Raw genomic sequence first — 72,089 nt, 5'->3', positions numbered from 1 at the left:
AGGATGAGCAGGTAAGAATTCTGGCAGAGGATCTAGGCAAGGTCAAGCATGAACTAGACAGAACTTGTAAATGGAACAGGTCCTCTGATGCACTGTCATGGCTACAGGAACATCACAGTATCAATAAAAGAGGAATTGGCTTTGGGAATCTTCCACCTAAATGGGATCCCAAAAGCAAGTATCTCACACTTCTTGAGAACAAGATTTGTACTCGCTGTGGTAAGACTGGTCACTATAAAAGTGAATGTAACGCAAAAGAAAGGGCCAGTCAAAAGAACAAAAATTTTGTTCAAGGGAAGAATTGGTTACCAAGTTGGGCTAAAAGGATTTAATTCATCTGTTTGCTTATAGAAAGGGACCCAAACTAGTTTGGGTTCCTAAGACTAACCCCTGATTTCCTTTTGCAGGTCCAAGTGAAGGGGAGCTGCCAAATATGGTACATGGATAGTGGCTACTCAAAGCACATGATAGGAAGCAAGAACCAATTCCTTTCACTTGAGGACCTCAAAGAAGGTAATGTCTCCTTTGGAAATGGGAAGAAAGGTGAGATCATTGGGGTTGGTAAGGTAGGTAAGACTGACTCTCACTCGATTGAGAATGTCTATTTGATAGACGGTCTAAAATACAGTCTAATTAGTGTATCACAACTGTGTGATAGAGGTAACTTGGTAGCATTCACCTCTACAAAATACTTTGTGATTAATCTTACCACTGACAAGATTGTTTTGCAGGGAAAAAGAGTGAACAATATATATATTATACATCTGTCCACATAGTCATAAAATGAACTTACTTTCTTATGTGTGTTGGACAATGATCCCTTCATTTGGCACAAGAGACTTGGACATGCAAGTTTGAGTCAACTCAACAAATTAGTCTCCAAGGACCTGGTGATAGGGCTGCCTAACATCAAGTTCAAGGAAGACAAAGTTTGTGAGGCTTGTGCAAGGGGAAGCATGTAAGATCCTCTTTTAAATGCAAGAAAGTGGTAAGTACCACCAGGACGATGGAACATGTCCATATGGATCTCTGTGGTCCAATGAGAACATTAAGCAGAGGTGGAAAACGATATGTGATGGTGCTTGTTGATGATTACTCTAGGTTTACTTGGACATTGTTTTTAACATCTAAAGATGAAGCATTTGACATGTTCACTTCTTTTGTTAGAAAATCTCATAAACAACTAGGTAATCAACTTACATCAATTAGGTCTGATCATGGCACTGAATTTGAAAATGCTAAATTTGCTGAATTTTGTGATGAGCATGACATAGATCATAATTTTTCTGCTCCTAGGACTCCACAACAAAATAGAGTAGTTGAAATAAAGAATGGGACACTTAAATATATGGCTCGGACTATGCTTCTTTCTAGTAAACTACCCCATAGCTTCTGGGCAGAAGCTGTAAATACTTCATGCTACATCATAAATAGGTGCATGACTAGACCTCTTGTAGAGAAGACTCCCTATGAGTTACTTAAAAGGAGAAAACCAAATATATCCCATCTTAGGGCATTTGGATGTAAGTGTTTTGTGCACAACAATGGTAAAGACTCCCTAGGCAAGTTTAATCCCAGAAGTGATGAGGGAGTATTCTTGGGATATTCTTCACATAGTAAAGCATATAAGGTATATAACAAAAGAACTATGTGTGTTGAAGAAAGTGTTCATGTGATTTTTGATGAAACTAACATTCTTTTTGAGAGACAGGAACATGATGATGAAGCAATTGGGCTGGTAAGAAACTTAAATGAAACCACAGCCCAGACTAAAGCAGCACTGGAAGAAGGAACAGGTTATGGAACAGGTCCTTCTACCCAGGGCAACCTGACATGGGGAATAGAACAAAGAGGAAATGATCCCCAAACCTCAATGGAACTTGTCCATGAACTTGTTCCACAGCAACAAAACACTGAAAGAACATCAAGGGGAAACTAGTTGGTTGTGAAACCTTACAAGTATCAAAGTTCTCATCCCATTGAGAACATAATTACTGATCCAACCTCTGGAATTAAAACCAGATCTTCATTAAAGAATCTTTGTGCTTTTGATGCTTTCTTATCTCTTATTGAACCTAAAAATGTTGCTGAGGCTTTCCAGGATACAGACTGGGTAAATGCAATGCAGGATGAACTCAACCAATTTGAAAGAAGTCAAGTTTGGCATCTAGTACCAAGACCCTTGGACAGATCAGTAATTGGCACAAAATGGGTCTTCAGAAACAAACTTGATGAAGATGGAACTGTTACAAGGAACAAGGCAAGATTGGTGGTTCAAGGATATAGCCAAGAGGAGGCATAGACTATGATGAAACCTTTTCTCCAGTGGCAAGGTTGGAGGCAATAAGACTCCTTATAGACTTTATTGTTTATATGGAATTCACCCTCCACCAGATGGATGTCAAGAGTGCCTTCCTAAATGGCTATCTAAAGGAAGAAGTGTTTGTCAAGCAACCTCTAGGGTTTGAAAGTAAGGAGAGTCCTGATCATATGTACAAACTTGACAAAGCACTTTATGGGCTCAAGCAGGCGCCAAGAGCATGGTATGAAAGATTATCAAAGTTTTTGCTTGAGCATGACTACAAGAGAGGTAAAATTGACAATAATTTGTTCTTGAAAGAAAAAGGTAAAGATCTCTTGGTAGTTCAGATATATGTTGATGATATAATCTTTGGAGCAACTACTGATAAGTTAAGTAAAGATTTTGCTAAACTAATGGGGAGTGAATTTGAAATGAGCATGATGGGTGAGCTTAATTTATTTTTAGGCTTACAAATTAAATAAAATTCAAATGGAACTATGATCCATCAGTAGAAGTATGTAAAGGAGTTGCTTAAAAGGTTTTAAATGGAAGATTCCAAAGAAATTAACACTCTTATTGCAACAGCTACAAAGTTGGATATGGATGAACCTGGTTCATCTGTCGATCAGAAGTTGTATAGGGGAATGATTGGCTCATTGTTGTATCTCACTGCTAGTAGACCTGACATTGTTTTTAGTGTAGGCCTTTGTGTAAGATTTCAGGCAAATCCGAAGGAGTCTCACTTGAGTGCTGTCAAAAGAATTTTGAGATATCTAAAAGGCACCACTGATCTTTGTCTTTGGCATCTAAAAGGTAGTAATTTCAATCTTGTGGGATATGCTGATGCTGATTATACAGGTTTTCTTGTGGATAGAAAGAGCCCCTCAGGTATGGCACACTTTATTGGCTCATGTCTTGTGTCTTGGGCCACCAAAAAGCAAAATTCAGTGGCCTTATCTACTGCTGAAGCTGAGTATGTTGTTGATGCTTCATGTTGTGCTCAATTGTTGTGGATCAAACAACAATTAAAGGACTTTGGAATTAATGTTGATTGTATTCCCATTTTTTGTGATAACACTAGTGCTATTAATATGACCAAGAACCCGGTTCACCACAAGAGAACTAAGCACATAGATGTTAGACATCACTTTTTGAGGGATAACTATGAAAAGGGGTTGATCACTGTGGAATTTTGTGCTACTGACAAGCAAATAGATGACATCTTCACAAAAGCCCTAAGTAGAGATAACTTTGAAAGGAATAGGTTAGAATTAGGGATGGTTAAGATCACCTAAAAGGACCAGTTCAGAGTACAAAAAAAACAAATGGTTAGAAAATCTGAAAATTGTGTACATAATTAGATTAATTTTTGCTCAGTCTCATACTTTCAATAGTATACTCTTGTGCCATGTGTTAAAATGACTCATTAATCTCTAATGATATTTTCTCTATTTTGAAAAATTTAGACTTACACAAGAGTATTCTCAATGAAGAACCTGGTTCATCAAGATAACACAGTATGTTTTCTACACTCTGCATAATTTGAAATAATAATATTTGGATCATGAGCAGAGTCCTACTTAATTCCAAACTCCTTTTGGACTTATCCGTTACAAGTGAACCAGTTCTGTTCAAAAGATTCCCAACCGAATTGAACTACCTAGATTCTAGGGATACACTCCAAAGTCTTTTCAAAACTGAAATTCAGTTTGATTAGACTTCCACACCCATTATCATCCCTTCCACCACCCCAACCTCTAAGAAAAGAGTAAAGATGCTTGCTCGTAAGGTTGTTGCGGGGAGAGAACAAATTTAGAGACTAAGTTTGTTCTAGTAGGGTCTAAAGCGGGTGTTGAAACTGCAGAGTCTGGAGGAATTGGTGGTAAAAATAAAAAAGAAAAAGAAAAAGAGAGCAAGGGTGTTCGAAGTGCTGTGAGGGGAAAGGGTAAAAGAGTGATTGATTCTTCACCCACTCTTGTGAGTTTAACTAAAGACACATGTGCAATGGTTGTTTGGGGAGAAATATCTGCTGGAGTAAAGGAGAGTGTAAAGAAAACAGGGGGAAGTGGGTCTGGCGAAGCCGCTGAAGGGATGGTTCAACTTGGAAAAAATATAGATGAACTTGTTTCATCTGAACAAAAAGCCCTCGCACACCTACTGAGGAGAGTGACTAAAAGTTATAATCCAAAGAAGAAAGGGAGGTTGGTACAAGCAAGGATCATTTTGGGGCAAATACGCTGCCTGTTTGTGACTACGAAGTCCATGTCACTCCTAAAGAACCTGGTTCATCCAAGAAGGTACCAGTGAATAGCAAGGTGCGAGCCTTGGTACAAGAAAGTGGGGCTAAGGATGTTGAGACTGAGAGGCTGAAGAAAAGGTTGGCTGAGGTGGAGATAGAGAGAGCTGCTCTCAGAACTAAGCTGGCAAGAGAAAATGAGAAGAATGATGACATTCTTCAGGATATGCTGAAACTCCTCCAAGTAAAAAAAAACCAAGCACCTTGTTCTTCCCAGCCTTAAGCTCCTAGCCTAGTGTAGATCAACCAGTAACCCTGTTCGGGATTTTTTTTGCTCATGTTTCCAGTGTTTTTATAACTTCTTATGCTTTGTGGTAGAATCTTATCAATCATCAATGAAATTCATTATTTTTGCTCTAATTATTTGTTTATATTTCTTTGATGGTCAAAATTCTTAGCTTGATCTATGATGATTAATCCATGATTGCATTTAAAGTAGCCTCGGTAGCCATGAGTAAGTTTTAAAATCTGGTTATCTCATATTTTTATGCAACTTTTTGATGATACCAAAAGGAAAAAAAAAGTTGTGCTTTACACTTTGAACAGTAATATTTATAACCTAATGTACCTGGTCCTTGATGATAAGTGATTAAAAGGAAATATATTTCTAACATTGTATTGATGTTGAGCTAAATTGAAACAGGGCCTAAGCTTATGGAAGCACAGAGTTTGTCATCATCAAAAAGAGGAAATTTGTTGGCTCAAGTAAAGAATAGTTTTGAAAATTGACAAAGAAAGCTCAGGCATGAACCAAGTCCATCCCTTGTGTACATAGACACGGGCAGATTTGAGCATGTGGGATGCACGTGAAGGAGATAAGCTTAAATTGGTCTAATTAATATCTCCTGATCGAAAAGGATTGCATAATTGATAAGGAGAAGATCTCCTGATCGAAAAGGGTTGCATAAATTAATAAGGAGAAGGACTCCTTACTCAACGAGAACATTATCCAAGATAAGGAAAGAGTTAGGAGTTGAGATTAACTAGAACTCTTCCACCAAGAAAGAGTAGCATTAGAACTCTAGTTATTTTCTACTCTACTAACTCTATAAATCGCAGGATGTTCTCATTCTACATGTGACGCACAAAAGCAGAAGTTAAACGTGAATTGAGAGCAAAATAGTAAGGCATTTTGCAAGCAGTTCGTGTGTGATTCAAGTGTGCGAACCTGAAGCTACATGAACCAGATAGAAGAACCAGTTCCAAGTGTCTGTCTTTTATTCTAGTTCAATTGCAGTAGGTGTTTTCATATTGTACCTTTCAGCTTTATCTAGAGGCAATTGTAATAGGTACTCAGAGTATTCCAGTTAGAGTTAACTTGAAGTTGTCGCAGCAGTTAGAGGCTGGTTGGCACAACGGGATTAGAGTTAATCCTAGGTTTATAAAAGTGTTTTGTAAATATAGTTTTTAGCTCAGTGATTTAGTGGAGAGTTTGGAAAAATCCTACTGGGAAGTAGGTCGTGGTTTTTCACCTTTTGAGTCAGGTATTTTCCACGTAAAATACTTGTGTTCTTTAATTTCTACATTTATTATTCCGCAACAGTAGGATAAGGAACACATAGAAGAACCAGATCCTTCTATAATTTGTGCACGCGAAAAATTGAACACTACACAAATCACCTCATCTTGTGTAGTATTGAAGTTAAATCATCATTAACTAATATAACCATTAGTAAACAGACGCATAGATTTCGAGAAAGATAAAGATCTCATAATTTCACAATTCTACTCCTCTACATTGTCTACTTGCATTACAACACATCAGGAGGTCAAGATAAGTGGTTATAATTAGTGTTCTTTTCATCATATGTAAAGTGATTACTAACTAATTATTAAATGACAAATTTGAAGTCCTGGCTTGGAATGTATGGCACTAGAAGGACAGTTAAAGTAGTAAGCATAAAAAAGGATTGTCGTGGAATAACAAATAGTTTTCGTCTTTAATTAGATATTTCGGGTTTGAGTCTTAATATAAAACTTTCTTTTGTTGGAAAGTACTTTAATCTTTCAATATAGAATTTTTTACTTTGAATCAAGAGTTAGTCGGACTTGGATGCAGATAGCGGGCACTTAATAGAAAACAAAAAGAGAGTTACTCGTAGTAAGCAGGGTCCAAAGTGTACAAAGCATGCCCAAACAAAGACATGGTTCACAGGGCGTGCTAGACAATTCATTGGCCCACTGTGGCATTGTTTTTGTTTTAACCTTGCTATTTGCTACTATCACATGCCATAAATTGTGCTTTTTTCTAGTTATGATTAATCCTTTCAGCCAAAACCCAAAAGCTTTCTCTCTCTCAATTTGGTCAATTTTCAATCCGAACTTTTAATAAAAAACGCCGCAACATAATTTGTCAAGTTTATACAGTATCTCTTTTCAAGATGGAATTTTTAGAATTACAACTATTGGCGGCAAAATGATTAAAATAAAATAGTTAACCACCCATATTATTCACTAAAAATGGGTTGGATAATAAACTTTTTAAAAACGGGTCAAATATGGATAAAAATTATATAACCCATTTAGATAACTAATGGGTTTAACTTTTACATTTGTAAAGTCTCAAATTGAAGGTTCCTCAAGTTTGAAAAATTAGTAATTCTCCCAAAAGTTATCATATTCAAGAAGTTACCCATATTATTCGCCGATTAACTCTTTTTTTATCCGTATTAAATATGAGTCGGTTGGATAATTTATTCGTTTTTCATTACCCATTTTCAACCCGTCCCATATCGATCCAACCTGCATGTTTGCCACCCCGGTAACAACGAATTTTTTGGCAAGAACAATTCAAGACAGAAATTAGGAAGCTTGCAAAATTAGGAAGTGAAAATCATATTTATGACATCTAAAGTTAGCAGTCCTGTGTCTCCTCAAAAATTTTGATATCAACAGAAGCTCTGACTTTAATGGAAATTTGCACCATATTGTAAATATCTAATGGTCATGTGAACTTTAGCTTTTGTGGTAAAAAATATAAGCATTAGCTACTTTTTTTGGCGAGATAGAACTGATTAAAATAACATTCCAAGATTAGAATAAATCAATCAGGATAAAATTTATGATGTTTGCTAATAAAGGACAAAGCTTTAGAAAGTCTACTGGACATAAGACAGAAGAGTAAGAAGAACTAACCTTGAACTTAGAAATATTATGCTTTTTTTTTTGTTAAATTTTCCCATCATCTTGGGGTGTTGTATTAATCAAAAGCTGGTTCTCATTAGTACAACACAAGGGTAAAGATTACCCTTCAAAAAATTTGGCGAGGTGATAATATAATACAAGTTCACCTGCCACCACAAATAATAATCCTAGCTTACAAAAAAATTAGCCTTGTCATATTTGATTCTAATACTCGGTATTTGGCTTTTGTCCGGGTGAAAGGGACCCTTAGCACCCTTAGGAAGTTGCTGACCGGAGAAATAGTAATTTCCGGTCTGAGTTTTGGCAACCAATTTTGCTAAACAGTCAGCTAGTTGGTTGGCTTCTCTGTAGCAATGGTTGATATGTATATTTGCCGTGTACCTCATTTGTATCATCTTATCAGTGATATAATCTATCCTATAATTAGTCTCCTTCTCCTCCCTTAAAATATATCCATCTCTAAAGTGAAAGTTCTATAACCATCTTGTATACACCAGGTCATTCCAAAAAGTGCTGCATAAGCTTCTGCAAGATTGTGATTGTTGTAACTAAAAGGGAATGAGAATGCCATGATAATGTCACCGTTGTCTTTCCTCAATGCACCTCCCAGTCCAGCTCTCCCATCATTCTTGTTAAAACTTCCATCTGTGTTTAGCTTGAAGGTTCCAATCTCTGGTTTTTTTCATTGCACTACAATGCAATTTTGTTTGGGGTGCATCCTTACTAGAGTGTCGCAAAAACTGTTCCAAGGCAACTTGAGATTATAATTAAGATAAGCCTTGTTGATTGTAGTTTCCACATTCTAACTGATCTGTTGCTTCAACTTATAGCAGTTGAATTTATTTTGATTTCCATACCTGCATGCACAAGTTTCTTTTCACAGTACCCAACATATGATAATAGGAGTAATACTTAACACTAATTTATGTACATCATTAACGGACTTAGTTTGCCACCAGGTATTTAGCATATATCTAATAGGGTAGGGATGATAGTTAATTCCAAGTTGAGAGCCAAAAAGTTTTCAAACATAACTGGTTGTCTGTCCTTCTATGAAAACATGGTGCACATTTTCATAGGCAGGATTCTCACAATAGTTACACCTAGAAACAATCTGTCTCCCAAACCTAGAAATAACTTCATCAAAGGGGAGCTTACATTTTCACAGTCTCCAAACCAGGAATGACATATTAAAAGGAATACAAGAATACCAAATCTCACCAATGTGTTGTTGCTTAGGTTTAGAATTTCTTACCAGATGTCAAGTTGTCTTGTTGGAGTATTTACCATTCTCCGTAAGGTCCCAATAAACCTTATCCTCTTTGTCATGATTTTCAATGTCAATATTTAGGATATGATATATCAGATGATCTGGAAGGACATTCTTCAGCTTTCTAACATCCCACCTGCTCTCAGTGATGAATTCACACACTAAAGTTTTATGGCTCCTCCTAGTGTTAGTAACTAAACCTGCAAGATGACCTTTTAAGGTCCAATTATCCCACCAAAAGCTTCTTGAGCTTGAAATGATTTGCCAGACCATGTGCTTTTCTGCAATGTTTCTTATATTAAGAACATGCTTCCAGGCATGAGAATTCCCAGTAGCCCATTGTTGAAACCAAATGAGATCTAATACAATATTTATGTCTAACGTATGTTGCCCATATATATGATGTGAACCTGATCCGCCACCATATTTTCATAGCCAACATGTCACTGATTTCTTCCATCCTTCTAATACCAATGCTTCACTCATCTGTAGGCACAGTGAGATTATTCCAGGAACTCCAATGGTACCTTTTACGCTTGTTAGGATCGGGAACCCGGGTATTGCGGAATATAGCCAAACAACGGTATAATAGCAATAACAAAGACAATAAAATTTGATAACAACGACAATTAAAGTAGATAAAGAAGACACAAATTTAACGTGATTCGGTCAAAGTGACCTACGTCCACAAGCGGAGAGGGACAATTTACTATAACAATAAGAGTACAAAAGAAAGTACAAAATTAGAGTAAATACTCTAATTAATCCCAAATACCCTAAGGGAATAACCTCACAATATCACTCCAAAGAAAGGGTTCACACAAGTGCTTCCCAACACTTAACTCTCATACAAAACACTCTTAATAAAGGAAGAAAGGAAGAAACAAGAATTGAAGACTCAAGTCTTGTTGGTGTGTCTAAAATGAACTAATGGCCTTCCCTTTTATAGGCAAAAAAATCTTGACATCTTAGGTGTAAAAGAAGAGATATAACTTGTGTAAATAATGTCCAACACACAATGCAATATTTTTGGGTCCCAAAGAATATTGCCAACAAAGTCTACACTTTGCAAAGATGCTTATGCTTATGTGAGATGGACTCCATTTGACAAAATAATGGCCATATTACAAATCTCCACCTTGGCCTAATTTTGGATGATATAATAAATTTGCTCCACCTTCTCCGCAAAAGCCCCAATGGGCATATGTCAAAATTTAATACCATCAAAATCAGACAAATTATCTGATACCGAAACTGTAGTAGGGCCTATAACAGTGGAGCCCAATAAAGTATACAACGAACCAGATCTGTGTACTTTCATGATCACACGAGCACCTTAAAAAATTTCAGAACTCCACCTTCACCAGTGAATTTGCATCCAAGAGATTCTAAAGTGCCCAAAGATATGAGATTTTTCTTCAACTCAGGAACATATCTAACATCGGTGAGAGTTCTTACCACATCATCGTGCATTCTGACCCGAATTGTACCTTTGCCAATAACGTTACAAGTAACATTATTACCCAATTGGACAACTCCACCTGCAACTGAATCATATGTAGAAAACAAGTCCCTTCTAGGACACATATGATATGAACAACCGGAATCTAAAATCCACTCATTGTCTAATCTGAAACTAGTTTCAGTTGCTAAAAATATAGTTCCCTCAATCTCATCAGTTGCTACACTAGCTTCGGCGGTGTCAGTATTTTTGTGCTCATTTTTTCTTTCTTTGTGCTTTTCTTTATTTTTTAGTTTATAGCATTCAGAGATATTGTGACCTTTCTTATGACAATAGCGACACTCTAAATTATTGTATCTGGAATTGGAGTCGGATTTGCCCCTAACAAACAAGCCAACTTTCGCTTGAGTTCCATTAGCTTCCCCAATAATATCACTATCTATCTGTTCTTTTAATTTTAAGATAGATTTAATATCCTTATAAGAGATATTATCCTTTGCATAAAGTATAGTATCTCTTATATGCTTAAAAGATGGGGGTAGAGAACAAAGCAGTAACACGGCTTGATCCTCATCTTTAATTTCAGCATCTATATTACTCAAATCCATAAGAATGGAATCAAAGGTGTCAAGATGAGAGAGAATAGAGGTACCTTCACCCATACGAATTGTATAAAGCTTCTGCTTCAGGTAAAGTCTATTTTCTACCGTCCTCTTCACATATAAGGTTTTCAATTTTTCCCACATGCCTTTCGCTGTGGTTTCTATAGAAACTTCACGTAAAACCTCATTTGAGAGATTTAAAATAATACCTGCTTTTGCCTTTTTGTCTATGATGGCAAACTCCTCGTCCGTCATTTTATCCGGCTTCTTCTCCTTTCCTTACAACGCCAAGTCTAAGCTATCCTGAATTAGGATAGCTTCCATCTTTAATTGCCACATTCCGAAGTTTGCACTTCGGTCAAATTTCTCAATATAGGTCTTTGTTAGAGTCATTTTGGCTATTGAAACTAACCCGATTAGATCCGGCTCTGATACCAATTTGTTAGGATCGGGAACCCGGGTATTGTGGAATATAGCCAAACAACGGTATAATGGCAATAACAAAGATAATGAAAGTTGATAACAACGACAATTAAAGTAGATAAAGAAGACACAAATTTAACATGGTTCGGTCAAAGTGACCTACGTCCACAAGCGGAGAGGGGCAATTTACTATAACAATAAGAGTACAAAAGAGAGTACAAAATTAGAGTAAATACTCTAATTAATCCCAAATACCCTAAGGGAATAACCTCACAAGATCAATCCAAAGAAAGGGTTCACACAAGTGCTTCCCAACACTTAACTCTCATACAAAACACTCTTAATAAAGGAAGAAAGGAAGAAACAAGAATTGAAGACTCAAGTCTTGTTGGTGTGTCTAAAATGAACTAATGGCCTTCCCTTTTATAGGCAAAAAAGTCTTGACCTCTTAGGTGTAAAAGAAGAGATACAACTTGTGAAAATGATGTCCAACACACAATACAATATTTTTGGGTCCCAAAGAATATTGCCAACAAAGTCTACACTTTGCAAAGATACTTATACTTATGTGAGATGGACTCCATTTGACAAAATAATGGCCATATTACAACGCTCAATAGAGTTACCCCATAAAAAATTAGCAAAATATTTTTCAATTAATTTGAAAGTAGTTTTAGGGGGACATAGCAGATAATGTATAAGTGGGCAGAGATTGAAGGACACTTTTAATCAACATAGTTTTACCACCATAAGACAAAAGTTTACCTTGCCAACCATTGAGCCTTTTCACTATCTTACTAATCAAGATGTCAAAATATTCAATCCTTTTTGTACCCACATATAGAGGACAACAAAGGTAATTAAAAGAAAAATTCTTATCCATAAAACCAGAGCACTCCCTTATTCTATTAATCCTGCCAGCTGCAGTCTTAGGAGCTGTGAGAAAAAAACTCTTGTCTTTGTTAACCAATTGACCAGAGCTTTTCTCATAGTTACCAATTTGCTTCATAACAAGATTAATAGATGCGAAATTACTACTATAGAAAATAACAATATCATCTGCATAGGCTAAATGGTTAATTTTGGGAACCTTATCATGCATAAAAAAAGGGTTGAAATCAGGATGATTATACAAATTATTAAGAGACCTGGAAAGAACCTCAGCAGCTAAAATGAACAAAGAAGGGGAAAGGAGATCACCTTGTTTAAGACCTTGAGAGGAAGAGAAAAACTCTTGTCTAGATCCATTAATAATGATTGAATACCACACACTCGAAATCAAATTATGAACCATGTCTATTCAGTATTTAGAGAATCCAAATTTACTTAACACAGAATAAACAAAAGGCCATGCCATTCTATCATAAGCCTTAGCCATATTAAACTTAATAACAACATTACATCCCTTGTTCTTATCAGCAATCTTGTGAATAATTTCTTGAGCAAGTAAAACATTTTCGGAAATATTATGCTTATTTGCGCAAAATTGCCGGTCAAGCCATCTAACTAGTAGTAGTACTAAATAAACTTGAAGTAAAATTCACAGCTAAGATTCAAATTAAAATCCTTAGAGAAGGGGAGCCAATCAAAACGGATGTTAAGTTGTTATAATCCTTTAGTAAGTTCAATTTGAGGATAATTTGACATTCAGATATTATAACACAAAATTGAATGTATACGACTTTAGGTTTATCGAACTTCATCTTTTCTACAAAATAAACTAAAAATGAAAATAATCTCTACTCCTAGTAACAAGGTTGTCAATTTTCCGTTTCGTGATCCTTTTATCTTTCAGAATAATGCATGGAGACTCTGGAAGTAAAAGTAACAAGTTAATACGTCAAGGCTTTTACAGAAATCCCATTGTAAGAAAGCGAATAAGAAAAATAAAAGTGTAAGATATTAACTTTCGTGCACTCTGACTGTGCATCTATGATGACCAGCTACAACAATAGATATTTACTTTGGTAACTTAAAAATGAAATAAACAACTTTATTGAATCACTTGTTGGGTGTGTGAATATAGTTCCACCATATTGAAACGATTGGGAGCCTACATATCAAGTGTATGCATTTCTTAATGGTGTGGGGTCTTTAGGGAAAAACCGTTCAGGCTTGCTCCAAAGCGGACAATATCACACCATGTTAAGAGTATCTTTTGACCGTTTTAGCCCAACAACCGGTATTAGAGCCCAGGTTCGACGGGACGAGTATGAAAATGGCAAAGAGATGGTGCGGCCGACGCGCACACAAGAAGAAGCTAGTTGCGGGCTTCGATTGCCATAATACTCTACCAATGTGGGTGAGGTAGTGAGCCACGGAAAAGACCCGTGAATTGTGGTAGTGAGCCACGTGGAACTCAGTTCGATGAGGAGATTGTTGGGTGTGCGAATAAAGTCCACATTGATAACTAAAAAGATTGGGAGCCGACATATAAGTTGTATGCATCTCTTAATGGCCGGTGTGATGCCTTTTGGGAGAAAACGTACGGGTTTAGCACAAAACGGACAATATCACACTATATTAAGAGTATATTTTGACCGATTTAGCCCAACATCACTTACAGTACATTGATAGTATGCACGTAAATAATTAAGACATTATATCCATTAGACTTTCAAGTCAAAACATGTATGGTAAAAGATGAAATGCACCACGAAGTATTATTAATATTCTTATCCTAGCCGCTAATTTCTTGATGAAATCAATTTCTTCCTGCCTACTCGGACATCAACGTCAAGATCATGTCAACATGCTTCATCTCCATCAGAAACTGTATTGATCACTTATTTTTCTCTTCTGATTATGTGCAACAGAGAAAACGAGAAACATAGAAGCGAATGGAGGGTTGTTGAGAATATAATTAATAAATAAATAACAATATGTTTTCTCTTAAATTCTTAGATGAAATGGTTACCCATTTTAATAAGATATCTGAGCGGGCACAGATCGTGAATTCAAGTCTCACCACCATCCATAAGAAGAATTTTCTATGATCATAATGCACACTTCAATAATGATTAAGTGATTCTTTTCACTCATTCCACAAACAATATCATGTTTATACAATAATACATACGTATAATATTCTCAAGGCCTAGCATTTGTTCCTCCTCTCTTTCTTCTTAATTCCTCCTCATTTATCAAATATGCAAATGCCAATATCACGGTTAGAAGTTGAACTGAGGAAGTCATCCAACTTAGGTCCTTCTTCTCTTCCACTCTGTAATAACAGCATCCCCAAATCCGAACCATTGTGAGGTTCATAGCTCGAAACTCCATCATCATGGCTCAACTGATAAGCAACAAACTTGTCGAGCGCCCTCCAGTCCGTTACTCTATCATTGATATTCTTATCTATCTTACTCCTTTTCGTTATTTGCTGATCATCCTCAGAGATCAGTGACATGGAACTCGGCCTTTTCATGAGTGGCAGAGAAGGGCTTTCTAGCTGTGGAAGCTGAACAAACTGGTCTGAATGTAAAAAGATGAGACTACTATTATTATTGCCTTCTATTTCTTGCTTGCATAGTAAATTTTGGCTCATGAAATTTCCAGTAGGAAGTTGTCTTGGGATATACTCAAGGGGATCCACAACAGAGCTGACTCCACTTGATTCTTCATAAAAATAATTTGATTCCCATCCTTCTCCATTAATATTGGTTTTTGCTTGGCCTGTGTTTCTCTTCTTAAATGCTCGGCAAACCACCCAACCTTCTTCCTGCAAAATTGAGAACTAAAGTTAGTTAACCTTATGTTTCATGACGATGTTTGACGACTGAATACTGAGTTTAAATAAAAAAAAGGTTTTTGATGCATTAGCGTACACATACTCGGGCGGACGGCGGACCCACGTAGCGATAAGTCGTCAAAAATGATTCGGTATATATGTATAAATTACGGCTAAAGTACGGTAAAGTTTGTATAAAAATTATATCTGAACCCACCTGAATGAAATTTTGCTCTTGCAAAAGTGGTCAAGTAGGTTCAAAGTTTTGGTGAGGTTGTGTGTTCGAATCCTTCCCATGTTTTGTGCATACTTTATTTTTTTGTTTGTATAAATTGCAACAAGAATCAGAAAAGGAAATTAACCCATAAAGATAGCAGCATATCCTAATATAACTGTCTTTGCAATCAAATTATTTTTCTTGTGGTATATATTTTGCTGTTTTCTTTATTTTATTTTATAGTATATATTCTTTACATAAATTCAATAGAAATTATATTGAAATTTATTTTACTCCAAAAGGTAATTTAGTTCTCCCTTTCATAAAATTTGCTAAGACTTGCAAATATATTTGTTGAAATTATTTGTCATTTGTTAGTTTAATTTAATTTAGTTTATGTTGGAAATCTTTTCGTTTTTTTATATTTAATTTTTTTAGTGCATAAGCTCTCTTTCTTTGATTATTGGTGTTAATATAGTTTAGTTTGTAACTCTTTTCTTATTGTCTTCTTTTTGCAAATAATAACCTGTTACTTATAAATGCTAAAAATAATTTATAATCGATCAAATTTCTTAGAGATAATAAATTCTAAAATTGGTTTTTTTTTTTTTTTTTTGTTAAAGTTCAATAGATTAGCTAAAATTAGATTTTAAAATTAAAATAAGCAAAAAGTTGTTTAAATTATAGAGCACCGACTTTACGAGGACTTCATTATGAGATTACGTTGTGAGCAATAAAGACAAAAAATTTGTTTCTCGTGTCTTATCCCGCTTATATTAGTTATGAACTTTTCAATTGAACCCGTTTGCATAAAATCCTGGGTTCCCCACTGCACATACTATAAAATACCTTTTTTGTCCATTGGAGCCAGTAGGTGATTAAGAGAAAGATTTCAGTTGGAAATTTATCCATTTGCTCGTTCTGAATGCCATTTAGCTCATCGTGTGAGCCGTAGCGGGATTGAATATTAAAAAAATAGAAAGAAACTCAATCTTATCTTGTTTATTGTTTTGTCCGTCAGAAGCATACTTAGGCCGACCACACTTGGGTAGGCAAATTTTAGATCTTCTATTTTATTTTATTCGAGGCGAGAGGTCGTTCCCTTTAGTTTATATTCAGGGGAATGCCCCGTAGATTTTGTATATATTTTATTCGGGGTATGCCCCATATTGAATGTAATCGGAGGCCGTGACGGACATCGTGAGTGAACATAGTATAGATTTTTAGTATTTTCCTCTTATTTTATTTTTCTTTTATTTAGGTGGGGACAACCTCGAGCCTCTTGTGTGTTTATTTTCTTTTGTGTGTTTTTGCTTCAGTTTGAGTATCCTTTAAAGCCAACTAGATCATGTATGCAATCGTGACCTTCACGGGACTTGGGGAATGCCTAACACCTTCTCCCCATAGTCAAATGAACCCCCTTACTTGAAATTTCTGGTGCAGTCAGTTTTAGAGTCAATTGTGTTTTGAAGGAAAATTATTACTTTAAAAAATGGTGAGCTGGCACACCGAAACCAAATGTCAGGTGGCGACTCTAAAAAATCCTTTGAAACACAATCTTTTGTCACTTTTCAAATTGAAAAACCCTTTTGAGATTACAAATCTTTTATCTTTTTTAAAGAGGGTTAGTAAGGAGGAAAAAAAGGGTGTGACAGCTCTGACGACTCTGCTGGGGAGTTGCAGGTTCGAGCTGATACTTGATCTTGTTGGCTTTTAGGATATTCGTTTGAGGTGTTTGTTTTCTTTATTTGCTTTGTTTATTTGGTTTGTTTGTCTTATTTCCTATTTTGTTGGTTATTTGTTTATCGTTTTTCCTTATGCGTTTACCGCTTTATAACAATCATCATTTGCATAACCATGGGTCTTCTTTCTGCAACAAGTCTTCAGGAGTACGTTTGAGCGTACACGACCTTTTTGTGAGTCAAACGTGTCTTTAGGGGGGTGGCGTGGGAGCGTGGAGTAGGCGGATAGCTAGAGTAGCCGCCATCGACCACGTGTCGCCCCGAATTGCCTTGTCTAGTGAATCCCCAAACTTAGGTCAGCCTTTAGGTCATGCTTATTTGCATCATGTCATTTACACTTAGCAGGGCTCGATCCCAGGCATCGTGTCCCTTTATAGGATGTCTATCCAAATTATGTCAAAACGGGCCCATATCCCAAAAAGACATTTAATCATCCCCATGTGCTACATGCTGCATTCTTTAAGGGTAAATGGGTCATTTGGCGGACCAATGACGGTTTGAGGGTAAATGAGAAAGAAAAGAGGGTAAAGTGTAAAAATTAAGCAAGTAGGGCCCAGTTATGTTTTTCTCTCACAACTTTTCAAGAAAAAGATCAAAAAAAATGAAAATGAAAAATCCAAAAAGATTTTGCACTTTCCCATCATTTTCCAAAAATAAAAAATCAAAAAAAAGAGAAAAAGAAAATCCAAAAAGATTTTACATGTTTTATCATTTTTCAAAAAAAAAAAGACAAAATATGTTTTCTCCAAATTATTTTTTTAAATTTTTTTTTTTAATTCTCTCGCATATCCAATCTTCCTGAACTACGCATACCTGATTCTCGTCTTTCAGGGCGGGATACGTAGGCAGCCCACATAGGATCTGGTCTTCCTAGTGAGTCTTAGGTTCTTGGCTTCGCGGGGTCTTAGCCAAATCTTGCATGTCTAGCCACGTTCGGCCACATCGGCTGTTTTTGTAAAATAGGGATATTTTCTCAAAAGTGGCTTGTTAACCCATGTCTTAGAGCCCTAAGTCTACCACAAGGTGTCCTGTTAGTTTAAGGTCCATTCCTGTTGAGTTTGCATGCTTAGCCATTTTTGGCCATATCGGCCATTTCTGCAAAGTAGGGTCATTTATGCAAAGTAACCTTAGAGACAACGATTCTTGAGAGTTTAGGGGTCATATGGGCCTTTTGAGATATTTTTCCATAGCTTGGTGGTCACCCTTGTTGAGTTTGTACTTCTAGCCACATTTAGGCCACGTAGGTCATTTTGCAAAGATAGCCTTACACGTGCCTTGCATAGCCCAATAGGAAGCATTATGGTCTCACATAGTGCCTCGAGTCACTAACTCTCTTTGATCTTATTTTTTCTTATTCAGGTATGGATTCATTTATCAGAGCTCGAGCATAACAAATACCTCATGACCATCTTAGTCAGGACTGTTGCTTTCAGCAACTGTTTAAAGAGACTTTTTATATTTTGAGTCTATTTTATCTTTTATTTTACATGTCTTGTCCAGTAGTATTGATTCTTTTAGGTGGTGTCACAGTCTGTCATAGTCTAGTCGAGTTCGTCGAGTCTTTTGTTATCGTACTCCCTATTTTGTATGTGAAAACCAAAAAAAAGTTATGAATGAAAAATCCAAAAAGATTTTTATTTTTAATTTATTTTGTCCATTACTTTTCCAGAGCTACGCCTGGTCTGATTCATGTGGAACATGATACGTAGGCAACCTACATCGAGTTCGATCGAATCAATTTAGAAATTAAAAGGAAAAAAAGAAAAGAAAAAAAGGGGATGTGAGAAGTGAGAAGTGAGAGAAAAGAAAAAGAGTGATAATCAGAAAGAAAAGAGAGGGAATAAATGAGCAAATCAAGGAGCGTAAGAGAGGAAACGAAGAAGAAAAGGGCAATGAGAGTAAAATCGGGATGATGCCATAGGACCTTCGTACCCTTGGAGTCATTTTAGAACCAATAAATGTGACTAGGTGCATTGCACATAATGTGAGATTATCTTATATTAAATGCCCTAACGCTAATGTGATGACTTCATTTTGTTCCTCTTTGTTATCTTCATTATAGCAGAAGGGTGGTTGATTTGTGGTTCTTAAACTGGTAACTCTTTCCTACAACATAAAGTTGAAAGGCAATGGCAGACGACAACAGAGTTGAGTTAGTCGATATTGATACCCGAAAGCAGTTGGTTGAACAGGACATTGGGTTGGTTGAAGAGGCAAGGATGTTGAGACAACACATGGCGGACATGTATCAGGCTTGGATGACTAGGAAGGCACCACCCCCGCCGCCACCTAGCTTTCTAGATGCTATCCTTACCCAAGCTCCAGTCATAGTGTCAAATAATCCACCATATTCTCCGGATTTTCCCGCTTATCACAGCTTTCCTAACCTCCCTAGTAGCTCCATCGTTCGTCCTCCAACTACCTTTCCCAAAAATAGCCCTCCTGATGTTGTTGAGCCCCACCAACGACAAGTCCCAATAGGCATTCCTGCTCAACGCTTTCAGCTTTAACATCGACCCTGTGAATATCTCTGTACTCCAGATAATCCTCCCTGATGCCACTTCTCTTCACAAAATCCCTAAAGTCATACCTCACCTTCCCACTACTCTATCCATAATGCACTGCCATATGCTCCACATCCACAGGACTCGCATTGGCCGGCACCACTTCCACAAATATTTTACCCACCTCCTCATGCATGTCAACCACCTAACCACATGAGGTTCCAATCGAGGCCAGAGTACAAAATGAAAAGGCAACAGCAAAGAGAAAAGTCGTTCACTCTTATTGGAGAATTATATGCTAGTTTGTTCCAAAGATTGAGGCAATTGGACATGTTGAAGTTAATTCAGATAAAAATGCTGAACCCCCTTCCAAAGAATTTTGATTATTTTCAAAGGTGCGCATATTTCTCTAATGCCCCCGGGCACAGTATAGAAAAATTTTGGCATCTGAAAAGAGCAGTCCAGAAGCTTATTGATATAGGTGACATTACCATGCAAAATCCAGATACAACGGATACTAGCGAAAGTCCTTTGCTTGTTCATAATAAGACGTATATGGTGGGCATGACTTGTGTTGAAAATGAATGTGAGAACTGAGAACTCTTCTGAATCCCTTGGAGGACCACTTACCGCAAAGTTTTTAGCACTATCAGTCTCGGTTCCAGAAGTTGATCTTAAGAACGAGTTGGCGAAAGGGACCCAAAAGGTATTTGCTAAGGTCAACGTGATCGAGACTTGTGAAGGTTCTGGTAATGTCGATGTGTAACTCAGTGGCTAAGATGTCGAGCTTGGTAATTGGAAAGACACTCCTTTCTTGGCTAGCCAGGGAGGAGTTTTGGTGGTTTATTTTGTTGTCATTTCTGTTGTTCGGGTTATTTCAGGGTTGTAATCCGGATATTGTCTTGTGGCTCAAACCCTTCTTCCTCATATTTTGCCTAGTTCATTTAGTTATAGTAACTTGTCTAGTGTTATCTAGGATCGTTCCAGGGTTGTAACCCGTGTCTATTTTGCTCGTTTTGTTTTTTAAACCCTTTCACCGTCTGTCTAATGCAATCTCATGTTTTCTGTTATTTCTAGTCAGTTTTTGTTTAGTTCTCTTTTCCTTTTATAGCTCTTTTTATGCTGACTCTAGTGACATGACTTGCACGCGGAATTCTCAGTCTGTCTTGAAAGTTAGTCTAATCAGGAAGCAATGAAATAAGGTTTGAAGATAACAAGTACATTTGAGGGAAAATAAGTAAAGATTCGGACATTTTGAGATCATTTAAAGCCCAAATTGTGTGAGACTGAGGCAGACAGTTTGGGAAGTTTAGAGGACGATAAGAATTTGTTACAAGAAAGTGAGTCCTGGACAATTTGAAGCAAGGAACTTTGAGTTCAAGTGCATCTCAAGTTACAAGATAAAGCCAAGTGAGTTTGTCCCAAACTGATGGAAGGTATCCATTGTGAAGAAGAAATCACCCATCGAGAGTTCTATACTTGACAAGGCACTAAAGAGAGATGGAAGGCATATCAGTGATATCAATGCCGAAGCGAAAAAAGAAATGTTGTGTTTGATCTTCATTTTTCACCCTCAAGTTGCATGTCTTGTACTTGGCATTTTCAGAGATTGGAAGGCCCTCTTTCAGCTACCCAAACATTTTATACCCTTCGGTACCCTTTTGAGCCAGTGCTGATTTCTTTGACATCCTCTCTTTTGGAATCGAGTACAAAATCATTAAAAAAGAAAATCATGCCCCCATAAGGTTTGTTTTAGAAAGTTCATTCCAAAAGAAAAATTCAAAAAGAAAAAAAAAGAAAAAATAAAACAAAGAAAAATAAGAAAAAATAGCAACAATAAAAAGTATTCGTTTGAACTACGTTCGATCTGATTCTTGTCACCACAAGATACGTAGGCAGCCTTACGGTTCGGTCGCACCAAATAAAATATTTCATAATCCCACAAAGTCAAGAGTGGGGCAATTTTCTTAAAAATTCTATTTTAAAAAAAAAGAGGTTCAAATTCTCTTGTTTTAGAAACTGGGGCAAAGTTTTAAAATAGATTCCAAAAGTTATAAATAAATTAACCATTTTGTCTTAGTTTGAATTTAAGCCTTCATGCCTTTCTTTCTTTCTAACCCTGTCCAAAAGCCATATTACAGTCCAAAAAAGACCTCCCAGATGATCTTTGAGAGTGCCGAGTTAGACATGCCAGGAGCATATGATATTTTTACCATGGTTAATGCTTTGTCATCTGCAGAATCAAAGGAAATAAGAAGAAAAGAACAAAATGAAAGAGTCTTATCGGTGAAAACCCTTACGGGCACCATAAGGCGACGGTGAGTTGAGAGAAAGAACAAAATGAGAGAGGCTTGATAGTGAAAACCCTTCAGGGCAGTACAAGTCGACTGAGGATCATGAATTAGATAGGACAATTAGAGCATTGAAGCCTAGTTTCATAGCTTAGAGGTATGACAAGAATGGAAGATTAGACTTTCTTGACAGATCAAGCCACTTAATCCAAGATGCACGTCATGGTCAATAGAGTTGGTGTCACATCAGATAACTTTCTACTTAGTAATTCTTTTGTTAGATGTCATCTCTTTCCACTGTCCCATTACTTTGTTCTTTTTGCTTTGTTTAAGTCCTCCTTTTGGGTTTGCTCTGTCTGAACAAGTGAGAAATGACTTCAAAATTTGCTACCAACTTTCCAATTGCACAAAGCGGAGTCTGGCTAACACACCAAAGTAGCATAAGTCAGGAAAGAGTAGTATGCACACTGAGTTGGTGACAATTGACGTGCTTTGGGATTCATATGAAGTGCAAAGGTTCGGTAAATATCAATTCATGAACACAATGCAACAGGCAAAGGTTATAGGGCTAGAATATATCAGAGGTGTTTTCTGTGGTAAGGTTTGAATGAAAAGTGGTTAGCCAATAACAAGCAGGGTCTTCCAAGTTGAAATCAAAGTTATCATGGAAAGTGTAAGAGAAATCGCCCTCAACATCAAGGCCACAAACCAACCACCATGTTTTAAACTCACAAGTTTTCTTTGTTTGAAATAGGGACGAAGACTATGTCCAAATCAAATCTTGGAAGTTTGAATTTTTCAGGTGTCGTGCCCAAATTTTGTCAGCACAAAGGTTGTTTGAGAAGGTTTTACCTCCTAGACATTCCCCTAGTTGAGAAGATCATACCTCCTAGGCATTCTCCCTAGTCGGAAGAGTTTTTTGTTTTTTCTTTAAGTTCAGGAGTCCCGCCTGGAGAATAGGGTCAGTTGTTAGTTTCCTTAAGTTTTAAATCTCTAGTTTTCCTTAAGTTCAGGGATCCCGCCTGGAGAATAGGGTCAGTTTTTGGTTTCCTTAAGTTGTTAATCTTTAGCATTCCTTAAGTTCAGGTGTCCTGCCTGGAGAATAGGACCAGTTTTAAGTTTCCTTAAGTTGTTAGCCTTTAGCTTTTCTTGAGCTCAGGGGTCCCGCCTGGAGAATAGGGTCAGCTTTTAGTTTTCTTAAGTTGTTAATCTTAGTTTTTCTTTAGTTCAGGGGTTCCGCCTGTAGAATAGGGTCAATTTTAGTTTCCTTAAGTTATTAATCTTTGGCTTTCTTTAAGTTCAGGGGTCCCGCCTGGAGAATAGGGTCAGTTTTTAGTTTTTTTAAGTTGTTAGTCGTTAGTTTTTCTTGAGTTCAGGGGTCCCGCCTGGAGAATAGGGTCAGTTTTTAGTTTCCTTAAGTTGTTAGTCGTTAGTTTTCCTTGAGTTTAGGGGTCCCGCCTGGAGAATAGGGTCAGTTTTTAATTTTATTAAGTTGTTAATCATTAGTTTTTCTTGAGTTCAGGGGTCCCCGCCTGGAGAGTAGGGTCAATTTTAAGTTTAGTCAAGCTCAGTTTATAGTTTTCCTCAAGCTTCAACCTCAAATCTAGGAGATGCACTTCCTAGTTTGGGTTTTTCAGATTCTATTTCTTTAGGAGGTGCACTTCCTAATTTTATGTGAGATTTCACTCCTAGGAGACGCACTTCCTAGTGTGGTTCATTCAAGTTTCACCCGTAGGAGATGCACTTCCTAATCTGGATCTTTCAGGTTATTCTTTTAGGAGACGCACTTCCTAATTTGGGTCATTCGGGTTTTATTTTTAGCAGACGCATTTGCTAGTTAAATTTTCTTGGTTTTACTCACAGGAGATGAACATCCTAGTCGAGTCTTTAGTTTTACTCTCATCATTGCATCAATAGCATAGGTGATTTATAGTTTTTTTAACAACTCACAAATCTTCCTAGTGCAAACTGGGGCAGAAAATTTTGTTTGTTGTGTTGTTTTGATTGCAGGCATCCACCTGGAGAATGAGGGTCAATATTTCAGAAATCGATTTTTAAGTTCAAATTAGAGAGGCATCAGGAGCCCGCCTGAAGAACAGGGTCAACTTTCAATTTTCAAGTTCAAGAGGCATCAGGAGCCTGCTTGAAGAACAGGGTCAATTTTCAGTTTACAATTTCAAGTCAGAGAGGCATCAGGAGCCCGCCTGAAGAACACACTCAACTTTCAATTTTCAAAGTTCAAGAAGCATCAGGAGCCTGCCTGAAGAACAGGGTCAATTTTCAGTTTACAATTTCAAGTCAGAGAGGCATCGGTAGCCCGCCTGAAGAACATGGTCAACTTTCAATTTTCAAAGTTCAAGAAGCATCAGGAGCCTGCCTGAAGAACAAGGTCAATTTTCCGTTTACAATTTCAAGTCAGAGAGGCATCAGGAGCCCGCCTGAAGAATAGGGTCAACTTTCAATTTTCAAGTTCAAGAAGCATCAGGCAGGCAGGGTCAATTTTCAGTTTACAATTTCAAGTCAGAGACGCATCAGGAGCCCGCCTGAAGAACAAGGTCAACCTTTAATTTTCAAGTTTAAGAAGCATCAGGAGCCCGCCTGAAAAACATGGTCAACTTTCAATTTTCAAGTTCAAGAAGCATCCGGAGCCCGCCTGAAGAACAAGGTCAACTTTCAATTTTCAAGAAGCATCAGGAGCCCGCCTGAAGAACAGGGTCAATTTTCGATTTTTAAGTTCAAGTCAGAGGAAGCAGGATCCCTCCTGAAGAATAAGGTTAACCTCCAAATGTTTTTTCAAGTTAAATCAGAAGTAGCACGAGCCGCCTGAAAGACAAGGTTTGCAAGCTCAAGTCTACTCCAAGTTCAAGTTTATTTCAAGTGCAAGCAGCAGGATACCCGCCTGAAGAACTGGGTCAACTTTCAGTTTTCTTCAAATTCAAGTCAGCAGGATGCCCACCTGAAGAATAAGGTGAATTTTCAGTTTCATGTTGAAGGATCAAGTGGAGATTCAAGGAAGATTCGAGACAAGAAGTAGATAGGATCTTGTATTTGTTTTTTATTTTTGCTGTATTTTTCTTTTATTTTTGATGTAATGGTAGGAACCACGGACCGGAACCTCGACGGCACCTTAATCGACTCTCCACCTCGGTATACTCCATCACTCTTCTCACTTCTGAACTACACGTGGCCTGATTCCTTTATGGCCAAGGATATGTAGGCAGCTCAATACCAGGGCTCGGTCACAATCGTTTTAGCCATTTTTATTTTCTTTTGAATAAGCGTCGGGTCATAAATCAATTACGTTGCTTATTGTTCTTTGCTCTGAAAACTCTTCGTATTTCCAAGCAAAGAGGGACAGCTGTAACCACGTAATTTTTGACCCGCGCAACTTTTAAAAGCAGTATTTTTAAAATATTAACTTATTTTTTATTTTAACAGGATTTCAATCAACTTTTAATTTTAATTTTAAATATAAGTTTAAAAATACAAAAAATAATTTTATAGTATTTCTTATCTTATTATATATCTTTTTATTTTATCCTTTTTTTAAAAGCTTATTAGTATTTTATAGTGATAATATTTAAATTTTTACCATTACTTTAACATAGTTTTCTTTACCGTTTTATAACATTTTAAAAATACCAAAATATTTTCATTTGTATATATAGATCACTTTAATAGTTTATTCTTATTAACTAAGATTAATTAGTATATTTTGGTAGTATTTTTATTTTTATTTTTGTTCATTGAGAAAGAATTGATAGTATATTTTGTTCATTAAAATTAATTAGTATATTTTGTTCTTAGTGGCCCAATAAGACAAATGCCCATTTTTCTCAACCCATTAGCCCACTCTCCACTTAAAATACAAGATTTAATCTTAGCCATTTATTCCCCTCTAATCCAATGGCCATCATCCCTTCCCACTTTCATATAAAATATCTAATTGTGGAAACCCTACAAAATCCCTCCAACCTAGAGCTAAGGACCTAGACAGCTGCACACAGGCATAGATAGAGGGAGAGAGGCACGAGAGAGGGTCGAAAAACAGAGGGAGTAACAGAGAAAAATAGGAGAACGACATTCCATTTGGGCTCACATTAGCATTGCCTTATGCATCTTGATCGAGGAAACGGACAATTGAGATAGAAAATTTGGGAGGAGAGAAAAGTGAGCGAAAAGCTAGATTTAAGGGCAAAAACAAATTTCTTCTCGGATCTGAAGTTTTCTTCCTCAATTTGTTTCCTCTGTTTCTTTAAGATTATATAAGAAAAAATGGATCGAAAAGAAAGATGAGGATTATGTTGTTAAGCTAGTTTATGTTTGAGTTTCGAAAGAAAAATCCGAACATATGCACTTTAAATTCCTCCGTCCAGTTTTCGTTTTCAAAATTTGTTGAAGTCGAGGTCGATTCGAATTGCGTTCGAGGTCTCCATTCGATTTTCTGGTCCAGGCCCTGTTCCACAGTTTCGGTCAAGTAATTGTACACGATCTTATTGCTTTCGCGTTTCAAAGCTTTCAAACAGTCACGGTCAGATTCTGTTTCTGAGGTCCATTTCTAAGCCTTGTTCTTAATTAATTTTCAGTGTTCTTCCTTGTGTGTTTTGATATAGAATAAAATTCTGCTTGATTTTAGTTTACCCAGTTGTGTGCATATGGCATTTTTATCTTGCATTAGTATATTAAATATTTATTAATGTCTTATTTCTTAAACAAGCAAAAGTGCCTTGTAGATTAATGATGAATTGAATTGGAGATTTTAATAAAGTGGGCAGTAGGTGATTAAGAGAAAGATTTCAGTTGGGAATTTGTCCATTTGCTCGTTCTGAATGCCATTTAGCTCATCGTGTGAGCCGTAGCGGGATTGAATATTAAAAAAATAGAAAAAAACTCAATCTTATCTTGTTTATTGTTTTGTCCGTTAGAAGCATGCTTAGACCGACCACACTTGGGTAGGCAAATTTTAGATCTTCTATTTTATTTTATTCGAGGCGAGAGGTCGTTCCCTTTAGTTTATATTCAGGAAAATGCCCCGTAGATTTTGTATATATTTTATTAGGGATATGCCCCATATTAAATGTAATCGGAGGCCGTGACGGACATCATGAGTGAACATAGTATAGATTTTTAATATTTTCCTCTTATTTTATTTTTCTTTTATTTAGGTGGGGACAACCTCGAGCCTCTTGTGTGTTTATTTTTTTTTTTGTGTATTTTTGCTTCAGTTTGAGTATCCTTTAAAGCCAACTAGATCATGTATGCAACTGTGACCTTCACGGAACTTGAGAAATGCCTAACACCTTCTCCCCGAGTCAAATGAATCCCCTTACTTGGAATTTCCGGTGTAGTCAGTTTTAGAGTCAATTGTGTTTTGAAGGAAAATTGTTACTTTAAAAAATAGTGACCTAGCACACCGAAACCAAATGTCAGGTGGCGACTCTGAAAAATCCTTTGAAACACAATCTTTTGTCACTTTTCAAATTGAAAAACCCTTTTGAGCTTATAAATCTTTTATCTTTTTTAAAGAGGGTTAGTAAGGAGGAAAAAAAAGGGTGTGACAACCACTAGACCATTGGTATATTTTGGTTTAAGACTTTCTTTTATTTTATCTGTACTCTTTAATTGCATTTTCGAGTGAAAATAACCGACCGATTTCGATCGATTTTATTAAAAATATAAAAATTACCAACCGAAGTCGGTCGATTTTTTAAAATGACTGACTGAAATAACCGACCGATTTCGGTTAGTTTTTGAATATTAATTTTAATTTATTTTATATGAAAAATCGACCAAAGTTGGTCGGTTTCTCAATAAATAAATTTCGCAGGACGCCAAAATACTTTTTCGTATTTTTGCGCAAAAAAAACGATCGAAGTTGGTCAGTTTTGTTAAAAAAAAATTTAAAAAATAAAATATTTTAAAAAATCGACCGAAAGTCGGTCGGCTGCGGTCAATCTTGGCCGAATTTCTAGCCGTGTAAAAAGGAAAAAGTGTTATTGCACAAAATGAAATGGATGAAATAATTTGTAATGATAGCTCATCCAATTATCTTCACTTTTACTATTTCTTTTTGACTTGGTGAAGAAACTTCATCTTCATAAAGTCCGTGTACATTTGGAAAAAAGAACGTGCTTTTATTTTCGTCTTTTCTTTTCTCAGTTTTGTTGGAGTGCATGTTTCTTTTGATTTTATGGTAAAAGAAGAAAAAGATAGTCAAATGCAATGTAGGAGAGAAGAGAACTGCAATTTCTCTCCTTGAAGGTTGAATGGTTGAAAGCTCAACGATCGACCACATAATATGAACTTCAAAGGACAGAACTAATTGAATTCCTAGGCTGGAATAATGAGCCATTGATAAATAGATAGTCGTAATAACGGAGTAGTTAATTAACCAAAAATTCAAACTATATATGACAAAGAACTTATATAAATGACTTTTAATTAAAAATATTTAAGTTATATACATTAATAATATAATTTTTTTACAAAATTAATGTAATTTAACTTGTTATAACATATTACAATATTAATTTATTTTTAGGTTATAAGAATATGTTAGCTATAGTAAACCATTACTTTCTATTGTTGTAAGTAACTTAAACCTAATGATGTAAAAATATATGAGTATACATTATTATTGCAAAACAATTAAACTCTAATACATACGATCCAAGTTGACTTATGCAAACTTTTTTTTTTTTGGAGAACTATACAGTATCTTTTTTCTTTCTTTTTTTTTTCTTTTGGTTTCTGAGTGTTCGATATTTATATTGGAACTCAATTAAATTCAAATTTATATTGAGAAGTTTCACGTTGATGGTAAAACGCTTCATAACAAAGGTGATTAAACACCGGTTAAGCATGTTTGGAGTATACAATATCTTTCTGCTTTGACAGAGAAAGTGTGTAGAAAGGAAATATGGTTTCTTCTTTTTTTCCCCACTAAATATGGTTTCTTTTCTCATGGTGTTTATTTTCCACTCACTTTGTTACTATTTTGCGAGTCAAAGCAGCTTTTATTTTAACAGAATTTTTTTATATACCTTTTAAATATTTTTGTATTGTGACTTATAGTACTTTTATGTAGCTTCTAAATAGGAGTAATTTTTAAAAGAAATTAAAGATTAATCTCTGTCTGAATGCACATAAAAAATTATAGTTTGATGCTCGTAGTCTGAATGCTCTCAGTCTCGCATAAAGTGGGACAAAGGGAGTAGATGTTTTCAAAGATCAAGTTGAAATCTATAGTAAGTGAGAATTCTCAGAAAAGGAATAAAAACTGAAATTGAAACGATATACATGCCTGCGGAAGAGTATTTTCTTCGGATTCGAGTCGATATTCATGCATGATCCAGTCAGATTTCTGGCCATTGGGGGCTCTTCCTCTATAAAACACCAGTGTTTTCCTCATCCCTATGAGTTTGGATTTATCGTACACTGCTTTGTCTCTTCCAGTTGCCTTCCAAAACCCTGCCATGGTTGCCCTATTTGTTCTTGTCCCTGTCGGATACTTCTTATCCTTGTGGCTGAAGAAATACCATTCCTTCTGTTCTTCATATCCGATCCCGCATTTATCTGCTCATTTCAATTACCATTACTTTAGTTTTGATGATAAACTTTAAAATGACAAGAAAAAAGAAAAAATAAATAATACTCCCTCCCTTTCAATTTTAGTAAATCTATTTGACTGGTACGGAGTTTAAGAAAAACAAGAAGATTTTTGAACTTCGTGGTATAAAATGAGGTACATATATTTTGTATGGTTATAAATTATTGCATAAAAGTAAATTATTTTCAAATATGACAAGTGATTATTCTTTTTTACCCGGACTAAAAAAAAATAGGTTCGAAAGGAAGGTAATAACAACATAAGGTAGAACCGCACATGTTTTGGGATATTTGTTTCAAAAGGGTATGCATTTTTCGGGAAGACAAATTAAAGAGTAATCTGTCAAATCAGCAACTAGAACAGTAAAAAAAAAAGAGGAAATAGTGGAACAGAACTGGCAGTGGATATGTATTAAGTTAGCTTGAAATGAACTCGTTTTTAGAAATTAAATGCTTCCTCAACAATTATTTTTAGAATATCAAACTGAGAGTATTATTTGGCGGAGTTGGACGGCTGTTCTGCTATTAAGAACTTCTTTATTCTCTTTTATTTAAAATACAACTGATAGAGACTGTCAGGAATTTAGGATGATCATATCTGAGTCACTGTTGTTTATTTAACTAAGCTAAAACAAAAATTGGAAAATGTTCATTTTTCACAAGTTAGTCTGCAAGAAACCCTAATAACGAAGCAAATATCGTACCTTGAAGATCCCATGGCTCAATTCTGTAGAGATCAATGTCTCTAATAACATCAAGGTCAATCTTTTGGGCTGCAATTTTCTTTCTAAGATAGTATCCCACAAGCTCTTCATCCGTTGGATGAAACCGAAATCCTGGTGGAACACATGATGATGATTCATTTGTATCCATCATGATTTAATCTGCATCAAATTCATCGCCAAGACTAGATCAATACCATTACATCTTCTTTATTTCATCATCTTTAAATCATAATCTAAGTAGTACCCACATATGTAAGATCGGTGAAAAGGTTAAAAAGTAAAAGGGATGTATCATGAACTCTACAAATGGAGAGGTGACGAGTGTATAATTCAGATATAATCATCACGCCATTTGATAATAAGCAACATTCAAGAGTTTGTCTCTAGAAGTTCTTATTTATGCAAATATGCGCGTGGTAATGTCCTTTTTACTTTCTTTTTTGTTGAGCTCTGCTTGGGCGTGCAACATATGCATGGTTTAATTTTAAAGTGAAGTTTAATTTTTATATACAATAACAGTATTAAAAAGACTATCAAGTCATCTAAAAAATAACCAGTATGTATAATAAATGGATCAAGTAATATGATATGCATCTTATAACATATTAAATTATACTGACGGCTTAAAGAATAAGTTAAAATTTTAAAACTAGTGGTGGGGCTAAAGAGGAAGAGATGAAAAAGAAAGAAAAACCAAATGATGGGCGTTGCTGTTGAGGAAAACCAAGGAGAAGAGTCAGCCGCTAGACTCTAATAGTCTTGTGATTTGAAAGTATGAATAGAATTGAAGAAACGGGATGTAAAAAGCTTGAGCGAATGATGATGTTTGTGTGGTGTGAATGTACAGAAATGATGCATGTAGAACGGACCCTTCACCACGATATTATAAACAAATGCACTGTTATATCATACACGCCCCTACAAAATGGTCCTTCCAAGATCATTTAAAAATACAAGAAGGTGAAATTAAATTGTTTAGTTTAAGATTAAAAGGAAATTGATTAGTGTTTCTTTTCGGGGTCGACAGTAAGAGGATTAAAAAAAAAAAAAAAAAACGCGAGAAGCTGAATACTTTGTGGTAAAATGTCAAATGTGTTTGTTGTTTGGTTTGCCCTAAAGAAGGTTGGGATTTGAGAGGGCAACAGGACAGCGGGGTCTGGGGGTGTGGGAGGATGACATTTATTCTCATCTAAAAAAAATTATACTATATGATCACTCAAAAAGATATTTATAGGTAACTAGTCAAAAAATAGAAGTAATAATCTAGAAATAAAATATATTACATGCTATAATAGGTTCAAATATAGTACTTTACTAATTAACAGTGAAAGAACATTTTATACCAGGGATAAGGATAATAATCTCGGGGTAAAATTTGAGTTGTATTTATTCAATGTTTGATTATAGGTATTACCTAATCTGAGGATAAATTTTACACTAAAATGATGAGATTAGTTATCCCATATAAACAGAGGCGAATCCAAAATTTCAAGAGGATGAGTGCATTGTCGCGAAGAGGTGGATCTGGAATTTACATTTGACGGGTTTACCTTTAGTCTTTTACCATTAACCCACTGCATTTCAAAAATTATAGGTTCAAAATTATTTTCTTTTTGAAATTATAATAATTTTCACACACACATATATATATATATATATATATATATATATATATATACTCCATGCCGAAAACAAGATCGTTCATAGTGAGATTTGAACCGCCAATTTTATTTGTAGAGGTGCACCCAATAATAATCGCACCATAAGAGCCTTTGAGCATGGGTTCACGCACATATATTTAAATAATTTTGAAGAAATATAACATTGTTATACATGATTTAGGGAGAGGAGTATGAATTCATGTGAACCTATATCCTTCAACCTGCATACGCCTCTGTATATAAAAAGATGGGATAACTAACCCTGTGAGATATCTCACCCATGCAATATCATGTTTATATCACCATTAGAGATATTAACCATAACGTATAACAGAGTAACAATATTTAGGCACGCGTTGTATTGAAAGAGGAAAAGGTGAAGGAGGCAAAAGGACTTAAGTGCAGGGTTTTATGGGATCAAGCTCGGCAAAAAAGGAAACCAAAGAAAGGGAATTTGGGAAAGGAATATATGGGGCGTGGCTCGTGGGAGACGGGGGGTGAGTGACTTTGGGTGTCATTCCACAGATATGGACTTATCTGAACGAGTTGTCTACTTGTCTAGAATAAACTCGACATCTCTCTGACTCATCATTTATCGGATTGGTGCGTAATGCTCATATCAGGACCACTGGCACTCCTTTCATCAAAACATAAAAACAGTATGCACTTAAAAAAAAAAAATAACGTCAATTTGATTAGACACAGAGTCTAAGAAAAAATAAATTTTTTTAAAATTTATAGTTTTAAACAAGTCAAAAAGGCTTAGAGTATTTGTGTGGTTATAAAAGTTTCTTATTAAGAGTAGAATTATAAGTTTAAACTAAATTGTTATCAAATTTAGAAAGAAATCATTCTTTTTATAATGGACCAAAAAAGAAATAGGTTAGAGAAACAATAGTGTTCTATTTATCTTCTCTCCTTAGAGGTTCACGCTGAATTCAATTAGATTACAGTTCTTGAACTTTACCCCCTATGAAACTCGCAATTTCTTCTGCAGAATTACTCTGGTTTCACAAATCACATACAAAAAGAACATGCGTACGTGCTAGAAGCAGTAGGAGTGAGTTCTGAAATTTATTTATACATGAATATGGTTTGACCTCTGAATTCCACCGAGAGGTGAATATGCACTTAATCCGCCAATGTACCTCTCCAAGGCAAATAGGCAAATGGGAGATTCATCACTTTTAGTGGAAGACAAGGGTTCTCTAGCAAGCTTCCGTAAGAACCGGAAGACTTTTATATATACGGTAACCCTCTCTTCCGCTACTGGTGGAGAAAGGACGGGTCACCTGTCGATCTGTGATAAGAAAAAAAAACTATACCTGAACGAATTCGATCCTATAGTGGTCTTCTTTGTTCGAAAAATACACAGTGGAAAGGGATGCTAGTCGGCTCGGCGAAGTTGAAAAGCTGCTTTGGATATGAGTAATTCCTAAAAAAAAAAGGCAAAGTCCAAATCCCATGCCAACATAAGGCCACAAAAAAAAAGAAGGCTACGACGAATAATAGTGTTAGTAGTTCGTGTCTCTTGCATGCATGTAATGTAACGTACAATAGTGTAAAAGCTTACCTGTTTTTCAATTTGGTCACTTGATTGTAGTGATTGGCTAGGTGATGGGGATGGGAGTAAGGAAGGAGACAAATGTAGAAGACGACGATAGTACGGTTAAGGGAAGAAAAAGAAGAGAATCGAAATGAAGGGAGAGAGAGAAGCACGTTAGTTGGGATTAAGAGAAGTATTATAAAGGTACAGGAGAAGGTGGAAGAGATAGGACCGCTTAATTGCGCATGGCTCCATGCTTGTCCCCATTGCCTAGCTTCCTATAGAAATCCTTTTTTTTTTCTTTTTCTTTTTTCTCACCCAATGTTCAGTATCTATTTTGAACTTAACTAATTCAAATTTATGGTACCTAAGTCCAGGATAAGTAATCCTACCATAATTTTTTCATTTTTAGAGTCGGAAACCAAAAGGACTGGTTGAGGGTAGAGGAATCTATTCTACTATTTATCTATCCTACCACAATTTTGATGTAGAAACCTTCTTTTCATTCCTTCCTGTCCGTTTTCAACATTTCCCTTTCCTCAATTAGTTTTGATCTGCATCTAGTAAGTTCTTAAGGAGGTAAAACGCCCCCTTTCGAATACTTTTTCATTTTTGAAGCTCAAGCTAAAATTATTTACTTAAGAATGGAAATATGATAGCCATCTCACAACATTCTTTAGTGACGCCTATCCTCTTTAAATGCTTCATCTGAATTATAAAGTTTACACAATTGTTGAAAAATTCATAAAAACGGCTTAGCAAACTCCAAAGCACCAACTGACCTCGCAGATGAGGAATTCTTACAAGCGAGCTAATCAGTCTTGCTTTACCAAAAAATCCCTCCTCACTCTTCTATTTATTGACTTTTAGGGTAAGAAGCATTCAATTCCATGTCTTAAGCATGATTAGGGTAGCTAAAATGGACTAGATGTTATTTTTTTGACTTAAAAGCTTTACTTGGGAACTTAAACTAAGCATACATGGGTGAGGCTCATTCACCATCAACCGTAAATGAGCCTCACCCAGTAAATTAATTGAAGTTCTAAACATGTAGAGGGTGATTAGGATTAACACTATTAATGTTCCTTGAATGAAATGAGAAAAAGGGCAGTCTGGTCCAAGTTCTTTTCTTTTCAACAGTAATTTACAAAACTAGATTAAAAAGGAAAAGTTGAAATTAAAAAGTGGTATTTGAAAATTGTAATTTCTGCTCCACAAATAAGTAGCAAATGGACCAGCTCGACGGCACCTGTGTACAAAAACTGAACCGAAGATCCATTACGACCGGGGCTGAACCTAGACAAATGAGAGTTACTCGAGGGGCATTTCTGGCATTTAAACTGCCGCCCTAGTAGAACCAAATGATTGAATTGGACAAGTATTTTGAGGAAGGAACTATTAGAAAAGGCAAAGAAGGAGTAGGTTTTGGAGAACTGTAGAATCAACGTGGCAATCACTGGTTCGTCAGAAATATTTAGCTTCTTTACGTAGAAGATAAACAAAGGAAAGAAACCATAATAAATATCCTAAAACAAATCCATAAACCAATCTTATGATAACTACTAAAATGTTTGTGTCCATTAATGTTCAGTGTCCACCTCACTTTCCATTACTCTTTAAGTTCCCTTTCTAAATTAAGGTAGCCTATAGAATATTTGGTTTTGGTTTGATCTGAATATATAGAAGTTCTAGAGCATTTGTCAATTTGACGCAAAAATATTATGACTGTAAGTACAAATGAGCTTCTGAAACTGGTTTGAAAATTTATATATTATTTCGACGCATTATTTTCCTCGCTGTAGAGGGCTACATTTGTGAATTAAACAGAACAACACCAATTATTATTTGCTCGTAAAACGATATAGTTGAATTTGTAATGTGGTTTATAGACAGGTGAATTAAATTGATCCGAGAAAATAAAATGATATAGAACAAAATTGAATAAAGTAAGAAATAATTGAAGAAGAGAAGAGCCTGGGCCTTGAATTATGCTTTTTCGGTAGCAAGAACAATATCAAGAACAAAGTACATGGCAAAATAATGTTAACAGAATAAGAGAATAATTAGCATTTTTTCATACAAGTATTTCGTGCCCTAACAATGAGTACAAATTTTTCTATTTATAGCTAAATTGAAGGGGACAAGATCCCCAAATCAAGCTCATCTTTAATGTGAATAAAGAGTCCTCTTGTTAGCTGGATAACGGTTGAGTGTAAATACAAAGATTTCTTGTAACGGCTGCTCCTTTAATGCTTCATTCTTCAATCGACATCTTGCTTTCAAATTCTTCTCTCCGGTCTTAATGTCATCGGAACTCGTACAACACTAGCCACATACTTGGATCCGACGTCAGTTATTTGTTGACTCGTCTCCTACGGGTCTTTACTGCCACGTGTTCACTTGACGAACATCCACCTGTCGTCTGTTAATTTTACCCTATATAGATAGTTCCCCTACTTTCCGGTGACTTAATTTGAAGTGACCGAAAAGTAGATAAGACCCCTTTTAATTTCTTGGAGGAAATATTTTTTAACGGTTTCTGACACTTGAAAGGACACATGTCTCTTTGTATTTGATGAGCCGAATACGTGTTATCCCGTGATTAGACCAATATTTTTGCCAGTTACCTAGGCAGTGATGACCTCGCATTCTGCCATCTATAAACTTCTCCCCTTCTCACCACTTTCATCTTTCACTTTTACAAACCTCCTTCTTCGAGTTTTCTTAAAGTTTTTTTGCAACTCCCCCTTTCTCGGTAAAATTCCAAATTTATACTTTCCGTCACTATGTCTTCTGCTATTTCTTCCCTCCGATTACTTCAGCACTTACATCGGTGGCAGCCCGTCTAAGAAGAGCAAGTCTAAGGAACCCAAAGTCAGCCCTCCTTCTACTAACACAATTATCCCTTCTCAGTTAAGTAGTGAGAGGGATTTCCATGTTCGAAAGGAATTCTCTGACCCCAAAAATAACAGAAATAGAGATGTTGGTAAATACCCTTCTTCTATTCGTTCGGCTAGTATTCCTGTTATAAAAGAGAATTGTGGCTGGAATTATATTGAGGTTTCATCCCCTAATGAAGTAGAAAGAATTACTTTCAGTAAACCATGGTACATGTATGTTTAATGTACCCTTACACTTTAAGGATTGGCAAGGAAATTTATCCCATCATCTTGGAGTTTTGCCGGAACTACCGAGTTTGTTTAACTCAAGTAGGACCGTCAATATGGCTAACGGTAGCTTGTCATCGGTTCCTGTGTTTTCGGGCTGGTGAAACTCTTATTTTTGCTCATTTGATAAACCTCTACACCCCTAAGATTTTTCGTGGATGCATGATCAAACTCAGCAAACATGGTCACCATGCCATCGTCACCTATGTTTGATGATGACAACGACCGTGGTTGGATGTAGAGGTTTATTGTCATCGCTACCGGAGACATTCTACTTTCGTTAGCATCTCCTATTCCCGAATCTCGGAACTATACTCGTAAGTTTTCTTAATATCCTTCTTCATTGTGTTAAAGTAATTTTCTCCTCTTACTAAACTTTCTCTTCTCTTATTTCAGCCACCGGTTGGATTCCTCTAGTAGTTGCAAACCTAACCCGTTAGGTTCAAAAGATTCTAAATATTTCCACACCAGAATACCGTAAGTGGAAAGAAATTTCACTTAGGTTCAAATCGAAGGCCAAGAACCATGGTAAGTAAAACTTCCCTTTTCCTTTTTTAATCTTCAACTTTATGTAGTATAAAAGTTTTGACTTATTTTCATAAATGTAGGCCTTCCGAAGGGATCTTCTGTTTGTCCCACTATCGAGGTCTTTCACGCTCCGAAAGGTGTCTCAGAAATGGATTCAAAAAGCCCTTGACCGAAAGAGGGTTCGTGATTCCGCTCTTACTTCCGGTGAAGGTGCATCTTCCCTGAGTCCCCAGTCCAAGGGAAAAGAATCAAAAACAAAACATACCTCTAAGGCTGAGGCTCAAGAGAAGCGTCCAATCCACAGTTGTCCTTGATGATTTCTCTTCAAAGAAGAAGAAAAAGAAAAACTCCCTCAAATCAACCAGAGGACATAGAAGGACACTTTATAGAATTAGACTTGGTTGAAAATGCTGAGTCTTGATTTTGGGCTCCAATTGTTTTCTCCAATCAGAAGGGTTCTACTTCTGATGTTCTACCACCTTCTATTTCAACACCAGCTACTGCCTCACCACCGGCCCCATTCAAACAAGAGGAAGATGTGCATTCCCCTCGGTCATCCGATCAAGGGAACATAGAAAATGCCTCCCCGGCACCCATTCGAAACCCCAATGGTAAATGCAGTGTTACCTTTTCGGTTTCGAATGAGTGTCACTTGCTTTTCAAACCAGTGGGAGTTTCCAACTACTTGAGGCTATTGGCTTTGGATAAGGATTGGAGAAATATGGACGGTCTCTCCGCGGAGTGTTTAATCAATAACAACATATATTTTACTACTCGAGTAACATCTTATCATTCTCTTTTTTCTTTTCACTTTCAAGCCAATATCCTTGGCAACTCTAGTCTTTTAACTTTACATTCCAACCTCCTCACCTCCAAGGGCTTAGAGAAAATGATCCTAGATAAAGAGACACTTCCTGCCGAGCAAGATTAAATTGCTGCTGAACGGGATCAACTTGCTGAGCACCTCTCGACTTTAGAGGCAACGCTTGCTCAGGTGGGCAAACTTTAGGTACGGTTTGAGCAAACTGAGCAAGAACAAATGGCCCATAGACAAGAGGCCAATCAGTTACCTGCTGAGCTAGTTGAGTTAAAGACCAGGTGGGCTGAGCTGGAGGATGCTGTGACTTCGCCGGCGGAACGTGAGTCTACTTCCATGGAAAAAATCAACAATCTGGAAGCAAGCTTACGTTCCAAAACTGAGGAATTTATTACAGCCGAGGAGAAGAGGGCGAGAATGGAGGAAAGGCTCAAAAGAGTTATAGAGCAAAATTGCTAACATGCGAAGACCAATACTAATATTTTTCGGGTATATGACATCTTGAAGGTTGATAAAGAGCAGTTGCAGTCGAAAGTCCAAAGGCTCCAAGACAAATTCCAAGATCAAGAAGATTTTTTCTTGCTTGAGAAAACTCATGCAGTCTATCAAATAAGGAGGAAAACTTTAGAGAATGCCAAAGAAGGAATTTCGAATATAGGTGAATGCATCGCTGAAGCCTTCGATTTGGAGATAATTGCTTTCGAGAACATTCTTGTCTGACCCACTGCCTCAAGCTCCTCGAGCACTTGCTATGATTCTTAAAAATAGAGGAGGAGGTTGAAGATAAAGGAGAAAAGGATAAGGATGAAGGTGCTGAACCGGATGCTGACACTACTAAAAAATTTGGTTTTAGCGACGGAAAAATTCGGTAGCTAAAGAGAAAAATTCATCGCTAATCTCATTTAGCGACGGATTAGCAACAGATTATCAAGAAATTCTGCTCGCTATGAGCGTTTTAGCGACAGATTAGCGACGACGTTCGTAGATAATTCTAGTTTTTTTGTAGTGTGAGCAGCCTTCACCTTCAAAAGATGCAGCAGAGATTTCTCATCCTCCAGACTCTGCTGACAAAATAAATTAAAGTATTTTTTTTCTTTGTAATTATGTCGAAACCTCTATTGGGTTCGGCATTTTCGAAATAAAAGACTTCTTTTACTTAACTTTTGTTCAAAAGACTTCTTTTTGTTATTCCATTGTTAAAGTTTTGAAATTTTTACATTCGATTAAATTTAATACCGGGCATTCATACTTTCGATTTTTACCCTTAATTATGAGGATTTCATAAGAGAGGGCCTTTATGTTTTTGGTGCTCTTGAAGAGGACATCTCCTCTTCATTCCAGAACTAGCATTTGAAGTTTAAGTAACATTCAAATGAAAAAGACTATATCGTATCATTTGGACAAAAAGTAAGATAAAAACAAAATGACTTTAATTTATTCCTTCTATTTCTAAAATTATATTTACATGAGCAAAATATTTTTACATTCGCTTAAATAAATAAAATTGCCAATACATGTTGCTGGCCCAAGTGAAGTTTTGTTTTGAAGATTGACAAAGGAAGCTCATGCATGAATCAGGTCCATCCCCTGTATACATAGATACGGGCAGATTCGAGTATGAGAAATGCACGTGAAGGATATAAGCTTAACTTGTTAAATATTATATCTCCTAATCGAAAAGGTTGCATAATTGATAAGGAGAAGGACTCCTTACTCAAAGAGAATACTATCCAAGATAAGGGAGGAGTTAGAAGTTGAGGATAACTAGAACTCTTCCACCAAGGAAGAGTAGCATTAGAACTCTAGCTATTTTCCATTCTACTAACTCTATATATTTCAGGATGTTCTCATTCTACGGTAACACACAAAAGCATAAGTTAAACGTGAGTTGAGAGCAAAATAGCAAGGCATTTTGCAAACAATTCTTGTGTGATTCAAGTGTGTGAACCTGAAGCTATATGAACAAGATAGAAGAACCAGTTCCAAGTGTCTGTCTTTTATTCTAGTTCAATTGTAGTAGGTGGTTTTTAAATTATACCTTTCAGCTTTATCTAGAGGCAATTGTAATAGGTACTTGACGAGCTAAAAACACAATACAAAATTATTCTCGCTAGTCGAATACAATATAGAAAATATCGTATCCACAGGGATTGGATTTAAACAGTATTTTTGTAGCTTCTAGTCTTATTACTATTCAAGATGATCAATAATTTGGATTTGTGTGAATTAAAACTAAAATTAACTAAAAGTCTAAACTGATGGCTAATGACAATCGCAACAAGAGTAAGCAAAGAAGATATCAAGGGAAGAAAATAGGGATTGACTGGATAGGTGTAAGATATTTGTTTGGGAATTAACTCTAGTTACTTCACTTCTATGGTTCAAGTGAGTCTCTCGAATTCAATCTATTATGTTCAAACATTCAATAGAAACTCATCTCTCGATTAAGTCTCAACCTTATATGAACTAAGTTAAGCTTGGTGAATATATGCAAGAATTCGTAGTGGATTGATCCTTAGGATAACCTCTTTCGATTATCCTCCTAACTAGGTCTAAACATTAATTCAACTAGCCTCTTTCGATTATTAATAAGAATCAATGAATTCAACCAATAAGATAATGCAGAACATCATAAATTATGCCTCTTTTGATTACATAAACAAGTGAATATATATGCAATAATAAGAATACCCAAAATGATTCAATATATAAAACTAGAGTTAATATCCACAAACAATTCTCAATATACCAAATCCATCTATCCCTAAGGAAAGATTACTCCATGGATATGGAAAAATTCATCACAATTAAGTTTACGTCAAAGAAAAACATAAAACAACCAAACCTTTGTCTCGAGTGAGGATGAATGGTGAAATCCTTGTGCTCTTGCTTCTCCCTCTTTTCCTTAGCTTCCTTAGGTCTAAATTATGTCAAAAGTCCTTAAAATACCGTTTTTCTATGTATATATACCAAGTAGGGTTGGGCTCAAATAAAGACACCTTCTCCTACACGAAAAAGGACACTTTTTCGGAGTTGGACGTGCACGGCCACGCACCTGGAAGTGTACCCGCGCACTTTTCACACTGTTCTGCCCCATATGCGCGGTCAGTGCGCGGCCGCGCACTTGTCGTGCACTTTTCACTCTATTTTGTTGGGAGTTTAAAAAGCGTAAGACATGATAGTTGTATACCTTTGAATTAGCTTTCCAACAATATATTGTGGAGCCCAAACGGAGTTCCGAGAAAAATGTTATGTGCATTTTACTAGACACTGCGCAATATGCCTGCTCGATTCTTCGTTCGTTCTTAACTATCATCTGTTGATCCCCGAGAGCATGATTCCGGCTTAATTCCTTGGGTTTTTACTCAAAATGCAAAGCTCCAAATCATTTGAATTCATTCCATAACATCTATATAGCTTGAAATCACTTTTACAAGGCATAAAACACACAATTAGTGCAAAATACTAGTGATTAAAGCTCAAACTCAACTAAAGTGCAGTAAATTGGAATGTAATAATCGATTAAAACATGAGATTATAGCCTACCATCAACTTGAAGTTGAAGTTGTCGCAACTGTTAGAAGTAGGAACCCTTGTGCAAAACGTAAGCCAGCTAGTCAAAGATAGTATAGTATTAAATCATCTCCACAGGGATTGGTTTCAATAATGTTATATTAATTCTTTAGCTTAACACTATCCAGGATAATAAACCTTTTGATTTATGTTATTATTGACTACAAATAAACTAAGATTATCAGCTGTAAGAAACTAGTAATACCCGCATGATTAGTAATAACAAAGGAATATCAATAAGAGAGGCAAGGGCGATGATAAGTTATGTGATCAACTATTATTCCGGGTACTCTGCGCTAAATTCAATCTTAACTTCTATTGATTCTTTCGAGTTCAATAGATGATCAGGCTACTTCAGGGATTCCAATTCTTCTTCGGAATAAATTTTATTCCTTTAGCTAACCTAATGACAATTCCTATGAATATATGCACTAAATTAGTGAATGAATGATCTTTTGAAGAACACCTCTCGGTTATTCTCCTGAACTGGGTAAATCGATACCTGCTTAAGCTCTTTCGGCTACCTAGAAGAGGCGTAAAATCAACCCAATTAAGATGGTACAAAGCAAATAGTAGCAAACCTCTCTTTCCATTAAAGTAAAACTACAATAAACCTTGCAATTCAATTAATAACTAATTCAGTAAAGTTGAGCAATTAACATAGAGTAAAACCCAAAACAATAATCAATTCACAACATCCGTCAACAACCCAGAGGAGAATTACTCCATAATGAAGAAAGTATTCAAAACAAGAGTATTAGAAGAACAAGAAGACATTACAATTCCCAAATTCAACCAAACTTTCGTATTGAGTGAATTGGATCAAGTATCTCGCTTTCCCGTTGCTTCCGTGCTTCTTCTCCCTCAAAGTTCTCTTAAAATCCAGATACCCTCTTTTTAGAAGAGTTGGGCTTCATATAGGTCAAGGAAAGTCGCCCCCGGAAATACAATTTTAGCCCTAGGAAATATTTTCTCGGAAGGACGTGCGCGGCCGCGCATCTAGCCACGCACTTTGGTCAGTTTCTGCTTGACTTGCGGGGCCCAATGCGCGGTCCATGCGCAGCCGCGCACCTGGGCAATTTTTCGCACTCTTCTTCGTTCTTCTTTTAAGTGTGCTATCCTCCTTAGATCCTTGAACGAACTCCCAATTTACTCCATAAGCTTTTACTTGGCCTTCAACGCTCCATATTAGCTCAAAAATACTCCCTAACCTCATTGTAGCCCGAAATTGCTCCTGCAAAGCATAAAGTACTCAGTCAGAGCAATTTACTATCATTTAACGCTCAAATATCAGTAAAGTGCAGCAAATTAGAGTGCAAAATGTGGCCAAAATACATAGTTATAGCCTACCATCAACACCCCACATTTAAATCATTGCTTGTCCTCGAGCAATCAAACCACACTTTACATAGACACAACCTCACTAAGCGACTTTCCTACTCATCCCACTAAGAATATTTAAAATAGACTAAGCACAATGGTGTAACATCTTCACCTCAAGAATTAACTCACAAGCACCGCACATTATTCACAACTTACTTACTTACTCTAACACAGAGGCCAAGAATTACCTTTCCTTCATGAATCAAGTCCCTCCCACAACAAAAGAGAATAGTTCCACAAGATAGAAAGAATTCACTCATTCTTAGAAACGACATTCATGTGCCACAAAAGATGCACCATAGGCTTGCCCGAAGTGTATTACTCTACTAATTGAGCTCATTCAGTCAAGGATTAAGTAGGACATTTAACTGGTTGTAATATAGGCTGCGGGCTAGGTAGGATACATTTAGATATAAGAGTGACTACACCTCCCTCAGCACTTTAATACATACACTTTAATAGTTGAAACCCCACACTTATGCCAAACCATAACTCTACCTTCACATCAATATACATTAACTCCCAACTATTTAAGCTCATTTGCATTAAGAGTCGCCACTATATTCACAACAATACAACTTTTTTTTTCTTTTATTATTTTTTTGTCTTTTTTTCCATACAAGTGACTCTTACTTTTTTTCAGAACATTGCACCTTTTTCCTTATTTCAGTAGTTTGACTCAAAAGCCAAACCAACCGCCCTACATTTTAACTTTTACAAAGTTCATAATAATTTTAAGTGCTCATGGGAGGTAAGTGGTTCAAATAGATGGTCAATTCAAACAAAAAGGATAAGGCTTATAATGTAGTTGCCAACAAAACATGATTACAGGCTCAAAGGGGTTAACTAAGATACATAACAATTAGGTGGTAAAAGCATATCACTGGCTCAACAAAGGAATACCTATATCACTTCCTAGACTCAACAAAACTACTATTTCGCTCTGCAAACACACGAGGCAAGTTCTAAACATCAAATGCAATGCACAGAATACAACAAACCTCACACGCATATGGCACTTGACTCATTCAAGATTGGATCATTGAGACTGAGCCTAAACGGAGCCTAAGCGTCACACTAGAGCACTCACTATTCTCAAGGCATAATGAAGTCAAGAGACCTTGTTTTCATTTCAAACCATAGCACAAGAGTTCCTATTTCTAAAAACAAATAAAGCTAACTACACCCGGTTCAAACGAAACCCTTGGAAAAGAACCGTGGCACAAAGAAAAATCAAGGGGAAATTATTACACTAAATATACAACAAAATATTTTTGAATTTTTCTTTCGATTTTAATCCCTCAAGAAACCCGTCGGATGATATCCATCGTTGGGAAAAGTCGTGGATTTTAAAATGTTATATTTTTTTTTCAATTTTTTTTTCTATATCTACTACTCAAACTAACAAAAGAAAACTAAAACTAATATACATACATACAACATATCCCCCACCCCACACTTTAAATAGTGGCATGTCCCCATGTCACACAAATAAAAATATAAGGTAAAGAAAACTTCCCTGATAGAGTTAGTCCGTGTCGGAGACAGTGCCGGGGTCTAGGTGGAAAGCCCGGCCAAGTGCACGCAGCCATGCAATGACCTTCCTCTCAGACTTAGCATTTTGTGTAGCAAGGGAATCCACTCGAGCTCCCAAGTCTGTGACAGAAGTACGCATCCCCGCCATTTCCTGCTCTAAGGCGCTTATTCTTGAGTCCCATCTGACAATTGAGGTTCCCTCAACAACCTGCTCATTCGGGGGTGAAGCAGCCATATCCTCAGCTTGCACTTCATTACCCTCTTCTGGTGCATCAGACTCATCGTTATTTTCCTCAACAGGTCCAACAGGGTCCTTCCCAATTACTACTTTATCATCCCGGAACTTTTGTTCCCTTTTTACTTTCCTATCCAAGTCCATGTATTCTGGTACACGTGCCTCACGGCTTAACCGAGTGATTAAGGATGGAAAGAAGAACCCATACCTTTGCACAGGACAGCGAATGAACATCTCACCATGAATAACCTTAGCCACATCAAAATCATGGCCATTGATAAAACACCAGATCAGTGCAGCCAGGGACCATTCACCTCAGTGGTATTTGAGGAAGGCAACATGCGGATATTTATAATGTAGAACCAACACTTCCTTTCAAAGGTAAGCGATGCCGAATGAAACTTCCGCCCCGGCATAACCCACACTACCTCCTTGTTGGGCACACAAAATGTTCTGAAAAACAATTGCCACATGGATGGTTCTCTACTATATGTGTCATAGTAGTCTTCTGCTCAGGATTTTCCCTAAACGCAGGCAAATGGTAGGCCCTCCGAATGGCCTCTATGGATGCATCCACACTCTTCTTTCGAACCGTGAAGACATGGTTAACATGTTCTGGCAGTTCGCTTAAACTCCCAAACAACCAGTAAGTTGGCTTCGTCAGGTTCTTCAAACAATATCTCCAGCCGTCGTCGGACCAATTCACGATACAAATTGGGGTAGTCATTTTAGAGGGACCCCATATCAATTCCCCTCTCCGGTATGGGTTTCTTAGGTGCCTTTGTAGAGAAGCGTTCATGGGCGGCACTGGATATGAACTTGTTATTATCAAACGGCCGCGCATGGACTGCTCATAGATTTAGTGAAGTGTTGGGAAAAATTATACTGAGAAGTAAGTCGTGATTTTTTCACCTTTTGAGCCAGGATTTTTCCATATAAAAATACTTGTGTTCTTTACTTTTCGCATTTACTATTTCAGCAACAGTAGGTTAAGGAACACTTAGAAGAACTAAGTCCTTCTGTAGCGAGTACACGCAAAAATTAGACGCCATACAAATCAACCTCTCTTGTGTGGCATTGACGTATAAAACAATAATTGGTATTAGAGTAGGTTATCCTTGAAGACGCTAACACCTTAGGAGAAGAACAAGATGAGTGCACCACCTGGAAACTGGGAAGATGTAACGACCCGGCCAATCGTTTTGAGAGTAATAGCCCCGATCCCCTATTTACTACTTCTCCCATATTTAATTCTGCTATTGTGACTTGCCAGGGGGTTTCGTTTTGGTTCTTGGAGTGCTTTGGGACACTTAGTCCCTAAATGGAAGTTTAAGCCTTAGGATTTAGATCATAGTCGAAACTGTGTGAAGGTGACTCTGTAATGGAATTCAGTCGATTCTGTTAGCTCCGTTAGGTGATTTTGGACGTAGGGGCGTGACCGGATTGTGTTTTTAGAGGTCCGTAGCTTATTTAGGCTTGAATTGGCGAAAGTCGAATTTTTGGAGTTTTGGACCGGTTGGGAAAATTTTGATATCGGGGTCGAAGTCCAATTTCGGAAGTTGGATAGGTCCGTAATGTTTAATATGAATTGTGCGCAAAATTTGGGGTCAATCGGACGTGGTTTGGCTGGTTTGGGCATCAGTTGTCGAAATTGGAAGTTTCAAGTTCTTTAGGTTTGAATCGGATGATGATTTATGATTTTAGCATTGTTTGATGTGGTTTGAGGGCTCGACTAAGTTTGCATGGTGTTTTAGGATTGGTTGGTATGTTTGGTTGAGGTCCCGGGGGCCTCGGGTGTGTTTCGGATACTAAACAGGTCATTTTTGGACTTAAGGAGTTGGCAGTTTTTGCTGGTGTTATGCAGCTGGTTTCCTTCATCGCGATCGTGTGAGAAGGCTCGCGATCGCGTAGAGTAATTGGGAGAACAGCTGGGTTATCTCTTCGCGTTCGCCAAGAATGGGACGCAATCGTGTAGGTTCGTCAGGTTATGCATCGCGAATGCGTGGGCTAGGCCGCATTCGCGAAGAAGAAATAAGGCAGCAATGGAATTGGGTGTTGTTCTTTGCGATCGCGCGAGGTCAGTCACGATCACGTAAGTCTGAGGAGCTATTTCATCGCGTTCGCATGGGGAGTTACGCGTTCGTGTAGAGTAAAATAATGGGGCAGCGAAGTTGTTCTTCGCGATCGCGAGGGTGTTTCCGCGATCGCGATTAAGGAAAAACATATGGGCAGAATTAAAGTTCAAAATATAGGGGTTTTGGTTCATAACTCAAAATTTGATTGAGAGATTGGTAGAAGGCAAAATTTTGAGAGATTTATAGAGAAAGTTTTTGGGTAATGATTCCTAGCTTCTTTATGGTTATATTCCACTAATCTATGGTTGATTTCATCATTTAATTTCGGAATTTGGGGTTGAAATTGAAAGAAATTTGGAAGAACTTCTTTAACCAAGATTTCGAGTTTTGAAAGGGGATTTGTGGTCGGATTTGAGTAATTTTTATATGGTTAGACTCGTGAGTGAATATGTGTTCGTATTTTGTGACTTTTACCTGATTCTGAGACATGGGACCCACATGCGATTTTTGAGTTAATTTCGGAATTTTTGTTAAAGTGTTTCATTAATTAGATGAGTCTATTATGGTTGTATTTATGATATGTAATTGCTTTTGGCTAGATTTGGTCCATTCAGAGCCGGACATTCGTGGGAAAGGCATTGTGACCGATTGATTGAGCTTGGTTCGAGGTAAGTGGCTTGCCTAACTTTTTGTGGGGGAAATCCCCTTAAGATTTGGAACTATTATGATATGTGAGCATCGTGTACGCGAGGTGACGAGTACGTACACGAGCTAATTGTGAACGAACCCGATTCTTTTTTTTTACTGAGCAGCAACCTGTTTTTTTTCCTTTTATTTTGAATTATACCATTTTAATGATTATTAATCTACTTTCATTATTTATTGAGTTATTCCAATATGTGTAGCTATCCTGTGTAGTCTAATACAATATGTCTACGTGTTTTAATTGCTTATGTGAACTCTATGCAATATGCTTAGTGAATTTCCTGCTTCTTCCTTGACTGGTACTTAGTCTAAATTGTAAGATTTCGTGATGTAGTTGCATTTCTATTGTTTGTGCTGGCATATTTACTTTGGGACTACGAAACGTTATTCCGGGAGATCTCCCTATACTGCATATTTACTTTGGGACTACGGAACATTATTCCGGGAGATCCCACTGCACTGTATATTTACTCTGGGACTACGGAACGACATTCCTGGAGATCCCCCTGTACTGCATATTTACTTTGGGACTACGGAACAGTATTCTGGGAGATCCCCCTGTACTGCATATTTACTTTGGGACTACGGAACGGTATTCTAGGAGATCCACCTATCTTGCATATTTACCTGGGGACTACAGAACGGTATTCCGGGAGATCCCATGTTGTATTTCTGTGCATTGATCTGTTACCTTCTATGAATTCTCTCTTGTTAAATTTCAGTCTTTATTTTACTGCGATATTTCATTCTTGCCTGGCTTTATTATCATATTCCAGTAGGGTCCGGACCTGACCTCGTCACTAATTACCGAGGTTAGGCTTGGCACTTACTGGGTACCGATTGTGGTGTACTCATGCTACTATTCTGCACATATTTTTCGTGTGCAGATCTAGGTACTCCTAATCAGCCGCACTATCAGTAAGCCGGGACAACTTTGGAAACTTCAAGGTATATCTGTCGCGTCTGCAGACCTTGGAGTCCCCTTCTACTCTTCCCCATGTCCATTATCTAATGTATTTTCTTTTGATAGACTCTGATGTATAGAGATACTAGATTTTCCTCCTGTAGTTTGTGATTCACGATGTTTTGGGTTTTGGAATTTTGTTGTGTATTTTTGAATAGTTGATTGAATTTATATTTTTATTTCATTATTCTGCAAGAATGTTAGGCTTACCTAGTTGTAGAGACTAGGTGTCGTCACGACGTCACATAGAGGAGAAATTGGGTCGTGACAAGTTGGTATCAGAACTCTAGGTTCGTAGGTGTCGTGAGTCACAAACTAGTTCATTAGAGTCTCGCGGATCGGTACGAAGACTTCTGTACTTATCTTCGGGAGGCTATGGAACTGTTAGGAAAATTTCACTACTTTGATTCCTTGTCGTGCGAATATTTGTTGACTTCAAAGATTTTAAACTTTTGTATTCTATTCTCTCACAGATGGTAAGGACACATATAAGAGGATCTGATAAACAGGCACCCGCGCCCTCTGCTAGAGCCGCGAGAGGCCGGGGCCAGGGTAGAGGCCGAGGATGTCCACGTAGTGTAGCCAGAGCACCCGCACGAGCTGCTACAGAGGAGCCCCCAATAGCTCCAGCTGGAGGGGAGACACCTGAGGTACCTGTTTCTACACCAGCCCTCCAAGAGACTCTAGCCTAGTTTCTGAGCATGTTCAACACCTTAGCTCAGGCTGGTTGGATTCCACTTGCTCCTGCCACATCTCAGGTTGGGGGAGGAGTACAGACTACCGTCGCCGGTACTCCAGAGCAGCGGGCAGGTTGACCAGGTTCCAGAGATTGTACTAATGTAGCCGGTATCTCCAGCTCAGCCCGAGGTTAGAGCAGTAGCTTCTGAGGCGGAGTGACTCAAACTTGATAGGTACAAGAAGTACCACCCACCTACCTTCAGTGGATTGGCTACAGATGATGCTCAGGATTTTCTGGAGGAGTGTCATCGTATTCTCTGTATTATGGGCATAGCAGAGACGAGCAAGGTTTCTTTTACTGCATTTCAGCTTAGAGGAGCAGCCTATCAGTGGTGGCGTGCTTATGAGTTGAGTAGTCCGGCCGAGTACAGCTCAGGGACTCATGGCACGCGGAGTTTGAGTAGCTATGCTAGGGTGCTATGACTGTGTCAAAGTATGCCGCCCGTTTCAGCAATTTGGCCAGACATGCACCAGCCTTAGTTGCCATAGTTCGAGAGAGGGTTTGATGGTTTATTGAGGGACTCCATCCCAGTATCCAGAGTAGTATGGCCAGGGAGTTGGAGATGGATATTTCTTATCAGCAGGTTGTGAGTATTGCCAGGAGATTTGAGGGCATATTTGCCCGGGATAGAGAGGAGAAGGAGGCCAAGAGGTCTCGAGAGGCTGGTTACTATTCTGGAGCGCGTGCCCCAGTAGCTCGCCATGGTAGGGGCTATGTGAGCTGCCCCGTTCATTCAGCTCTTCCAGCTGCCAGCAGTGTTCCAGCTCCTCCTAGGCCCCAGGAGCCTTATTATGCACCGCCAGTATCTACTGTGCCTCCTGCACGGGGTGTTCCTAGTGGCCAGTCCAGTAGACCTGGTCCGAGCCAGTCACAACAGTCACGCCCTCCCAAAGCTTGTTTTGAGTATGGTGACACTCGCCATGTGGTAAGGGATTGCCCCAGGATTAGGAGGGGTGCACCTCCACAGACTTCTCAGCCACATCATGCTCCACCGGGTCCTCAGGCTCTAATTACAGCACCAGCTGACACCCCACCTTCTCAGCTAGCTCGAGGTGGAGGTCGGGAAGGTGGAGGCCGCCCTAGAGGGGGAGGCCAGGCCAGATATTATGCACTTCCTGCTCATACAGAGGCAGTTTCTTCTGATTCTGTCATTACAGGTATTGTTCCGGTCTGTCATAAAGCTGCGTCGGTATTATTTGACCCAGGCTCTACATATTCTTATGTGTCCTCTTATTTTTCCTTGTATTTGGGCGTATCTCTGGATTCTTTGAGTTCCCCTATTTATGTGTCTACTCCTGTGGGAGATTCTCTTATTGTGGACCGCGTGTATCAGTCGTGTTTGATTGCTCTTAGTGGTTTTGAGACCAAAGCCGATTTAGTATTGCTCAGCATGGTGGACTTTGATATTATTTTGGGCATGGACTGGTTGTTGCCCCATTATGCTATTCTTGATTGTCACGCTAAGACTGTGACACTGGCTATGCCAGGTTTACAACAGTTAGAGTGGAGAGGTACCTTAGAGTATACTCCCAGCAGAGTTGTTTCATTTCTTAAAGCTCAACGAATGACTGAGAAGGGGTGTGACGCGTATCTAGCTTATGTGAGAGATGTCAGTATTAATACCCCTACAGTAGAGTCAATTCCAGTAGTGAGGGTCTTTCCAGATGTGTTTTTAGTTGATCTTCCAGGCATGCCGCCCGATAGAGATATTGATTTTGGCATTGATTTATTGCTGGGCACTCATCCCATCTCTATTCCTCCATATCGTATGGCTCCTCTTGAGTTAAAGGAGTTGAAGGAGTAGTTACAGGAATTGCTTGATAAGCGCTGCATTCGGCCCAGTGTGTCACCTTGGGGTGCTCCTGTCTTATTTGTGAAGAAGAAGGATGGTTCTATGTGGATGTGTATTGATTACCGCCAGTTGAACAAAGTCATAGTGAAGAACAGGTATCCATTGCCTCGTATTAATGACTTATTTGATCAATTACAGGGTGCCAGAGTGTTTTTCAATATTGACTTACGTTCAGGTTATCATCAGTTGAAGATTCAGGAGCCAGATATCCAGAAGACTGCTTTCAGGACCATATATGGTCTCTATGAGTTTCCTGTTATGTCCTTTGGGCTAACCAATACCCCAGCAGCGTTTATGCACTGTGTTCCAGCCTTATCTTGACTCATTCATCATTGTGTTTATTGATGACATTCTGGTATATTCCCGGAGTTGGGAGGATCATGAGCAGCACCTGAGGACTGCACTTCTGACCTTGAGAGGAAAGAAGTTATATTCAAAATTTTTAAAGTGTGAGTTTTGGCTAGAATCAGTAGCATTCTTGGGTTATATAGTATCGAGTATAGGGATCCAGGTGGATCCGAAGAAGATTATAGCATTGCATAGTTGGCCCAGACCGTCCTCAGCTACAGAGATCCGGATTTTTCTTGGTTTGGCAGGGTATTACCGTCGGTTTGTTGAGGGATTTTCTTCTATTGCAGCACCTATGACCAGGCTGACCGAGAAGGGTGCTCCGTTCAGGTTGACAGAAGAGTGTGAGGAGAGCTTTCAGAAGCTCAAGACAACTTTGACTACAACCCTAGTATTGGTATTTCCTACAGGTTCGAGATCTTATACTGTATATTGTGATGCATCGTGGATTGGTCTCGGCGCGGTATTAATACTGGACGGTAGGGTGATTTCCTACGCGTCCAGACAGTTGAAGGTATAAGAAAAGAACTATCCTGTCCACGACCTTGAGTTAGAAGCTATTGTTCATGCCTTGAAAATTTAGCAGCATTATTTGTACGGTGTTCCTTGGAGATTTACATCGATCATCGAAGTTTGCAGCATCTGTTTAAGAAAAAATATCTTAACTTGCGTCAGCGGAGGTGGTTGGAGCTGCTGAAGTATTATGATATCACTATTTTGTACCACCATGGGAAGGCCAATGTGGTGGCCGATGCTTTGAGTCACCGGGCAGAGAGTTTGGGGAGTTTAGCATATCTACTAGCAGTAGAGAGGCCATTGGCGTTGGATGTTTAGGCCTTAGCCAGCCAGTTTATGAGATTGGATATTTCTGAGCTGAGTCGAGTATTGGCTTGTATGGTATCTCGGTCGTCTCTTTATGATCGTATCAGGGAGCGTCAGTATAATGACCCCCATCTGCTTGTCCTTAAGGACACGTTCCAGCAAAGTGATGCTAAGGAGGTCACTATTGGAGATGATGGTGCATTAAGGATGCATGGCAGGATATGTGTGCCCAATGTAGATGGTTTGCGTGAGTAGATTCTCTAGGAGGCTCACAGTTCGCGGTACTCTATTCATCCGGGTGCTGCAAAGATGTATCAAGACTTGAAACAGCATTACTGGTGGAGGAGAATGAAGAAGAACATAGTAGAGTATGTGGCTCGATGTCTGAATTGCCAGCAGGTAAAATATGAGCATCAGCAACAGGTGGATTGCTTCAGAAGTTAGAGATTACGGAGTGGAAATGGGAGTGCATCACTATGGATTTCATTGTTGGACTCCCACGGACTCAACGGAGGTTCGATGCAGTTTGGGTGATTGTGGATAGGTTGACCAAGTTGGCTCATTTCATTCCTGTGATGACTACCTATTCTTCCGAGCAGCTAGCTCAAATCTACATCCTTGAGATCGTCAGGCTTCATGGCGTACCGATATCTATTATCTCTAACCGGGGTACGCAGTTTACATCACGGTTCTGGAGAGCTGTACAACATGAGTTGGGTACCCGGGTTGAGTTGAGCACAGCATTTCACCCTCAGATGGACGGGCAGTCCGAGCGCACTATTCAGATATTAGAGGATATGCTCCGTGCATGTGTGATAGATTTTGGGGGTACTTGGGACCAGTTCTTTCCACTTACGGAGTTTGCTTACAACAACAGTTATTAGTCCAGCATTCAGATGGCACCATATAAGGCTCTGTATGGTAGGCAGTGTCGGTCCCCAATGGGTTGGTTCGAGCCGAGCGAGGCCAGATTATTGGATACGGACTTGGTTCAGGAGACCTTGGAAAAGGTTAAGGTGATTTAGGATAGACTTCGCACGGCCCAGTCCAGCAGAAGAGTTACGCGCACCGAAAGGTTCGCGATGTTGAATTTATGGTTAGAGAGCGGGTCTTGCTTCGGGTTTCGCCTGTGAAGGGCATTATGAGATTCGGAAAGAAGGGCAATTTGAGACCAAGGTTCATTGGTCCTTTTGAGGTGTTGCGGCATGTTGGGGAGGTTGCTTATGAGCTTGCCTTACCTCCCAGCCTAGCAGGAGTCCATCCAGTATTTCATGTGTTCGATGCTTCGGAAGTATCACGGTGATCCAGCTCATGTATTGGATTTCATCTCAATCCAATTGGAAATAATCTATCTTATGTTGAAGAGCCAGTGGCTATTTTAGACAGGCAGGTCAGAAAGCTAAGGTCAAAGGACATTGCTTCTGTGAAGGTTCATTGGAGGGGACAACCGATCGAGGAGGCGACTTGGGAGACCGAGCAGGATATGTGCAGCCGTTATCCTCATCTTTTTACCACTTCAGGCATGTCTCTATGCTCGTTCGAGGATGAACGATTGTTTTAAGAGGGGAGGATGTAATGAACCGGCCGGTCATTTTGAGAGTAATAGCCCCAATCCCATATTTACTGCTTCTCCCATATTTATTTCTGCTATTGTGACTTGCCGGGAGGTTTCGTTTTGGTTTTTGGAGTGTTTTGGGACACTTAGTCCCTAAATGGAGGTTTAAGCCTTAGGATTTGGACCGTAGTCGGAACTATATGAAGACAATTCTGGAATGGAATTCTTTCGATTCCATTAGCTCCGTTAGGTGATTTTGGACTTAGGGGCGTGTCCGGATTGCGTTTTGGACGTCCGTAGCTTATTTAGGCTTGAATTGGCGAAAGTCAAAATTTTAGAGTTTTGGACTGGCTGTAGAAATTTTGATACCGGGGTCGTAATCCGATTCCCGAAGTTGGAGTAGGTCTGTAATATTTAATATGACTTGTGTGCAAAATTGGGAGTCAATCGGACATGGTTTGGTTGGTTTCGGCATCGGTTGTCGAAATTGAAAGTTTCAAGTTCTTTAAGTTTGCATCGGAGGATGATTTATGATTTTATCATTGTTTGATGTGGTTTGAGGGCTCGACTAAGTTCGTATGGTATTTTAGGATTGGTTGGTATGTTGAGGTCCCGGGGGCCTCGGGTGTCTTTCTGATGCTCAACGGGTCATTTTTGGACTTAAGGAGTTGGCTGTTTTTGCTGGTGTTCTGCAGCTGGTTTCCTTCATCGCGATCGCGTGAGAAGGCTCGCGATCACGTAGAGTAATTGGGATACCAGATGGGTTATCTCTTTGTGTTCGCCAAGAATGGGACGCGATCGTGTAGGTTCGTCAGGTTATGCATCGCAAACACGTGGCGTTCGCGAAGAAGAAATATGGCAGCAGTGGAATTGGTATTGTTCTTCGTGATCGCGTGAGGTCAGTCACGATCGCGTAAGTCTGAGGAGCTATTTCATCACGTTCATGTGGGGAGTTACGCGTTTGCATAGAGTAAAATAATGGGGCAGCGAAGTTATTCTTCGTGATCGCGAGGGTGTTTCCGCGATCGCGATTAAGGAAAAACATCTGGGCAGAATTAAAGTTCAAAATCGAAGGGTTTTGGTTCATAACTCAAAATTTGATTGAGAGCTCGATAAAAGGCAAAATTTGGAGAGATTTTCGGAGGAAGTTTTCGGGTAATGATTCCTAACTCCTTTATGGTTATATTCCACTAATCTATGGTTGATTTCATCATTTAATATTGGAATTTGGGGTTGAAATTGGGAGAAATTTGGAAGAACTTCTTCAACCAAGATTTCTAGTTTTGAAAGGGGATTTGTGGTCGGATTTGAGTAATTTTTATATGGTTAGACTCATGAGTGAATGAGTGTTCATATTTTGTGACTTTTACCTGATTCCGAGATGTGGGCCCCTCGGGCGATTTTTGAGTTAATTTCGAAATTTTTGTTAAAGTGTTGATTTCATTAATTAGATGTGTCTATTATGGTTGTACTTATGATATGTAATTGCTTTTGCTAGATTTGGGCCATTTAGAGCCGGATATTCGTGGGAAAGGCATTGTGACTGATTGATTGAGCTTGGTTCGAGGTAAGTGGCTTGCCTAACTTTGTGTGGGGGAAATCCCCTTAAGATTTGGAACTATTATGATATGTGAGCGCCGTGTACGCGAGGTGACGAGTACGTACACGGGCTAGTTGTGGAAGAACCCGATTCCTTTTTTTTTTTTACTGAGAAGCAACTTGTTTTTTTCCTTTTATTTTGAGTTATACATTTTTAATATGTATTAATCTACTTTCATTATTTATTGAGTTATTCCAATATGTGTATATATCCTGTGTAGTCTAATACAACATGTCTACGTATTTTAATTGCTTATGTGAACTCTGTGCAACATGCTTAGTGAATTTCCTGCTTCTTCCTTGACTGGTACTTAGTCTAAATCGTAAGATTTCACGATGTAGTTGCATTTCTATTGTTTGCGCTGCATATTTACTTTGGGACTATGGAATGTTATTCCGGGAGATCCCCCATGTACTGCATATTTACTTTGGGACTACGGAACGTTATTCTTTGAGATCCCCACGTACTGCATATTTACTTTGGGACTACGGAACGGTATTCCGGGAGATCCCCCTGTACTGCATATTTAATTTGAGACTATGGAACGGTATTCCGGGAGATCCCCCTGTACTGCATATTTACTTTGGGACTACGGAACGATATTCTGGGAGATCCCCTTGTCTTAAATATTTAGTTTGGGACTACGAAACGGTATTACGGGAGATCCCCTGTTGTATTTCTGTGTATTGAGCTATTACCTTCTATGAATTCTTTCTTGTTAAATTTCAGTCTTTATTTTAATGCGATATTTCATTCTTGCTTGGCTTTATTATCATATTCGAGTAGGGTTCGGACCTGACCTCATCACTACTTTACCGAGGTTAGGCTTGGCACTTATTGGGTACCGATTGTGGTGTACTCATGCTACTCTTCTGCGCATGTTTTTCGTGCGCAGATCCAGGTACTCCTTATCAACCGCACTATCAGTGAGCCGGGACAGCTTTGGAGACTTCAAGGTATATCTGTCGCGTCCGCAGACCTCGGAGTCCCCTTATACTCTTCCTCCATGTCAATTATCTTTTGTATTTTCTTTTGATAGACTCTGATGTATGGAGACACTAGATTTTCATCATGTAGTTTGTGATTCACGATGTTCCGGGTTTTGAAATTTTGTTGTGTATTTTTGAATAGTTGGTTGAATTTATATTTTTATTTCATTATTCCGCAAGAATGTTAGGCTTACCTAGTTGTAGAGACTAGGTGCCGTCACGACGTCACACGAAGGGGAAATTGGGTCGTGACATAAGGGCAATTCACTGCTAGGCTACCACTCTTCAACGACCAGTATTACTCTTGGTGGAAAAACATGATGAGAGATCACATCATAGGAGAAGACTATGAGCTATGGGATATTGTCACAGATGGCCCACTGGCTACCATGAAGATAAATGCTGAAGGAGTAGAGGTGCCAAAGACAAGAGCTGACTGCACTACTGAGGACTTGAGGAAATGGGAAAAGAATGCTAAAGCCAAAAAATTGCTTGTTTGTGGACTCGGTCCAGATGAGTACAGTAGAATCCAAAGATGTACCACTGCTAAGGAAATCTGGAACACTTTACAAATGGCCCATGAAGAAACACCTCAAGTGAAAAGGTCTAGAGCAACTCTACTGTATACTCAATATGAAAACTTTACCATGCAGGAAGGAGAAACCATTCAAGAGATGTACACAAGGTTCACTACATTGACAAGTGAACTAAAGTCTCTTGGAAGGATTATTCCTGAAAAAGATAGAGTTGAGAAGATTTTGACAAGGGTTCTACCTATTACTTGGGAGAGCAAAATCACTGCCATTTAGGAATCAAAGAATATTTCCACTCTCCCATTGGATGAGTTAATTGGAAATCTCACTGCTTATGAACTTAGGAGACAAACCATGAAAATGAATGTACCAAAGAAGGAAAGGAGCCTGGCACTCAGAATCACTGAAGGTTCTGATCTAGAAGATGATGATGTGGCTATGATCACCACGGACTTCAAGAAGTACTTGAGGAGAGGAAAGGGTCCTTCAAGAAGTTGAAGCTATAGTAAATCAAAAGTTCCTGAGAAGCAAACCAATGATGGATGCTACAAGTGTGGAAAGACTGATCGCCAATGGAAAATTGAGTGGAAGAAGGAAAGAGCTGAACGAAGGAATAGGAAGAAGGAATAGATTCAACCCAAGAAAAGCAACAACAAAGGATCAACCAAGGCTATGGTCGCTTCTTGGGGAGAAAGCTCAGATGAAAGCTCAGATGATGATGATGGGGATGAACAAGCACTTATGGCCATTGGAGAATCTGATGAAGAAACTGAGGTAAGTGTAATTTATCTCAAAGACAAAATTAAATTATTGTCTAAAGAAAGGTTGTCTGAGTTACTTCTAGAACTAATTGATGAATCTGAGGATGTAAACAATGAAAAGGAACAGTTGTCTAAAGAATAAGTAATTTTGAAGGCTAAGTGTAAAAACTTGGAACTTAGGGTTAGTGAAACTGTAAGTAAAAACGTTGTGTTGAAGAACCAGGTTTATGCACTTGACTCAACATTCCTAGAGCTTAGATATAAAAATCTAAAACTGAAATTAGGAACAGGTAAAAGGATGGTCGATCACACACTACTCACTCTAGAATAAAATGTAGGTAACATGAAAGATGAGTTGTATAAAAGGGATGAGCATGTAAGAATTCTAAAGGAGGATTTAAGCAAGGTCAAGCATGAGCTAGACAGAATCTGTAAATGGAACAGGTCCTCCGATGCACTTTCATGGCTACAGAAACATCACAGTAGCAATAGAAGAGGACTTGGCTTTGAGAACCTGGCACCTAAATGAGATCCTAAAAGCAAGTACCTCACACTTCCCGAGAACAGGATTTGCACACATTGTGGTAAAACAGGTCACTATAAAAGTGAATGCACTGCAAAAAAAAAAAGGCAAGTCAAAAAAACAAAGAATTTGTTCAATGGAAACATAGGCTACCAAGTTGGGCTAAAAAGAATTTGATTCATTCTTTTGCCTATAGAAAGGGACCCAAACTAGTTTGGATTCCTAAGACTAACCCTTGGTTTCATTTTAGAGGTCCAAGTGAAGGGAAGCAGCCAAATATGGTACATGGATAGTGGTTGCTCAAAGCATATGACAGGAAGCAAGAACCAGTTCCTTTCACTTGAGGACCTCAAAAGAGGTAATGTCTCCTTTGGAAATGTGAAGAAAGGTGAGATCATTGGGGTTGGAAAGGTAGGTAAGACTGATTCTCACTCTATTGAGAATGTCTACTTGATAGATGGACTAAATTACAACCTAATAAGTGTATCACAATTGTGTGATAGAGGTAACATGGTAGCATTCACCTCTACCAAATGCTTTGTGATTAATCTTACCACTGACAAGATTGTTTTGTAGGGAAAAAGAGTGAATAATATATATGTTGTAGATCTGCCCACACTTTCAGAAAATGAACTCTTTTTTCTTAAGTGTGTTGGATAATGATCCCCTCCTTTGGCACAAGAGACTTGGACATGCTAGTCTGAATCAACTCAACAAATTAGTCTCTAAGAACCTGGTGATAGGGTTGCTTAACATCAAGTTCAAGGAAGATAAGTTTTGTGAGGCTTGTGCAAGGGGGAAGAAGATAATATCCTCTTTTAAATGCAAGAAAATGGTAAGCACCACCAGGACGATGGAACTGGTCCATATGGATCTTTATGGTCTAATGAGAACATTAAGCAGATGTGGTAAAAGATATGTGATGGTGCTTGTTGATGATTATTCTAGGTTTACTTGGACATTGTTTTTAACATCTAAAGATGAAGCATTTGACATGTTTACCTCTTTTGTTTGAAAAACTTAGAAACAACTAGGTAATTAACTTGCATCAATTAGGTCTGATCATGGCACTGAATTTGAGAATAGTAAATTTGCTGAATTTTGTGATGAGCATGGCATAGATCATTATTTCTCTGCTCCTAGGACTCCACAACAAAATATAGTAGTTGAAAGAAAGAATGGGACACTTGAAGATATGGCTAGGACTATGCTTCTTTCTAGTAAAATGTCACATAGCTTCTGGGCAGAAGCTGTAAACACTCCATGCTATATCATAAATAGATGCATGACTAGACCTCTTGTAGAGAAGACTCCCTATGAGTTACTTAAATGGAGAAAACCAAACATATCTCATCTTAGGGCATTTGGATGTAAGTGCTTTGTGCACAATAATGCTAAAGACTCCCTGGGTAAGTTTGATCCCAGAAGTGATAAGGGAGTATTCTTAGGATATTCTTCACATAGTAAAGCTTATTAGGTCTATAACAAAATAATTATGTGTGTAGAAGAAAGTGTACATGTGGTTTTTGATGAAACTAACATTCTTTCTGAGAGACAGGAACATGATGCTGAAGCAATTGGGCTAGTAAGAAACTCAAATTAAACCATAACACAGACTGAAGCTGCACTAGAGGAAAGAACAAGAGATGGAACAGGTCCTTCCACCGAGGGCAACATGACATGAGGAATAGAACAAAGAGTAAATGATCCTCAAACCTCAAGGGAAACTGTCCATAAACCTGTTCCTCAGCAATAAAATATTGAAGGAATATCAAGGGGAAACCAGCTGGTCCTGAAATCTTACAAGTATCAGAGTTCTCATCTCATTGAGAACATAATTACTGGTCCAATATCTGGAATCAAAACCAGATATTCATTAAAGAATATTTGTACTTTTGATGCTTTCTTATCTCTTATTAAACCTAAAAATATTAATGAGGCTTTGCAGGATGCAGACTGGGTAAATGCAATGCAAGATGAACTCAACCAATTTGAAAGGAGACAAGTTTGGCATCTGGTACCAAGACCCAAGGATAGATCAGTAATTGGCACAAAATGGGTCTTCAGAAACAAACTTGATGAAGATGGAACAGTTACAAGGAACAAGGCAAGATTGGTGGTTCAAGAATATAGCCAAGATGGGGGTATAGACTATGATGAAACCTTTGCTCCAGTTGCAAGGTTGGAAGCAATAAGACTCCTCATAGCTTTCGCTGCTTACATGGAATTCACTCTTCACCAGATGGATGTCAAGAGTGCCTTCCTCAACGGCTATCTAAAATAAGAAGTGTTTGTCAAGCAACCTCCGGGCTTTGAAATCAAGGAATGTCCTGATCATGTGTACAAGCTTGACAAGGCACTATATGGGCTCAAACAGGCTCCAAGAGCATGGTATGAAAGACTATAAATATATTTGCTTGAGCATGACTACAAGAGAGGTAAAATTGACAATACTTTGTTCTTGAAAGAAAAAGGTAAAGATCTCTTGGTAGTTAAGATATATGTTGATGATATAATCTTTGGAGCAACTACTGATAAGTTAAGTAAAGAATTTGCTAAACTAATGGGGAGTGAATTTGAAATGAGCATGATGAGTGAGCTCATTTCTTTTTAGGCTTACAAATTAAACAAAATTCAAATGGAACTATGATCCATCAACAGAAGTATGTAAAAGGGTTGCTTCAAAGGTTTAAAATGGAAGATTCCAAAGAAATTGACACTCCTATTGCAACAGCTACAAAGTTGGATATAGATGAGCCTGGTTCATCTGTTGATCAGAAGTTGTATAGGAAAATGATTTTCTTATTATTGTATCTCACTGCTAGCAGACCTGACATTATTTTTAGTGTAGGCCTTTGTGCAAGATTTCAAGTGAATACAAAGGAGTCTCATTTGATTGTTGTCAAGAGGATTTTGAGATACCTAAAAGGCACCACTGACCTCTATGTATGGTATCTAAAAGGTAGTAATTTCAATCTAGTGGGATATGCTGATGCTGATTATGCAGGTTTCTTGTGGATAGAAAGAGCACCTCAGGTATGGCAGACTTTCTTGGCTCAAGTCTTGTGTCTTGGGCCACCAAAAAGCAAAATTCTGTGGCCTTATCTACTGCTGAAGCTGAGTATGTTGTTGCTGCTTCATGTTGTGCTCAATTATTATGGATCAAACAACAATTAATGGACTTTGGAATTGATGTTGGTTGTATCCCCATCTTTTGTGATAACACTAGTGCAATTAGTATGACTAAGATACCAGTTCATCACAAGAGAACTAAGCACATAGATGTTAGGCATCACTTTTTGAGGGACAACTATGAAAAGGGTTTGATCACTGTGGAATTTTGTGCTACTAACAAGCAAATAACTGACATCTTTACAAAAACTCTAAGTAGAGATTACTTTGAAAGGAACATGTTAGAATTAGGAATGATTAAGATCACCTAAAAAGACCAGTTCAAAATTTCACAATTGAAAAACAAACGAGAAAAAAAGGAATTTGATGAAAATTTATTTTGGTTAGAAAATCTGTAAATTCTGCATATAGTTAGATTAGATTTTGCTCAGTCTCATACTTTCAATATTATACTCTTATGCCATGTGCTAAAATGACTCATTAATCTCTAATGATATTATCTCTATTTTCTTGGAAAATTTAGACTTCACAAGAGATTTCTCAGTGAAAAACCTGGTTCATCAAGATTACTTGGTATGTTTTCTACACTCAGCATAATTTGAAATCATGATTAAAAGAAGAGTTCCATCTAATCCCAAATCCTTTTTGGACTTATCCGTTACAAATGAACTAGTTCCGTTCAAGAGGAGTCCTAACCGCATTAAGTGCCTAGATTCTAGGGATAGTCTTGAACGTCTTTTCAAACTGACTTGCAGTTTGATTACACTTCTGCAAAAGCTGCCGTTACTCAAGTGAACTCCTCCACTTTATATTGATTAGGATTTATTTGTTTCTTCACTTCTAAACTTCAAGCCATCCAAATTCTCTCAAACTTCTCTCCTCTTTTACTCTCACACAAACTCGTTTTCTAAAGCTCCCAAATGCAGAAATGGCATACCCTTTTGAAAAACCTTCATCCCCACCCAAGGAAATCACACCCACACCATCTATCACACCTTCAACCACACCTCTTTCTAAGAAAGGAAGAACTAAGATGCTTGCTCGCAAGACTATGGCTGGGAGTGCATTATCTAAGAAATTAGATAAACAATTGAAGGATAGCCAGTTCAAGGAACCTAAGAAATCGGAAGACTCATTTAAATCTACTACCGAGGGGGAAGAAACAATTTCTTATGAGACTGAACATGTATCATCTGGCCCTAAAGTTACTCCTAAAACTATTTTTGAGGTTGTTACGAATTTGGAAAATAGGTTTGTGCTGGTAGGATGCATGGCAGGTATTGAAACTACTAAGTCTGGAAGGGTTGGTGGTAAAAATAAAAAGGAAAAGAAAAAGAGAGTGAGGGTTCTCGGAGTACTTTGAGGGGAAAGAGGAAAGGAGTGGTTGGTTCTTCACCCACTCCTGTTAGTCTAACTAAAGAATCAGGTGCAATAGTTGTTTGGGGTGAGGAATCTGCTACAATAGAGGAGGGTGTGAGAAAAACTGGGGGAAGTGGGTCTGGAGAAACTGCTAAGGGGCTGGTTCAACTTGGGAAAAATGTAGATGAACATGTTCCATCTGAACAGAAAACTCTCGCAGACCTACTGAAAAGGGTGACTGCAAGTTACAATTCAAAGAAGAAAAGAAGTTCAGGAGTTAACACCCCTGGCACTGTTAGGGAAAACAAGAAAAGGAAAGCTACCTCTTCTATCCCTGTTGAAATTCCTCCCACAAGAGGAAGAGCCACAAGAAGTCAGAAGAAGCAGAGTGAGTCTGAACTAGAGAAATCCTTAGAAGAAAGTAAAAGAAAAGATGCTACTAAGGGAAAGAAGAAGGTGAATGAGCCTATTGAGGCTGTTGAAATTGATGAGATAGACCTGGTCCTTCAAGATGAAGATGAGACAGAAAAAGTGGATGTTCTGACTCCCAAAGCTAAGAAAGCCTAGACTTTCACCAAGAAGTCTGTTTCAAAGTCAAAGTCCGCTGAAGCATCCACTTTGGCTAAAAAAACCAGGTCTGCTGTGAAATCAAGAAAAGTGAAAATTATGGAGGAAGAAGAATGAAGTGGAGAAGAAGAAGATGATGATTCTGATGCTGAGAAAGATAAGATGGTCAAATTTGGAAAGAGGACTATCTTGAAAGGCAGACTCCTCAGGGACTTGGAGGAGGAAGGAATGGTGATGCTTTTGGAGAAGTTAAAATTGCAAGGCTGGAAGGACATGGTACTTCAGATGGATAGCAGACTGGCCAGGAATGAAATTGTAGAGTTTATGGCCAATTGTGAGATAAAAGATGGTAGGGTCACCAGTGTGGTAAAGGGGGTGAAAGTAACTTTTGATGAGAAAGATCTGGGAGAGATCTTGGGTGTACCTGCTGAAGGGTACAATGATTATAAGAAACTAAAATGGCCAAGTCTAGAGAATCTCCCTACTGCCCTTGACATTACTAGGAAATTTGGTGACAATGAAGAGGAACTTGAGCCCAAGGCTATTTACAAAAGTGAGATGAAGCCACCCCACAAAGTGTTTTTCGAATTTGTAAACAAATGTGTGTTGCCTAGGCAGGAAAGGAGGCATATTGCCACATTCATGGACCTGGTCCTTATAGAATGTTTGGACAGTGGGAGGCAAATCCACTGGCCTGGATTTATAATCCATCTTCTTGACAGGGTTCTAAATGGTACCAAGACTCATGCCATACCCTATGGATTTATTCTCACGGTTGTACTTGCACACTTCAAGGTACCCATCAAGAAATGGGAGGTCGGTACAAGCAAGGATCAATTTAGGGAAAATACTCTAACTGCTTGTGACTATGAAGTCCAAACCACTCCTAAAGAACATGGTTCATCCAAAAAGGTACCAATGAATAGCAAAGTGCGAACCTTGGTGCAAGAAAGTGAGGCTAAGGATGCTGAGATTAATAGGTTGAACAAGAGGTTGGCAGAAGTGGAGACTGAGAGAAATGCTCTCAGAACTGAGCTGGCAAAAGAAAAGGAGAAGAATGATGGCATTCTTCAGGATATGCTAAAGCTACTCCAAGCCAAAAACCAAGAACCTGGTCATTCTCAGCCTTATGCCTCCTAGCCTAGTGTAGATCAACCAGTGACCCAGTTCGGGAATTTTTTTGTTTCTTTTGCTCATGTTCCAATATTTTTATTTCCTCTTATGCTTTGTGGTAAGATCTTATCAATCACTGAAATTCATTGTCTTTTGCTCTAACTGTTTGTTTATATTTCTTAGATGGCTAATATCCTTAGATTGATATATGATGATTAATCCATGATTGCATTTGAAGTAGTCCCAGTGGCCATGAGTAATTTTTAAAATCTGGTTATCTTCCATATTTATGCAACTTTTCGATGATGCCAAAAGGGGGGAAAAGGTTGTGCTTTTACTTTGAAAAGTGATATTTATAACCTAATGAACTTGGTCCTTGATGATAAGTGATAAAAAAGTAAAATATTCTAACATTGGGTTGATGTTGAGCTAAGTCGAAACAGGGCCTAAGCTTATGAAAAGCACAGAGTTTGTCATCATCAAAAAAGGGGAATTTGTTGGCCCAAGTAAAGTTTTGTTTTGAAGATTGACAAAGGAAGCTCATGCATAAACCAGGTCCATCCCATGTGTAAACAGACATGGGCAGATTCAAGCATGGAGAATGCACGTGAAGGAGATAAGCTTAACTTGTTATATCTGATATCTCATGATCGAAAAGGTTGCATAATTGATAAGGAGAAGGACTCGTTACTCAAAGAGAATACTATCCGAGATAAGGGAGGAGTTAGAAGTTGAGGATAACTAGAACTCTTCCACCAAGGAAGAGTAGCATTAGAACTCTAGTTATTTCCCATTCTACTAACTCTATAAATTGCAGGATGTTCTCATTCTACGGTAACGCACAAAAGCAGAAGTTAAATGTGAATTGAGAGCAAAATAGCAAGGCATTTTGCAAATAATTCTTGTGTGATTCAAGTGTGCGAACCTGAAGCTACATGAACCAGATAGAAGAACTAGTTTCAAGTGTCTGTCTTTTATTCTAGTTCAATTATAGTAGGGTGTTTTCAAATTGTACCTTTCATCTTTATCTAGAGACAATTGTAATAGGTAATCTGAGTATTCAAGTTAGAGTTAACTTGAAGTTGTCGCAACAGTTAGAGGCTGGTTTCCACAACGGGATTAGAGTTAATCCTTAGGTTTACAAAAAGTTTTGTAAATGCTGTTTTGGCTCATTGATTTAGTGAAGTGTTAGGGGAAAATCCTACTGAGAAGTAGATTGTAGTTTTTTCACCTTTTGAGCCAGGTGTTTTCCACGTAAAAATACTTGTGTTCTTTACTTTTCGCATTTACTATTTTAGCAACAGTAGGTTAAGGAACACTTAGAAAAACTAGGTCCTTCTGTAGTCAGTATACGCGAAAATTAGACGCTATACAAATCACCCCCTCTTATGTGGCATTGACGTATAAAACAACACATGTGGCTAACTAATACTGCTTATTTCTACAGGGATAATCATTCAGTCCCCGGTTCTGACTCAAGGTCTTTCAAAACAACTAAACTTTTAAACTTTTAAGTTCAAGATACAACTTCTGGTTCTAGTAGTCCCCAGTTTCATTGACACTTTTAGTGCTCTGATATAAGTTAGTTCCCCCCACCCCTCTCCCCGTGTTCGGATGTAAAGTATGAGAATTCAAACAATGGAGTTCTTGTTGTTGTTAACGATCCTTCTCCGAAGTATGCTTTACATTGCTGCCTCATTAAAAACCTTGCCAGAAAAATCCAACTGGGACAAAAGCTGGACGAAAGAAAAAAGAGTGCAATACATACTTTCAGTATCATATAGGATCTTCAATAATAATATTTTTAAGGTGAGTCACATTCTAGTTGCTTGGTAATTTCACTCTTTCTTGATTTTTTAGTTGATATAACCCTTTACCGGTTATAACTAAAATCTGGTAAGGTCCTTCCCAGGTGAGTCCTATCTTTTCAGTGTTGGCTTTCTGGGTATTATGAGTTACCTTTCATAAAATCAAGTCTCCGATTTTGATATAACGAAGATTTGCTCTGCAATTATAGTATCGTTTAATCCTATGCTTTTGTGTCACCATCCTTACATAAGCTAAGTTGTGACGCTCCTCAAGCAAGTCCAACTCAATCAACATTGCTTCATAATTCTCCTGCTTGTTTGCTTGGGAATACCTTATGGTTGGTTCCCTAATCTCCACCGTAATTAAAGTTTCGACACCGTATACAATGGAAAAAGGTATTTCTCATGTGCTCGATTTTTCCGTCGTTCGATATGCCCACAATACTCCGGCAGCTCTTCTGGCCATTTGCCTTTATCATCCTCTAATTTACTTTTGAATTTTTGAATTATCATCTGGTAGGTTGACTCCGCTTGACCATTAGCACTTGGGTGGTATAGGAAAGATGTGATCCTTTTAATCTTCAATCTCTCTAGGAATTTTGTAATCTTGAAACCTATAAATTGTGACTCATTGTCAAAAGCAGTTTCTTTTGATATTCCAAACCGGCAAATGATATGATCCCAAATAAAATCAGTCACTTCTCGCTCTCCATTCTTCTTGAAAGCACCTGGTTCAACACACTTAGTGAAATAATCAATCAAAATTAAATGAAATTTTACATGCCCAGGCACTTGAGGCAAAGGACCGACTATATCCATCCCACATTTCATGAATGGCCACGGTAACACCACTGAATGTAAAAGCTCCTCCGGCTGATGCACCAAATGAGCATAACGCTGGCACTTATCACGTGTTTGTACAAACACCTTTGCATCTTGTTCCATCTAGGGCCAATAGTAATCGACCATTATTCATTTAAGCACCAATGAATCCGCATCGGAGTGATTTCTACAAACTCCTTCATGAAATTCTCTTATCACATAATCAGCCTCTGATGTTCCTAAACACCGAGCCAACGGACCCTAGAAAGACCTTTTGCACAATTGTTTATCCAACAAGGCAATACCTGGCAGCTTTTGTTCGTAATGCCTGGGAGGCTTTAGAATCTTCAAACAATTTTTCGTGCTTGAATATTCTATAAAAGCATTTCTCCAATCCCAAATTCGGTTGGTTGAGTTAATTTTGCAATATCCATCCACATCTAGGATTGAATGCAATAGCTAAACAACTGCATCGGAATCAGCTCCTTTTATTTTCGTGGACGAACCTAAATTGGCCATTGCATCTGACTCCATGTTTTCTTCTCTTAGGATATGAATCACCGACCACTCCATGAACCGGAAAAGTAAAAAATGAACTTTATTCAAGTACTACTACATGCTCTCTTTTTTGGTATCAAAGATCCCATATATCTGATTTACTACATGTTGGGAGTCACATTTTACTTCAATCTCCTCGGAGCCTAGTCCCCGGGCTAATTCAAGTCCTGCAATAAAAGCTTCATACTCGACTTTATTTTAATCAACAGAACAGTTCTAATGTCCTGTCTTAGAATTTATCCCGAAGGAGTGACTAGTACTATCCCAAGATCGGACCTTTTACGTTGGATGTTCCATCTGCAAACAAGGTCCATACACCAGAGACAATTTCCGATACCAGAGCAGCTTCTTTAGGACCTAAATAAATCATTCCCAGACTAAAATCAACCACAAAGTCGGCCAAAACTTGTGGCTTAATAGCAGTCTGAGGTCTATATTCAATATCAAATTCACTAATTTCAACTGCCCATTTAGCCAATCGACCCGATAATTCAGGTTTATGAAGGACGTTCCTCAAGGGAAGGTCGTTACAATAGCTATTAGGTGGTGTTGCAAGTAGGGTCGAAGCTTTCTAGAGGCAACTACAAGAGCTAGAGAAAATATTTCCACCTGCGGGTAATGTATTTCCGCACCTGAAAGTATCTTAATAACATAATATATAGGAAATTGCGTACTTTCTTCCTCCCGAACTAGAACTGCAATTATCGCAACTTCTGATACCTCTAAATAAATAAATTATTATTCCCCCTCCTTTAGGTTAGACATTAACGGAGGACTGGACAAGTACCTCTTCAAGTCTTTAAACGCTTGATGGCACTCTGAAGTCCACAAGAAGTCATTATTCTTCTTCAATAGTGAAAGGAAACAGTGACATTTCTCCAATGACCTCGATATGAATCTACTAAGGGCCGCCAACCTATCGGTCAACCTATGCACCTCCTTTACACTTTTGAGTTGATTTGCGATATCTTCTATGGCCTTGATCTTTTCAGGGTTACTTCAATTCCTCTTTGAGAAACCAAGAACCCAAGAAACTTCCCGAACCTAACTCCGAAAGCGTAATTTTTCAGATTGAGCTTCATGTTGTATTTTCTCAAGATATCAAATGACTTATGTAGATGAGTCAAATGATCTCCTGCACTGAGAGACTTAACCAACATGTCATTAATATAAACTTCCATGGTTTTACCAATTTGATGCTCAAACATCTTATTAACGAGCCTCTAATAAGTGGATCGGGTATCTTTAAGCCCAAACACATTATAGCAATATGTGCCAAATTTTGTGATAAATGAGGTTTTTTCTTTATTCTCTAGGTGCATCCTAATTTGATTATACCTGGAGTATGCATCAAGAAAACTCAGCAATTCATGGCCAGTCGTAGCATCAATCATTTTACAATGTTTGGCAATAGAAAATAATCTTTAAGGCAAGCCTTATTTAAATCTTTATAGTCAATACACATTCTAAACTTATTATTCTTTTTAGGCATAACTACTACATTACCTAACCAATCAGGATAATTGTAACGATCCGGCCGGTCGTTTTGAGTATTACAATCATATTCCTCCATTTACTGCTCAATTTATGCTTTACAGTTATTATGTGACTTGCCGGGATGATTGGTTCGGGTCCAGTGATGTTTTGGAATGAATTGGAACACTTAGTTCTAAGGTTTAAAGCTTAAGTTCAAATACTGATCAGATGTCGACTTATGTCTAAACGACCTCGAAATAGAGTTTTGATGATTTCAATAGCTCTGTATGGTAATTTTGGACTTAGGAGTGTGTCCGAAAAATTATTTGGTAGCCCGTAGCTAAATTAGGCTTAAAATGGCTAAAATAGAAATTTAAGTTTGGAAGTTTGACCGGGGAGTTGACTTTTTGATATCGCGGCCGGAATCTGATTCTGAAAAATTTGAAATAACTCCGTTATGGCATTTATGACTTGTGTGAAAAATTGAGGTTAATCGGACTTGATTTGATAGGTTTCGGCGTCGAATGTAGAAGTTGGAAATTTTTAGTTTCATGAAGCTTGAAATTGGGTATAATTCGTGGTCTTAGTATTGTTTGATGTGATTTGAGGTTTCGACTAAGTTCATATGATGTTTTAGGACTTGTTGGTACATTTGGTTGAGATCCCGGGGGCCTTGGGTGAGTTCCGAGATGGTTTCAGATCATTTTTCCTTGTTTTGCAACTGTTGAAACTGGTGTCTGGTGTTGTTCATAGCGAACGCGAAGGGTCTCACGCATTCGCGAAGAAGGATTTATGGGCTGCCGAGATTTGCCCATAGCGAACACGATGAAGAAGATGCGAATGCGAAGAAGAGGCTGGGGAAGCCTACGCGTACACGAGTGGGCGGACGCGAACGCCAAGAGGAAGGGGAGTTGGGGGGGCCTGCCTGGCGTTAAGCCTTCGCGAATGTGGCTCGTGGATCGCGAATGCGAAGGGCAGAGGTCGGAAGGCTTCGTGAACACGACGAGGAGGTCACGAATGCGAAGGAGAAAATTTTGGTAGCACTTTTGTGCTTCGCGAACGCGAAGCAAGGGCCGCGAACGCGAAGAAGGAATCGTTGGGCAAAAAGTTTAAGTTCTGAATTTTTGACGAATTAGAGCTCTAGAAGAGGCGATGTTCGGGAGATTTTCAAGGAAAACAATGGGGTAAGTGTTTCTTAACTCAATATTGGTCAAATTACCCGAATCCATGATTATTTTTAACATTTAATTGGTGAATTAAGTTGGAAATTTAGAAAACCCTCTTGGAATAATTTGAAGATTTGAGGGTCGAGTTGATGTCGGAATTTGGTAAAGTTTGTATGGTTGGACTCGTGGTTGAATGGGCGTTCATATTTTGTAACTTTTGTTGGATTCTGAGATATGGGCCCCACGGGCAATATTTGAGTTAAATTTTGAATTTTGTTGGAAAATTAGTATTTTCATATGGAATTAATTCCAAAGATTTGTATTGACTGAATCGAATTAATTGTGATTAGATTTGAGGTGTTCAGAGGCCAATTCGCGAGGCAAAGGCATCGCGGAATAAAGAATTACATAGTTTGAGATAAGTAACACTTCCAAACTTAGTTCTGAGGGTATGAATCCTCGAATTCGGTGTTATATAAATTGTTTCGAGGTGACGCACACGATAGGTGACGAGCGTGTGGACGTGCACCATAGAAATTGTGACTTGAATAAATTCTGTTAAGTTGTAAAATTAAAGAATCATATTATTATTTGCATATTCTCCACGTGTTAGGAAATTGAGCTGAGACTCGTATTAAAAATCATGATTTGGCTACGTGCAGATATTTTAGAACAGAGATGCGTTGTATTGCTGTTGAACTATTTATTTGAAATATAATTTTGTACTCAGTCACATCTGTTACTTGCATGTCATATCTCAGTATCTGTTATCATTTATTGATACATCATATCATCATGTCGGGTAGATTTTTATGTCATTGAGAGCCCGGGAGACTGGAGATTCTGAGTGATATTTACATTTATTTATTTATGCCTGGATCTGGATATTATAGCGCTTGGGCTGAAGGAGCCCCTCCGAAGTCTGCACCCCCACAGTGAGCGCAGTTGATATATATATATATATATATATATATATATATATAGATCTTCCCTGGGCTTGTGTCACGACCCAAAATCCTAACCTGTCGTGATGGCGCCTATCTCGATATTAGGCAAGCCGATAACCTCAATATAACACAATTCTTTTAAGTTTGAAAATATAATATTTAAACACAATCCACAACTCTCGTAAATATCGATACACATACTCCAAAAACCTGGTGTCACTGAGTATACGAGCATCTATACATTAAAAGTCTAGAAAACGTGGTCTATAATAATCTGAAACCAAATACAATAAACAAAATGATAGGGAAGGAGAGACAAGGTCTGCAAAACATGGTAGCTACCTCTGAATCTCCGAAAAATCGGTTGTGTGAAAGAATCAACGCCCACTGTATCTGGGATCACCTGGATCTGCACACGAAGTGCAGGGTGTTGTATGAGCATATCCAACTCAGTAAGTAACAATAATAAATAAAGAACTGAAAGTAGTAACGAGCTTCTCAGCTAAGTCCAAATATAGTACTTTCCAATATAAATGAGTAGGCATGCTCTCAAGTTCAACATTTAAGATTTCACTGAAATTTCATATCAAGTTTGACCAAAACAGAAAATAATATTTTTCCGAAATTTACAAAATAGTGATATATGACAGCTGAAATGTAGTTAATAATGAAATCAATGCATCCTCTCAGAGTAACATTCACTCAGTCCTCTGATTCACTCCAACCTCACAGTCACTCTTTCCTCACAGTCACTCTTCCCTCACAGTCGTTCATCACTCGACACTCGCACTCAGTAGATACCTGCGCTCACTGGGGGTATGTACATACTCCGAAGGGGCTCCTTCAGCCCAAGCGCTATATCAAGCCAATCATGGCATAAATCAATAAAGCATGTTGCGACGTGCAGCCCGAT

At 38.0% G+C, this 72,089-nt stretch overlaps 3 protein-coding genes across 3 annotated transcripts; 1 reads left to right on the top strand and 2 right to left on the bottom strand.

The window, feature by feature from the left end:
• Nucleotides 1-14,384: 14,384 nt before the first annotated feature.
• LOC104093013 (NAC domain-containing protein 37-like) lies at nucleotides 14,385-33,694 on the bottom strand. The gene is made up of 4 exons (XM_009598721.4): nucleotides 33,551-33,694; nucleotides 30,296-30,475; nucleotides 29,287-29,558; nucleotides 14,385-15,220 (listed from the first exon to the last, which is right to left on the bottom strand). Exons 2-4 carry the CDS (start codon nucleotides 30,465-30,467, stop codon nucleotides 14,636-14,638), a joined length of 1,029 nt encoding a protein of 342 aa, XP_009597016.1. The 5' UTR covers nucleotides 30,468-30,475; nucleotides 33,551-33,694; the 3' UTR covers nucleotides 14,385-14,635.
• A 23,034-nt stretch (nucleotides 33,695-56,728) lies between these two features.
• On the top strand, nucleotides 56,729-57,220 carry LOC138905719 (uncharacterized). The gene has a single exon (XM_070194243.1). It carries the CDS (start codon nucleotides 56,729-56,731, stop codon nucleotides 57,218-57,220), a length of 492 nt encoding a protein of 163 aa, XP_070050344.1.
• Nucleotides 57,221-66,570: 9,350 nt separating this feature from the next.
• On the bottom strand, nucleotides 66,571-67,152 carry LOC138905718 (uncharacterized). The gene has a single exon (XM_070194242.1). The coding sequence runs from the start codon at nucleotides 67,150-67,152 to the stop codon at nucleotides 66,571-66,573; it is 582 nt and encodes a 193-aa protein (XP_070050343.1).
• Nucleotides 67,153-72,089: the final 4,937 nt, after the last annotated feature.

Source organism: Nicotiana tomentosiformis, chromosome 2 (genome assembly GCF_000390325.3).
Source record: "Nicotiana tomentosiformis chromosome 2, ASM39032v3, whole genome shotgun sequence".
NCBI lineage: Eukaryota > Viridiplantae > Streptophyta > Magnoliopsida > Solanales > Solanaceae > Nicotiana > Nicotiana tomentosiformis.
The sequence above is the reverse complement of the archived record's forward strand: the minus strand, read 5'-3'. Positions and strand labels throughout refer to the sequence as shown.

Coding starts and splice junctions, on each gene's coding strand:
- LOC104093013 (XM_009598721.4), bottom strand. CDS start 30,467: ATGATGGATACAAATGAATCATCATCATGTGTTCCACCAGGATTTCGG. Junction 29,559..30,295: donor TGAGCCATGGGATCTTCAAG/GTACGATATTTG, acceptor TGAAATGAGCAG/ATAAATGCGGGATCGGATAT. Junction 15,221..29,286: donor AAGAAAATACTCTTCCGCAG/GCATGTATATCG, acceptor TCAATTTTGCAG/GAAGAAGGTTGGGTGGTTTG.
- LOC138905719 (XM_070194243.1), top strand. CDS start 56,729: ATGATGAGAGATCACATCATAGGAGAAGACTATGAGCTATGGGATATT.
- LOC138905718 (XM_070194242.1), bottom strand. CDS start 67,152: ATGGAACAAGATGCAAAGGTGTTTGTACAAACACGTGATAAGTGCCAG.